Genomic DNA, 72,089 nt, shown 5'->3' with positions numbered 1-72,089 from the left:
ACCAAATTGACCTTGAACTCACAGAAATCTACATGCCTCTGCCTCTGAGTACTGCAATTAAAGGCATGCACCACTCTGGCAAACCACCATGTATTTTGAGACCCCAATTATCTTTCTATGTTCATATGCACAGATCAATTAATTGCAAATATATTTACTTACTTCACTAAAGTGGCTGTATTTAAATTTTGGTTTTGGCTTTTTGTGTGTGGTAGTTTGAATCAGAATGGCCCCCATAGGCTCACGTTTCAATTCTTGGATCCTAGTGAGTAGAACTGTGTGGGAAAGATTAAGAAGTGTGGCCTTGTTTGAGATACTGTGTCACTTGTGGTGGGTAGCCATTCCCAGCAAGCTCTCTTTGTAAATATAAACTCCCAGCTACTGTCCCCATGGTCATGCATGCCTGGCATCCTACTCCCCTCCATGATGGTCACGACTCTGAAACTGCATGCTCTAATTGGACTTTTTTTATATAAATTGCTTTGGGCCTGACATCTCTTCCAAACAGAAACTAAGAGTGTACAAGCAAATGTCCCACTTGGGTGTAGCCCTCCCTCACAATCAACCTTGTTTGAAACTGGTTCTTGTCTTGCTACTGACCACAGTCAGCTAGCCAGTGTTAACTTATTAGCCTTGAGCAGGCCAAGCAGACCTTGAACATTTGTCAAGACAGGTCTTAATAACCTGGACACAGACATCTGCCTTGCCTGTAGTTACAGGTTTCCATAGAGACTTGGCTGTTTTTGCTGCCATGCTGACCTAGCTCTACAACATACTCAAGCTGAATCAGAGGATGGATTTTGTAGTTTTTCCCTTTATAAACACAGTGCTTATTATTAATCTTTGAGCCTTGATCAGAACCTTCTTGTCTTGGCTTCATTCTTCTCTCGCCCCCTGCCCTTTTCATTTCCAGCCCTCCATTCAGGTGCACCCTATTTGTCCTTTAGCCACCGGATGATGGTACAAGCCAGTCTGCAAGCCTCCAGGGATTCTTTTCTCCCTAGTACACCTCTCATGGTAGGAGCACTGACAGTACCTATTCGTGATACTGGAAGCAAACTGGGTTCTGAGGATTCCAAGCTCGATCCTCACATAGTCAGGCTAAATGCGCTACCCACTGAGCTACCCTCAGTGCCCACTGTAGAGGTCCTGTTCTTCATGTGTGAAGAGAATGAGCTGTGCAGCTCATCTCCTCACAGGCACAAGTGATTATCTCAGTTCAGTTCCTACTTAGCCGCTAGAACAGGAATGTGACAGTGAGTATGTTTTTCAAGACAGGGTTTCTCTATGTAGCCCTGGAAATCCTTCTCTAGACCAGGCAGAGATACACCTGCCTCTGCCTCTCCAGTGCTGGGATTAAAGGTGCTGGCACCACGGTCTGACTATGATACTGTATTATGATTGGAAGACTTTGGTTTTTGGCGTTAGGGTGTAGCTGAGGCTGGGTCTCACTCTTTACCTAGACAGTCCTTGAATTTATGGTGATCTGTCTGCCTAACCCTCCCACATGCTGGGATTACAGACATGAGGCATCACACTAGGTTTAGGTCTTTCTGTTTTCCTTTTTACTTTGTCTGGACACAGGCATCTTTTGTGTAGCCCAGGGTGATCTACAACTCAAGGCCCTCATCCTCTAATATCCCAGTGATGTGATTGGAGACATGCAGTATTTCAAAAACCAGAGGCAGAATAAACATAAAGAGAACTATCAAGAAACCCAACTCAGGATTGTCACGCTCAACAGGAGAGCTCTGTATGGACCCATAAATACTCATTTGTGTGTATCTTTGTCATAATGTGAATATTGCTACTGTATTGTGCTTTAATCTCATAAATATGAATGTTATTATTGTATTGTGTTTTAATTATTAATTGATTTGTGTGTCACTCCAGCAAATACTGAATTACTTGATGGTTTAAAAAAAGAAAAAGATATAGGGATTGGGGAGGGAGTCAGTCAGTCAGTCACTGCATGTGATGTAGGCCAGGTACTAGGTACTCAGGAGAAAAAAAAGAAAAATCCAAAGTTCAAGAGCAAGAGAGCTGGAACATGTCCATAATCCTCGTACTCAGGACATTATAGCAAGAGGAATGCACTAAGTTTGAGGGCAACCTGGACTAAAAGTAAGAACAGACCACTCTGGGCTGCACAATGAAAAACTCTCAAGAGGGAAAGTACAGATAGTGACATACCTGAGCAATTAAGAGCACTGGCTGCTCTTTCAGAGGACCTAGGTTTGATTCCCAGTACCCGCACAACAGCCACAACCATCAGTAATTCCACTTTCAGGGTATCTTCTATTTCCTCTAGCACCAGGCATACAGACAAACACCCATACACTATGAAGCACAGCTTAGAAGAAACATTGGAGAAACCAGAATTGTCAATTACACATGCCTATTTTCTTCAAAGCAAGGGAATGAATGGTGACTCATCACCTGGATCACTGAAGTGACCAACAACCTTGTGACCCTCTGCTTGTCAGTTAGGAGGCAGCCTCCACCGGACTCCCAAATGTCCTGAGCTCTGCCTCTCAGTGAATAAAATACACCCCTATGAAAAAGACCCCATGTACTGTGCATTCTCCACCAACAGAATCTATCCTTATGCTTACCACATAACCTTCCTCATAGCCAGCAGTTCTCAAACTGTAGGTCATATAATCAGATATCCTTCATATCAGATATTTACATTTCAATTCATAATAGTAGCAAAAATACAGTTATGAAGTAGCAACAAAATTTCATGCCAGGGTTACCACATGAAAAACTGTAGTTAAAGGGTTGCAGCATCTGGAAGGTTGAGGACACTGGAGTAGCCCTAGTCTTGAGCACTGTTATCAGCCAAAAGAATCTCTCTTATTGTACAAGGTCACAGGTGCTTGGATACTTTGCAAAGAAATTTCAGTGTAGCCATCCCTGAAGCTTTGTTATAAGAACTGTCACATGGAGACTTTCCCCTCAAAGGTTTACTATGTCTAAATGTGTAAGGAAAGCAAACCAGTCCCTGAAGGGTATAATCCACTCCCACAAAGATGGTGCTGTCTCCAGTCTCATTCTTCACCAATTGAGGACTGTGTTAACACCTCCCAGGAGGCTTGTAAGAAGGATATTCCTGACATTAAAATAAGTATCTTTGAAAAAGGGATGTCTGGCCTGGCAGTGGTGATGCATGCCTTTAATCCCAGAACTTGAGAGGCAGAGGCAGGTGGATTTCTAGGCCAGCCTGGTCTAACGAGTGAGTTCCAGGACTGCCAGGGCTACACAGAAAAAATCCTGTCTCGAAAAACCAAAAAAGAAAAAAGAAAAAAAGAAAGAAAGGAAGGAAGAAAGAGGGATGTCTATAGTGATGGTTCAGCATTTAAAAGAGCTTGCTGTAAAACAAGAGGACCAAATGTAGCAGAATTTTAGCAGAGCATAAATGAATTATGGCATGATAGCACCCAGGCTTTGAAGTAGTCAGTGATTGTTATCTGAGGTTTTATGGATTGTTCCTAAGGAGTCTCAGAGCCTTTGCCTAGTTGAGTCCAGAGACATACCAGGCAAACTAGGAAGTCTCATCAGGCCGAGAACTCCTTAGATAATGATTCCTTAGATAAGAGGTTTTAGTATTTAGACCAACTTGCTAAAGCTCCTTTTGTGAAACAATAAAAAGGCATCTGCTAAGCTGCCAGTGTTCAGATGTCAGAGCTGCCCCCTGCTGCCAGCAAGGCCCTAATGCACCCTGCAGTATCCCTCTTTCCCGGAACACTGACAGCCAGAGGGTTTTGGTTTCTTTTTCTTCCACTGCTGTTCCTCAATCCTTCTGAAAGCAACGACCTCTTTTTCTTTGTATTATTGTTGCAAAGATCAGAGACTGCAGCACTCAGCATAAGGCAGGCACTATCCCACAAACACCTGTGACCCCTGCAGGAGTGCTGGCATTCTGCCTAGACAAAAGCGAGGCATACTCCAAATTCAGGGAGAGAGCCTGTCTCAAAGGAGGAAAACAGATAGAGAACACCTGCTGCCCCTGCCGGTTCCTGTGCACCCTCACACACTACACACAAATATACCTCCTCATACATTTGAAAAAGAAAACTGAAGGACTTGAATGTTGGTACAGAGGCTTGGGTCGGTACAGAGAAGAAGACATGGGAAAGAAGAAGGGGAAAATTAGGAAAATCACTAGGGGTGGGGGGGGACTCTGAAGAAATCTAAAGAAAAGCAAAATATTAGAGGTTGGAGAGATGATTTTCTGAAAGACCAGAATTTGTTACCCAGCACCCACATCAGGAGGTTCAAATCCACTTGTAATTCCAACTCCAGAGGGTCTGTCACCTCTGGCGTCTGATTTGCATGTATAATTTAAAATACAGGTACAAAATGAAAAACTTAGTATTACATGGAAGGGAACACTGATTCAACTGTTGGGAACTACAGATGCCAACAGTCAGGCATAGTGGCACACACAGCACCCAGTTTTGTTTTTTATTTTCTTTTTGGCTTGGTTTGGCTCTGGTTTTATTTTTATTACTTTGTTTTGTTTTGTTTCAAGACAGGATTTCTCTGCATGGCCCTGGCTGTCCTCAAAATTTGACATGTAGATCAGGTTGGCTTCAAACCTACAGAGATCTGCCTACCTGTGCTTCCCAAGTGCTGGAATTAAAGGTGTGAGCCAAGGAGCCCAGATACCCATGTCAGAGTCCTGGGAGTTACAATGAACTTACAATGCTACTTGGATTACTTGCAATACTGAGGATGAGTCCTAGACAAACAGTTGCTAGGCTGCACTGTTTACAGAATAAGGCCTAGAAAAAAAAAAGCTTGTCCATTTTTACTACAGGTGAAGCAGTGTGATGAATAGTATAACTATATTAACTGTTGACCTGACAGAAACTAGAATGACCTCAGAGATGCACACCTGTGGCAGATCATCTTGATTAGGTTAATTGAGATTGGAAGACCCATCCATGGTAGAGAGTGCTGTTTCCCTGGACTGGGATGCTGGGCTGAATAAAAAGGAGAAAGTGAGGCAAGCACAGGCATTTGCTGCTCTGTTTATTGACTGTAGCATCAAGAAATCCTCCTCCTCAAGCACCTCCCAGGGATTTCTCTGCACTGACAGGTCAGACCCCCAAACTAGAAGCCACAGTAAACCCTCGGTCTTTAAGTTACTTTTGACAAGGTATTTTAATCATAGCAACAGAAAAAACAAAACTAAAAAACCAAGACAGGTAAGTTGAGCCAGGATCCCACTCTCTAACTCAGGGTAGCCTAAAAGATGCTAGACAACTCAGACATGGCTTCAAACTTTGATCCTTCTGCCTCAGCCCTTTAAGTGCTTGGATAACAGGTGTGACTTACTTACATAGGTAATTTTTTTTGTTGCTGTTGTTTTGAGGGTTTTATTTAGAAAAGGTTCAATGTAGCTCAAGTTGGCCTACAACTCACTATGAAGCTGCAGATACTCTGAACTCCAGATCCTCTTGCTTTTACCTCCCAAAATCTTGGATTACCAGGCAAGCACAACCATGCCAGGCTTTTTTTTGTTGGGTTTTTTTTGTTTGTTTTTTAATAATTTATTTATTTTATGTAAGTACACTGTAGCTGTCTTCAGACACCCATATGAGTGCATCAGATCTCATTATGGATGGTTGTGAGCCACCATGTGGTTGCTGGGATTTGAACTCATGACCTCTGGAAGAGCAGTCAGTGCTCTTAACCACTGAGCCATCTCACCAGCCCCCATGCCAGGCTTATTGTTTATTTGACAAGGCAGGGAGGGGATCTCATACTGTAGCCCAGGCTGGCCACAAACACAAAGCAATCTGTCTGCTTTAGCCTCTTAATACTGGGATTTTGGGCATAAGCCATGTAGGAAATCAGATGCAATTAAAAACCATTTTTTTCCAGTTCTAGCAATTAAGAACATTTACTATTCTCACAGAGGACCCACATGGTAATGCACAAACCAGTCACAATTCCAGTTCCAGGAGGTTCACTGCCTCTCTCTGACCTTCTATGACAATAAACACACACACTACACAGACACATATGCAAGCAAAACAGCCATATACATAAAATAACAGTATTTTTAAAGACTCAGAAAATTCTAAAGTAAGTCTCCTGAGACTCAGAAAGTAAACAACTCAAAAATCTCAGGAAACTTGCCAGATGCATAAAGCCCCTCCTTCCTCAAGTTTATGTAAGCAGCAAGGCCTGCTAATACAGAAAGACTCTCACAACTGTCCAACTGCATTTAAGGTATATAGAGAACTCCAGGGTTCCAGCTTTTGGGAGGATCACATACAATGGGGTAGACTTTTGTTGATGAAGCCGGCTTTGAGTCTTCTATGCTCCTGTACATAACCCCTCACCCATAGTTCTATAAGTAACCCAATAAACTCATTGGTTCACCAAGTTAAACTTCGGTGATATCATTATACTAGTGTTTCATGAGTTCTCTAGATAGTGTGAGTAGACATTTTCTCATGTTTCCCAGAAACATTATCACACTACAGATGGAAATAGTGGTATGTGCCTATAATCCCAGCATTTAGGAAATGGAGGCAGAAGAATCAAAATTCAGCAAATTTGAGGCCAATCTGGGCTACAATAAGATTCTCTCTCTCTCTCTCTCTCTCTCTCTCTCTCTCTCTCTCTCTCTCTCTCTGTCTCTCTCTCTCTTTCTCTCTCTCTCTCTCCATCTATCTATAATGAGAAAAAATAATTAGAAGAATATAAGCTCTGACACATTAAGATACAAAAGGAACCATTCCATTGCTGGGTAAATAAATGACAGACTATGTTCCCAGTTTATTCTAAGATCTTGGCCTAACTTTGTTACCTTCCCATGGAACTGGTAAGAACAGGATAGGAAGCAGCCAGGTGGTTTTAGAGCAGAGGGCTACTAAAGTTTCCCTTGGCTAAAAGCACTGGCCTTGTGAGCAATTCTGTCCTTGCCTAATTCTAGAAATATTTAAGCCAAGATGTCTTTGGTTCTGCTCTGGCCAGAAGTAAAGATACCACAAGGGAAGTCTGTTCTCTATTCATCTCTCTCCTTCACATGAGCACCTTTCTTAGAATTGTATATGAAGACATGACAAAAACTGTGAGTGACACCTGGACATTTCATGGTTGAGCCATCTCCCTTTCCATTCCTCACCCCAGTTTCTGTTCTGGAGAAAACCGCTCCATTGGAAGGTCAGTGGTATTCCACTTCTGAGATCCATTCTGCTCCACAGCAGCTCTGCCCACTTCCTCTCAAGCTCCCACCTATCAGTCTATACCAAAACATTTTTTCTAAATCCATTCTTCTATTATCCATGAACTTCAACATAAGAGTCTGGGGGCTGTTGGGAGCTGACTCCTAGCAGAAAGCAGCTACTACCTTTGCAGCCATCTCAGGCCATATATTTCCAGGTTGATACTTTCTCCCCCTGATAAGAGACTTGTTTTTTCTAGCATGGTATTTCTACAAACAGCCCACAACAGCTAAGCACACTCTGATAAACATCTTGTTTTTCTCAGACATACCCGGGACTTGTTGTTTAGTGTCCCCAGCTGTACTCCCCTGCTTGTGCTTATATATCCATAATTGCCTTTCAATAAACAAGACGTGATCAGATACCCTGTCTTGTCTCCATTCTTTGCATCTCTTGTCCCTCCATCCCCACTCTCCTTTGCAGACCCTGTTGACTGACCTGCGGTCTAGGTCAGGGGACCACTGATTATGTTTTGTGTGACTATGAGCTTCTGGAACCCTAACTCCCCACCTGGGGAAGAGGAAAAGTCTCTATCAAACTAAAAGACAACATACTTTCTCCATGTTACAACCTAAGAGCAATGATTCAGCACAGATGAAAATGCTCAACTTCTCCATCCACTAAGGATGATAACAATAACCAGAGAGTTGTTGAGAGGTTTAAATGAGCTAATAGGTGCTAAATACCTAGAACTGTCCCTGGTACCCAGTAAGTTCTCTAAAGCTGTTAATGTGCCTGAAAGCATGTGGTGGTCTGAATACGAATGTCCCTATAAGGATCACTCATGTTTGCATGCACAGTCCCCAGTAGATAAAATGAAATCTCAGTTTTTGGAAACTAGATCTCCAATGTAGAGGTGTTGGGAGATAACTTTTAGAGGTTTTTGGGTCAAGGGGCACCACACCTATGAATAAATTATGAAAAAGGCCTTTTTTTCACAAAGAGGTTTTTTTTAGCAAGGGAGTGGGATGTACAGTTATAAACAATAGCACCCAATTTCTCTCTTTCTCCCTTCCTCCTCTTTTCTGTCTGCCTTCTTTCATGGAATAAGGCAAGAAAACCCTCAACTAGATGCAGCTGCTCTAGACTTTTAACTTCCTGACCCGTGAGAAATAAATCTCCTCCGGGTGTGGCGATTCACACCTGTAATAACTCCAGCACTTGGGAGGCAGAAGTATGAAGAGCACTGTGAATGTTGATGCCAGCCTGGGATACATACACAGTTCCAGACCAATCTGGGCTATATGAGAGCTTGTGCCAAAAACAAATGGTGGGGCATGGTGTTGCACTCCTGCATTTCATCACTTGGAAAGTAGGGGCAGGATCAAGAGCTCAAAGTCACAAGCCTGGAGGCAGGAGATTCATCTGCTACACAAGTCCAAGACCAGCCTAGGGTGTAAGAAACTCTACCCTCCTTTGACCCCCAAATAGCAGAGTGTTGCTGTTTATGTTGTAATTATAATACTCAAGAGACTGAGGCAGAAGAATCAGCAGGTATGTGAGGTTACATTGTCTTACTTGTTTTGTTTGTTTGTAGACAGGGTCTCATTATGTAGCTCTAGCTGTCATGGAACTTACCATGGCCTCGAACACAGACCTGCCTGTCTCTGCCTCACAAGTGCTGGGATTAAAGGTGTGCACCACTATGCACAGCTGTCTTATTTTTATATTGTTGTGACAAAACACAGTCACCAAGACAATTTATAAAAGAAAGCATTAACTGGGCTTCTGGTTTCAGAGGGTTAGAGTTTATGGTGGCAGCACAAAGGCATGGCAGCAGAACTACCTAACAACTCACATCTTGATTTCATGTAGGAGGCAGACAGAATACTGGGAATGGCACTAGTCTCTTGGAATATCAAAACTCACCTCAGTCACAAATGGTCCTCCAACCAGAACACCTTTTAGTCTTTTCCAAACAGTTCCACTAGTGGAGAACAAGCAGTCAAACATAATGAGTCTAAGGAGGCCATTCTCACTTAAATCACCACATACAAAGAATTTTCTATTTAATATGTTATATATTTATTATAAATTATTAAGCTATACAAAAAACCTAAGTTGCTCAATGTTGTCTTAACTGACAGAATGAGACTGTTAAAACTACACCATTCTCATTTACAATGCTCAGTTTAAGGAGGACAAATGGCAACCCGTCTTAAAAACAAAACAAAACCCATGAATCAATAAGCACAAACATCAAGGGCAAGACGACTATTGTAGGAAGCCACGGTTAGCGGTGATACATCCGCCATTCCAAGATGGCGCTGACATCGTGTCCTCCCCACTGGTAAACAACTAACTGCGCAGGTGCAAAGGCAAAAAAGCATGCCAAAGTCACTGGCCAATCCCGAGGCGTAATATTGGGTGATGAATGAACAGCCAATCAGAAGTGAACACACACCACTCTAGGGCATAAATAGCAGTGCCATTCCCGAGGTCCCTCCCTTCCGAGGTCTTCACTTCTGCTGATACAAGATTAAAGCCTTGCTGTGGTAACCACCCGAACACTGCCTCTCGTGTCTCTCTTCCACGGGCGAAGGGGACATGGGAGGTGCGCAGAACAGACTATGGACTACTATTTGATGAGGAATTATTAACAATTTAAATATAATAATCCTTCAGTCAGGAGGCTTGAGATTGTAGGTCACTTCTGAGAATTATCATACATCCTTTGACTAAATGTGAAAAGTGATTTTTAAAAAATTCTAGTGCATCAACGGTCTCTATATATGTAAGCTTTTTTTTAAACAAAATGTCACTCCCCTCTCTACTTTCTTATATTCCCAGATACTAGGAGGAAAAAAGGGTTATTTTCAGTATAATTTGAATGTGTAAATACAGATCTATGCTTCCAACCTTTTGGGTGTTAAAATATATTACCTCTGGTATTTCAAAATGTGCACGGTAGCCATATGTATTTAAAGAGATTAAAACCAGCAAGGTGGAAGAAAGGGAGAGAGGCTGCTAAAAAAAGATGCTCAGTCACCCAATAAGTAGGGCATCTACTAAGCAGTATGCCACAAACTAGGATACTTCAGCCAAACACAAACATAAGGCTGACTCACAAGATACTACAGGGAGACGAATACAAAGATGTAGGCATACAAAAAAAGTTCCAGAATGTCAAAGACCATAGAGAAACTTTTATGCATCTGTTCATCAAAAATAAGTAAACATTAAAAGAAGCTACTACAACGAACGGCACATAAACACTAATTCTTTTATTTAACCACAAGATCAGGGGAGCACATCCAGAGTGCAATGGACGAGCCTCGCCCTGGGAAAACAACCTTTGTGATCATGGTATCTCCCCTGCCAGGTAAGTATGAGTTGGGCAGGCCACAGTATTACCTCACCCTGATCATCGACACACTGTACATTTACAGTCAATTATACTACACAGTCTTTTGGCTTTGTTTTTGAGACTACACAGTTTTTATCTTACACAGATGAGAGTACAGACTTCTAAATACTTGATGAAAATACTCCATCCAAACACCCCCCCCCAAATTAAAAAGAAAAAAAAACAGGGACCTGATTTTTGTCTATTTGCATATCCCCGCCACTTTTAGTGATGTCTCAAAGGTTTTTTTCTCTTTTCCCTTTCTCTTCTGGATGTATTAACTCTTAAACCACTCCTTGCTGCTATTACAACGCTAAGGCGATTTTACGTTTTTCGTTGAATCTTTTGCTATTAACAGAAGTTTTAGCTTGGATCTGTCATGAGCCGTCCGGGGCCTACTCTGAATAAGGCAGCACAATAGGCTGTTTCAAGGCAATTGCTACTGCATTTAAGAGAATCAATTAAATTCCTCGCTTCTACTTCTCAAAATTGCAAAGAGAATTCGGTCAACAAAATTCTGGGAGGACTACGTATTTATTTGTAAAACGCTGTCTGGGTTTAAGTTAGCAGTCAGTGCCCTTAACCACTGAGCCATCTCTCCAGCCCAGAAAGAAATTCTTAATGACTTGGGATTGAAGGGGAATGAGAACTGACAAGAGAGTATAGCAGTGTTGCATTTGAAATAAATAATTGACTTTTAAAACAAATATACATAGAATGGATTTGTGTCCTGAGTCACAGAGGGTGTGTTTAAGTCTCAGGAGGTGTGTTCTGAGACAAAAGGGGATGTGCTTAAAACTCACTGGGCATGTCCTGAGACACAGGGTGCATGTTTAGCATTCATGGGGCATATCCAGAGTCACAGGCAGCATGCTTAAGACTGAGCAGGCGTGTCCTAAGACACAGAAAGCCTGTTTAGGACTCTGGGGGCAAATTTAAGACTCAGGGGGTGTGTCCTGAGTCACAGGAAGTGTGCTTAGACTGTAGCATTATTCTTTCATGATAATGAAGAGTAGACAATTCTTCAAAGGCTTGACTGTATTAAATACACTCACACAGGTTTTCTGTCTTCATGTTTCCATTGTTATGAAGAGAAATCATGAACAAGACAACTCATATAAAAGCAACAGTTTAATTGGGACTGGCTTACAGTTTCAGAGATTTAGTCCTTTTTCATCATAGCAGGAAGCATGGCAGGCATGCAAGAAAACATGATGCTGGCGAAGAAGCTTCTTGATCCAAAGGCAGCCAAGAACAGACTGTCTTCCAGGGAGCTAATAGGAGGGCCCATTCTGCACCATGTGGAACTTCAAAGGCCACCCCCACAGTGATTCACTTCCTCCAAAAAGGACACATCTCCTAATAACTCCCTCCCATTCCCTGAGCCAAGCATATTTATACTAACATATTCCACTGCCTGGCCCACATATGATTGTGCAAACACATGAGTGTATGGGGGACCATATTTAAAAATAGCATAATACAAAATATGTGAGGTTCAAATTAAAAAGTCCTCATCATCTACAGAAGTCTAATAAATGTTAAAAGTCCAAAGTTCAAAGTCTCTTCTGAGATCATTACAATCATGTAACTATGATCCCCTATACTTAAAAAAAAATAGCAGATCATATCCATCCAAATTCATAGAATATAATTCACCATTCCTAATCACCATTGTGAGAAAATACTGGGCAAAAAGAAGACCAAAGCCAGCAAGGAAATCTCCAAACTCTGCATCTCCATTTCTGATGTCAAAGTGTTCTTCAGATCTCCAACTCTTTCTACCCTGCTCACTGCAACACAATTCTTTCTCTTTGGCTGATTATATTTCCTGAAATTAGTTTTCCTGAGATGATATCCCACAGCTCAGGAATCTAAAACTCTTGAGGTCTCCAAAGTAATTTCAAAATTACAGCTTCTTGTTCCAGTATCTGGGATCCACAGATGATATTCTGCCCTCCTCAAAAGAAGCTGGGTCTCTCTCCAGCTCTTCCCTCTGTAGTACCCTAGGGTCTGCTTGATTCCACTCAACTGCTGCTGCTGTTCTTTCTGCTCATTCCATGGGACTGACACCTTCAACAAGCTGGGTTCTTCTGTGACAAACAGTCTTGACTGCGTTCCTCTCATGCTCCCTTCATGGTGCGAAGCCTCAGCTGCACTGCACGAAACATTCATGCCTTAAAACTAGTGCCACCTGGGTGAGTCTTACCCAGGACTGAGTCAAGCTGCACCACAAGGGACAACCTTGGCTGTACTCTCCCCCCCATGAGCAGGACTGAGAGACCTTGGTTGCCACAGCAAGGTCAAGTGACAGGATCTAGGTGGAGTTACCCACTTTGGCTGCCCGGAACACAGCAGAACTGCCCCTGGGCTTGCCTTGAGACATCTCCGGCCGTGACCTGGAATGGACTATGGATTATCCCACCCATCTGAAACCAGGAGGGTTTGTGGGTTGGGTCTTCCCCTTTAAATTGAGAGCTGAACATTAAAGCTTTGGGCCTTGATCAGAGAACTTTGTCTTGGCCTCATCTCTTCTCGCCCTCCTTCCCCTTTCATTCCCAGTCCCCCTTTCAGGTGAATCCAGTTGACTTGTGGCCTCGGGCAGCTACAGATTGGCGCGCCATCGTGGGACTTGAAAACGGGGGACCAGCTGAGGAAACACTGTATTAGGTGGGGCTCCATGGGAAAACGGAAAAAGAAGGTATCCCGCGCACTTAGGAAGTAGCAAACAGTATTGAAGCTAGCGCTAGGTAAGTTTGGGAGGCCATGTTTGCAGGAAGTGCATTGTAAGGGATAAGGTCTAGGTCAAATAGGTGTTGACCCGATGCCTACTTTGCCTAGGGGTGACAGTGAATTCGGGATAGGAGACGGGCATCTGCCCGCAGCCTTCAAGAGCTGCCTCAGACGAGAAAGAGCAGGGTTAGAAGAAATTGGAAAACAAAAAAAGCAGCCACAGCTACATCTCCTAAAGAAAGGGATAAAGTGCTAGATCTTAAACTTCAGAGAGAGAACGTGTTTTGAAAAGCAGTTGTTCTCTCTCTGGGTTATGCCAGCAAAAAGAATGGAAAGGCTGTTTCAGAGCTCTCCTAGGAACAAGAGAAAATTTAGGAGACGTTTTAGACTTAGAGAAACTAAGAGAAATCCTTAATTCTGCTTTCTTTGTTTATTGTCTTGTCCTTGGTGCACCAATGTCCACGTGTCTCATTGTGTTTTCTGTCCACGTGTCTCATTGTATGAATGATTGGTCGTCTATGTTTTATGTTCTATGTTTAATGTTTAAAAGATCGTTAAAATTGCTTGATTCAACACTTGGTCTAGTTTAACTTGGTTTTCAAAGGCAGTTTTAATATGTAGAGCTGATAAGTTTGCTTAACACCTGTAGCTAAAAGTTTGGGAGCTGAGCTGAGCTGGAAAGGCTGCTTTTAAAGGGACAGGCAGGTTTCTTGGATTAAATAAGGAAGTTAAGAGTTGTTTGTCGTGGAAAAAATCTCAGTGATAAGGTGCTTTTATTTTAGAATTGGGGCTAGAAAAAGCGAGAAATTTTGTTTGGTTTAAATATATAAGATGTGTTGTTACTTCATTTTTGTTTGTAATTGGTTTTAAGGTACAAATATGTTCATGGCTTGGTTATAAATCATTGGCCTATAAGTTATTGGGTTTGATTAAAAATTTACAACTTTGGTAACAAAAAGTTGGCTTAAAACTGGTAACACAGGGTTAGTCATTCAAAACCAGATGTATAAAAGATATCAAAGCAATGTCTATTTAGTGAGATATTAAAGACTGCACTATTGTGCATTCATATATAAGAACTGGCAGCCAAACTTTGTAATGTAAAAGTAATCCACTTGGTGTTGATTTTAGAGAAAATAGATTGCTTACATTGTTAAAAATTGGTTTTGTTTCCAAAAATTATGGTTATATGCTAATATTACAAAGGAAACTTTTTTTAAACAACTTATTTATTATATGTAAGTACACTGTCGCTGTCTTCAGACACCCTATAAGAGGGCATCAGATCTCATTACAGATGGTTGTGAGCCACCATATGGTTGCTGGGATTTGAACTCATGACTTCTGGAAGAGCAGTCAGTGCTCTTAACCGCTGAGCCAACTCACCAGCCCCCACAAAGGAAACTTAAAAATGTGGTTAACTGCCAACATTCCTTTGGCTGCAGCTGACAGGAATCATGAGCTTGAAATTTTTTGACTTGGTTATGTTTACAGAAGAAAGGCTATAGCAGGTAGAGTTAAATAAAAGAGTTAAAAAACAATTGTGGCACAATATGGGTCTACTGACCCCTTCACACAAGCTTTATTGGATACTGTGATAGAAGCAAATTTAATGCCCAAATATTGGAAAACTATATGTAAGGCTACTTTGTTAGGAGGAGATTATTTGCTTTAGAGCTCAAAATGGCGTGATACCAGTAAGAAAACCGCCATGATGATTGCCCAGGCAGGCAATGCAGATTGGGAGCTTAACATGCTTCTATGAGAAGGTTAAAATGAAGGTAATGCTAATCAGGTTGAACTGCCTGTAGGAGTGTATACATAGATTGCAATGGTTGCCTGCTGTGCTTGCAATCAATTACCTACTAAAGGGGACCTTAGTGGAAATTTATTCTGTATTAACCAGGGTTCTGAGGAAGCATTCCAGAAATTCGTGGACAGGCTGCTGAAAGCAGCTGGTAGAATTTTTGGAGATCCTCAAACAGGAATTCCTTTTGTTACTCATTTGGCTTATGAGAATGCTAATGCAGCCTGTTGCATAAGGCAAAGACAGACTTACATGGATACATTTGTCTTTGCGCTAAAATTGGGCCCTCTTACAATCAGGGTCTGTCCATGGTTGCTGCCTTACAAGGGATCACTGTACAAGCAATGCTTGCACAGAGCCGTAAAGAAAAAGATGTTTTTAAATGTGGAGATTCAAGTCATTTTTAAAATGACTGTCCCAAAAACAGGCACTAGCAAATAATCCGGTCACATGACACATTTGTCCTTGGTGCAGGAAAGATAATCTCTGGGCTAGGCCTCAGGATATAGGCCAAGATTAAGAACATTTACATTTGAATTAAGTTGATATACAATGGGTGCAGCAGAAGTTTGTGTGACATACTCTTTTTGCCTAGGTCATTCTGACCAGCCCCTTGAAGGGTGTTTTCTGGAATTTGTTTATTGCCTTGTTTGTTCCTTGGAAGGGTCAGCTTCAGGGCCAAGAGTTGTAATGATTATGCTGGAGAAATTTAAATAATGGCTGCTCCGCCCATGGCATTGTAACTACCTGCTGGAAAAAGAATTGTTCAACTTGTTTTTTTTTTTGTTCCTTTGCATCTAGTTCCTTCCAAATTGTTAAGAAAGAGAAAGGACAAGATGGCTTTGGTTCCTCTAATATATATTGGGTTCAGTCTATTACTAGCAAGAGACCTAATCTTAAGTTCTGTAACAATTAGAAGATTGCCTTCAGCTTGGCATTCATCTGATACTCTCACTCTGCTAAAATAGATTGGTTATTGAATTAATCCAAAACAAAGTTCAAACTTAAGATTTATAAAACTAATGGGGCATTACAGCCTGACTTGCCTACTCCAGCTGCCATTTCAGTAAATATGTATATAATTATTATAGATCTAGAAGATTGTTTTTATACCATTCCTTTACATTTCTGGTAAAGGTGTTAGGTTTGCATTCAGTAAGTTTGCTCTTAATTGAGAATCCATGGTCCTCATCATTGGAAAGGTTTGCTTTTAATTTCATTTGCATTTAATGATTTTCAAAAGTTGTTAAGAGATATTATTTGGCTACAACCTCATCTTAAGCTTACCATAAGAGGATTTGAACCTATGTTTGATATTCTCAAGGGACATACAAGTCCTAATTCCCCTTGACAATTAACTAAAGGAAAAATAGCTTTGCAGAAAGTAAAGTAAGCTGTTAGTTATCACCAGACAAATTATATAGACTATGAAAAAGTGTTGGCTGTTTGTGTTATTATTACTCATAAGCCCACAGCAGCCCTTTGGCAAAAGAAACCATTAATGTAGATTCATCCTTCTTCATCTACAAGTAAAGTTTGTGTTAATAAAAGATTGTAAGATAGAATCCTAAAAACATTTTCAATAAAATGTTTATTCCTTATTCCAAATAGCAATTAAATTGGTTATTGAAAAATGATATTTGGCCTATTATGGCAAACATTTTAAGCAAATTTGGTGATCCCTATCCAAAAGATAAGTTGTTACAGTTCTTCTCTGCACGCTTTTATATTTCCTGAAGTTTACTACACATGCAGCTCATAGAAAAGACGTTTGCTGTATTTACAGATGCCTCATCTATTGAAAAGGCAATATATGTAATTAGATCACATATTTAGATCACATGTTTATTTTCTTGAGTTTTCTCTACTTAAGCACAAATAATTAAATTATGTGTTGTAGCCACTGTTTAAAATACTAGAAAATCAAGCTTTCAATTTATATACTTATAGCCAGTAAATGGCTCATAATTTATAATTGCTTAAAATTGTTCCTTTTTTAGATATTGCATTTCTCAAATTTTATAGTTATTTATAAAAATACAGCTTAATTAAAAAAAATATGTACTGTCTCTGAACTTTTTAAAACATTTAAAAGCTCATTGGATTGCCTGAACCCCAGGGCAATGCCAGAGCAGATTTGTATACTAGACAGATCATAGGCCTTGCAAATAATTGGCCATACTATTTTATTCTTTACAGCATCAAAACAGTAATGGTTTGAAACAATAATTTGGCATTTCTAAAAAGTGTGCAAGTTAAAGTGCAAAAACTTGTTTTCAGTATTCTCAATTTTTTCATATTGGTGTTAAACTTTGAGGACTTATGTAATCAATTTTGGCAAATAGATGTTACTCATTTTGATTTTTAAAAATTAAAATATGTACATGTGACTTGACACTTTTTAGACTTTTTAGTTGCAACTACTTTAATAAGAGAAGCAACTAAAAATGTAATTAGTTATTGCCTATATTATTTTCCTGTGCTTGGTGTTCCATACCAGACTAAGACAGGTAATGGAACTGGCTATTACAGTTATTTGACTACAGTCAAACATTTGAGATGTTTTGTTGACAATTTAATATTGAAATTCCTTATTATCCTCAAAAAAATTGTGAAAGAGAGATTATAAAACCTTAATATCTTTATAACTCTCTGAGTGTGGGAAAAACAGCTATTGGTGCTTCTTCCCTGGTGCTTCTTCCCTGATTTTACAAAAACTCTAAAAGGTTGGCTTTTTAAACTATAGGCGGGGGGGGGGGGGGGGAATTATACCCTCCAAGGTCACCACAAGCACATCTTGCTTTTGTGTTATTTCTTTTAAGTTTTCTGCAAACTGATGTTAAAGGTCAGTCTGCAGTAGATTGCCACTGGCATCCAGTCACTTCCAGGGTCTAATGGAGAGACCCCCTAACTAATTGTTGGAATGGTCCTGACCCTGTTTTAATTTGGGGTCTTGGCTCAGTCTGTATTTTTTCAGAAAAAGAAAATGGAGCCCGATGGCTGTCTGAAAGATTGGTCTGTCAAGTGGACACAGATCTTGAGCCTAATAATTATGATTCTGATAATGAAGAATCAGATAACGAATCTAGTCAGAGTGTGTTAGCCATGGAAGACCATGAGACTCTAGGCTGTTACTCTATCCAGGGTGTTCCCAAGTCTCATCTCCACCCAACCTAAAAGAGGGGACTTCTGCCCCTGGACCAAGCGGAGAGGGGCCACCCAGAACCCCCTCTGTCTGGCGATCTGAATTCTTGCTACGGCTGTGAGGCTAAGCACTGCAAGGGAATATAAATAAAAGTTAAAAATATGTTTCTGGGTTCCCTGAGGGACAAGCCTGACTGCATAGGGGTTGATGTCGAAAGTATCCCCTCTCCAGGAAAAAGACAGCGGGACGGGTATAGCCCTCAGACCTTACTGGACAACGACAGGAGGACTGGAGCCATTACAAGGTTCCCTTTAATTATTGGAGGTCAGGCCTCTATCCCTGCCTGGGTAAGATTAGAATTGCCACGGTCCTTCTATACTTGGAGAAGAGAGGAGACTTCAGGGACAGCCCTGCTTAACACTGAAGGCCTAAAATCAGCTATAAGTCTAAAATTCAGCAATAGGCCTGGCTTACTTGCCTGCTCAAAGTCTTAGGTCTCCACTGAAACAGAGGGCTATAAATTATAGTAAACAGACAGCTTTTGTTGAAATCTACCAGCCTGAGTAGTCATAGACTTTGTATCTGATCCCTGTCAGTCAGCAGTTGGATGAGATACTAAAACAGTTCCACCTTCAACCTTATTTCCTACTCGGCTGCGATAATCATATTGCTGTTAACGTTTGAACCTTGTGTCTCAAGCAGATAAGTTGCCTTCACACAAAGATCTCTCCCAACAAGCCCGGCTACTCGGTACCTCAGATGGGATGAAGTCGTGTACCCCACACAGCTGCTTCTACTGGACCTGTTCCTCCTGACCTATCCTCAGATGGGCTCCATAAACCCTGGACAGCAGGACACAGCCAACTCTCCTACATCCCCCATACCCATTCTTCTAGGTTTCCCCTAGAGACACGTCGCCCCCAATGTCAGCAGGAAGTAGCCAGATATCACGACGACGACCCTATTCCTGTTTCACCTCTCTCTTTTCTTTTTAAGTTAACCAAATCGGGGGAAACTGTACTCTCTCCCCCATGAGCAGGACTGAGAGACCTTGGTTGCCACAGCAAGGTCAAGTGACAGGATCTAGGTGGAGTTACCCACCTTGGCTGCCCGGAACACAGCAGAACTGCCCCTGGGCTTGCCTTGAGACATCTCCAGCCGTGACCTGGAATGGACTATGGATTATCCCACCCATCTGAAACCAGGAAAGGTTGTGGGTTGGGTCTTCCCCTTTAAATTGAGAGCTGAACATTAAAGCTTTGGGCCTTGATCAGAGAATTTTGTCTTGGCCTCATCTCTTCTAGCCCTCCTTCCCCTTTCATTCCCAGCCCCCCTTTCAGGTGAATCCAGTTGACTTGTGGCCGCGGGCAGCTACATTTGGCTACCTCTGGAATACAACTTCTTTCTCCTCTCAGAAAACACCAGAAGATGTCACCTCAGTGATGCTGGTTTCTTCTTTGTCCCCACTAATTTTTTAACTACAGGCAACCAGCATCAATTGTCTCAGTCGTTCCTTCTATTCTTTCCTCGAAAAACAGAGCCACATGGACAAAGCTGCTGAGTTCCTCTGCTTTCTGGAGCTGGAACTTGGCCCCTTCTGCTACTTCATCACCAGTTTTCTAGTTTTCAACAACTTCACTGCCTAAGCTTGGCTGTCCTTGAACTTGCTCTGTAGATAAACCTTGAACTCAGATCTGCATGGCTCTGTATTCTGAATCTTGAGTAATATATGTGTAACACTTTGCCCACACCTAAACTTTTCCTTACTTTAAACATGTTCTGGACAAGGAAGACTTGATTCAGAGATGTGCTTGATGTTTATCTGGGATTTACGGAATATACCTCCATGTCTGTACTTAAGTATTTTATTTTAGATCTTAAAATGATAACCCAGGATAGTAATCACAATTCATTAATTGTCAACTTCACACATACTGGTAACTCCACCTGAAAACAACAACTAGGTAATAATAATGCCTAACACGATACAGTGTTCCTTCATACAACTTCAAATCCATAAGATTAGGTGGAAGGCATCTTGCTCTAATGTCACCATTCCTTTAATACCATTTAATATCATTGATCACAGAATTTAGCTTCATTCAACTTCCTGGTTAGATTTTCTCTTTTGACCTAACATTTTATATGTATTTTCTTTCTAAGATTACTATGCTTGCTCAAATCATCATGAGACTAAACACAGGTCAAAGGCTTTGCTGGCTTCATTGTGACTTCCTTTGTCAATGTAATGAACATCAAACTCTTTACCTTATCTTCAAGGACACTCTACAGACAAGGGCAAAAGGCAGCAACATTCTTCTGCAAAACATCACAAAAACTATATACAAAGTTCAAATCACACTCAGTACATATGTGTTTCATATTACTACTAGAATGGCCCAGTAAGTTCCACTTAATGCATATACAGATCCAAAGTCTAAACATCCACATTGCTCCATAAAACAAAACAAAAACCATGGTCAGGTCTATCATAGCAATGCTTAAGTCTGGGGTAGTAACTTCTGTCTTAGATAGAATTTCCATTGCTAAGAAGAGACATTGTAACCAAGGCAACTGTGTTAAAGGCAAATATTTAATTGGGCCTGGCTTACACTTTCAAATGTTTAGTCCATTGCCATCATAGCAGGAAGAATGTCAGCATGCAGGCAGCCATGATGCAGGACAAGGAGCTGAGAGTTCTGCATCCTCATGTGAAGGCATTCAGGAAGACACTGTCTTCCAGCCAAGTGGTAGGAAGGTCTGGTTTGTACTGGCCTGAGTTGGAAAGATCACCCCCCTAGGAACTCAATTCCTTCAAAAAGGTAACATCTCCCACAAGGCACATCTCTTAATATTGCCACTTTGTAGCGTCAAACATATTTAGATCACCACAGTTTATACCTACTATAAATTCTTTCATGCTTTTAAGAATGATTAGGACATGCAGAGTCTTTAATATTTTGATTACTTTCAGATGGTTTCTCTCTAATATGTGTTCATTTCTGTATTCAGAAACCACTGTGGCACGTAAATGATTTCCCAACTTTAGTATAATCAAAAGATTTCTGCTTAGTTTGTGTTCTTTTATGTCTTTGGAGAGTACAGAGATATGCACAGGCTTTACCACATTCATTACATCTGTAAGGTTTCTCTGAAGTGTGTATTCTTTTATGATATCGGAGACCACTGTTAGATGGAAAGGCTTTACCACATTGATTACATTCATAAGGTTTCTCTCCAGTATGTGTTCTTTTATGATATTGGAGACCACTGCGACATGAAAAGGCTTTACCACATTGATTACATTCATAAGGTTTCTCTCCAGTATTTGTTCTTTTATGTCTTCGGAGATGGCTGTGACATGAAAACGCTTTACAACATTGATTACATTCATAAGGTTTCTCTCCAGTATGTGTTCTTTTATGATATTGGAGACCACTGTGAGATGGAAAGGCTTTACCACATTGATTACATTCATAAGGTTTCTCTCCAGTATGTGTTCTTTTATGATATCGGAGACCACTGTTAGATGGAAAGGCTTTACCACATTGATTACATTCATAAGGTTTCTCTCCAGTATGTGTTCTTTTATGATATTGGAGACCACTGCGACATGAAAAGGCTTTACCACATTGATTACATTCATAAGGTTTCTCTCCAGTATTTGTTCTTTTATGTCTTCGGAGATGGCTGTGACATGAAAACGCTTTACAACATTGATTACATTCATAAGGTTTCTCTCCAGTATGTGTTCTTTTATGATATTGGAGACCACTGTGAGATGGAAAGGCTTTACCACATTGATTACATTCATAAGGTTTCTCTCCAGTATGTGTTCTTTTATGATATCGGAGACCACTGTTAGATGGAAAGGCTTTACCACATTGATTACATTCATAAGGTTTCTCTCCAGTATGTGTTCTTTTATGATATTGGAGACTACTGTGACATGAAAAGGCTTTACCACATTGATTACATTCATGTTTTTCTCCAGTATGTGTTCCTTTATGGATTTGGAGATGACTGGGCCTTGCAAAGGCTTTACCACATTGATTACATTCATAAGGTTTCTCTCCAGTATGTGTTCTTTTATGTCTTTGGAGATTACTATGACATGAAAAGGCTTTACCACATTGATTACATTCATAAGGTTTCTCTCCAGTATGTGTTCTTTTATGTCTTCGGAGACGACTGTGACACGAAAAGGCTTTACCACATTGATTACATTCATAAGGTTTCTCTCCAGTATGTGTTCCTTTATGATATCGGAGACCACAGTGACATGAAAAGGCTTTACCACATTGGTTACTTTCGTACAGTTTCTCTCCAGTATAACTTCTTTCATGCCTGCAACAGTAATGGGCACATGTGAAAGCTTTAACACATTCATTAGCCTGTTCAATCATTTTACCAATATGAATCAATTTTACAGTTGGTCTAATAGTAAAGAACACTCAGATCATAAGGTTTTATCCCTTTGATGTTCACGGTTGTACTTGCTCATGGTGGATTGCTTTACCTCATTGAAAATGCCTGTGATGGTAAGGGCATTTATTACATGGCTCACATTTATAGCTTTCTTTTCTACATGAGTTTTCTATATGATGTATTTCACATGTCTGAAGAAATACAAAAGAACTCAGAGCATTAAAATGCTGATACCATTTTTAGTTTTTCCTGTAGTGTGAATCAAACCACAGGAGCACTGTGAACCAGGGTGAACAGAAGAATTTCCAAACTTCTAGTACCTATAGAGATTTTCTGCAATGTGACATTGGGGGTGTTCCCAGTAAAGTCAGAAAATGAATGAACTGAAAACACTATCAAATTCACAAAGTCTACCAAAGGCAGAATACTACATATCTTCTCATTGTTCTGAAATAGATAAAGGTACATTCTTTTTTAATATCCCTATGCTCCCACGGTTGCATACATTCTGACAATTGAAACACCCATTAAAACAGCAGAACAAATGAAAGGTTTCTACATTGAATGCACACACATTGACTTTTTGTTCATTGTAGACATTATTAATGTTTCTCCATGACAACATTCTTGACTCTCCTAAAATGACCTCACAATAAACTTAAAAATTTCACCACAAGAATATGAATATCACCAACTTTATCATGGAGTAATTGCTTATTAGGTTATGGATACATGTTTATCAATATTCAATGTGCAACATCTAAATATTATGAGACTATACAAATTGGTAGTTACACAATATGGTTTTAATGGAGATACATATCAAATAAAGGAATCTTGTAAGGCATTGTTTCCTTCTCTTCTTTCTTACAGAAATGCCTTGCAAACACCAATCAGATAACCGACATTGAGGTACACAGTTTTGGAAGAATATTATAATTATAGCTACAATAAAATGACTGATATTTTACACACTTGCTTTCTTTTAGAGCTTCCAGATCATATTAAAAATTTCTCACAGGCATATTTGTATCAGCTTAAACATTAAAATTACCTTTCATGACTTCTAGAAGTGTGATGTTGTTCTTCAATATGATGGTCTTCCAAATAATAGCCTAAAGCATGGTACCAGAAAATAAATGATATGGTATTGGAATTAAGCAAAATTCAACTTACTCTGAATTTTCACAGCAATGAACCTGATTTATTCAACTCAATATTACTTGTTCTCTATTGAAATAAGAGATGATCATCAGTAACACAGAAACATTTTTTTCTTTTATATTGAAAAGCAAAAGGAAATTCACAGACTTACCTATAGCAGTGAGGTTCCAGTAGTTCTCAAGCATCACATCTTTGTAGAGTTTCTTTTGGGAAAGATCCAGCAAATTCCACTCTTCTTCAGTGAAGTTCACATGCACATCATCGAAACTCACTGCTTCCTAAAATATCCGATACATGTGTACAACACAAAGCCAGATACTGACATCACTATAAAGTAAATGTATGCTTCCTAGACAATATATTCTTATAATTCACATGATTCCTCCACTTATTTTCTGACACACGAATTATAATATAATCACCATGTCAGTTTAGAAGAAACTTGAAATATTGACACTTGGACCCTTGACACAGGGTTCACCTGTGTCACCCCTGAACCCTTAGAATAGGATATAGCCTTGCAACACAAATGGCAATTGAGAGAGATATGCAGGGGAAACAGATCTACTGTACTGAGCACCCATCTGAAAAACTGTATGAACAATTACTAACTACAAAGGTGACAGGCAAGCTGCCTGTATTTGCTCATGTCTTTAATGAGACAGGCAGGTGTATGTCATTGAGCTGGATGCCAGCAAAGTCTATGCAATGAGTTTCAGGACAGCAAAAGTTACATGTTAAGAATCTCACTCTGGTACAAAAATAAACCAGGAAACAAAAATGATAGAATGAACTAACAGTTCTTTACTGACGTTCCTGCAAAGAATTATACATTCATTGCAGTTTTGTATTCATCTTGAATAAATATAAAGTGAACCAGTTTAAACAGCAACATTAATTAAATTTTACTAAAAAGGAATGCATGTTTAAACAGTTAAAAATTGACAGATGAAAGTATTAGTAATATATATGTTTTTGCTTTTTTTTTTTTTTTTTTTTTTTTTTTTTTTTTTTTTTTTGAGGTAGGGTTTCTGTGTATAGCCCTGGCTGTCCTGGAACTCACTCTGTCAACCAGGCTGGCCTTGAACTCAGAAATCCTTTCTCTGCCTCCCAAGTGCTGGGATTAAAGGCATGTGCCACCACCACCCAGCAGTAATGTATATGTTGATCAGAAATAAAGAATGCAGTTCAGGAAATATAGCTCAGGAGCTGAAAGATCTTGCTGGTCTTCCACATAATGGTGGTCAATGTCTAGCATAGACATGTGGACCAACACCTGTCATTTCTTCAAGATCAGGAGGTCTGAGGCCATCTTCTGACAACAGTAAATGTGAGGCACACATTCATATTCATGCACACACGTATAATACACTTATTTATTCAAAATTTCAGAACAAACACAAGAGTGAGCCAGAACATCATACACCTACAATTCAATGACTCTGAAGCATCAGATAATATTGACGACATGAGCATAAGCCATCCAGAGAAATAGAATATAATCTATATATTTTGCCAAATTTCAAAATCAAAGATGTTGACAAAGAGCAGCACAAAACCATGTGCTTATTGAACAAAACCATGTCAGGTGGTTTATGTGGTTTCTGTATCTACAATCAGAACAGAAAGGGCTTAACAGAAAAATTTGGTCTAGAAAACCAAAAACAGAATGAATAAAGTTAAAAATATAAAACCAGCAGGTTTGCAAAATAGCATAGCATTGAACAGCAAATGTGTGCACAGTATCTTATGTGATTGAAGGACAGAGTCCAAATGGGGAATGTATGGGAGCATGAGAAGAAAGCTGAAGGATCAGATTCAACCACAACACTGGAGACACCCAGAACAAAATTTATCTTGCCTAAAAGAAATGCAGAGGTAAAGCTGGAACAGAGACTGAAGGAATGACCAATAAAAACTCATTCAATTGGAGACACACATTATGGACAAGCTTAAATCCATGACAATATTAAGGATAATCTGTGATGCTCCCACACAGGAGCCTTGCATAATTGTCCATTGAGAGGCTCCAGCCAGCAGCTGACTGAAGCAGAAGCAGAGATCCACAGTCAAACATTGCGTGCATTTTGGTAACACTGATGGAAGAGTTGTGGAAAGAATTGAAGGCCCTGAAGAGGATAGGAACTCCACAGGAAGACCAACAGACTCAACTAACCTTGATCCTTGGGGACATTCAGAGACTGAACCACAAACAATAACACACACAGGCTGGACAAAGGACCCTGGCCCATAAGTAGCAGATGTGCAGCTCAGTCTTCATGATGGTCTCACAACTACTGTAGCAGGAGCTGTCCCTAAAGCTGCTGTCTATCATTGGAATCTGTTCCTTTAACTTGGCTGCCATGTCTGGCCTCAGTGGAGAGGATGCACCTAATCCAATAGAGACTTGATGCACCATCATGAATATCCAGGGGCCCACACATACTCAAAGGACAAACAGAAGATACAGGAGGGATTCTGCAAAGCCAGGTGACCTATAGTAGGGACTCCACTAAGTTCCTACCCATTTTATTTATAACAACTTAAAACTGAAAAGAATCCAGATGCCGTTCAACCAAAATATAGATATGGAAAATGTGGTTCATTTACTAAATGAAACATTATTCAGCTATTAAATACAATGACATCATAAATTTTGCAGGCAAATGGATACAGCTAAATACTATCATCTCCGTGACGTAACCTCGATTTAAAAGCACGTGCATGTATGTACTCACAAGTGAATAATAATCATAAAAAACAGGAAACCCACACTACACTCCATAGACACAAAGAAACTAAACAAGAAGGAAGGCCCAAGTGAGCATGGTTGAATCCCACTCAGAAGGGGGAATAAGAAATCATAGGAGGCAGATGGAAGAGAGAGAACTGGATGGGAGAGCAGATAAGAAAGGGGAATCAAAGAGAACTAGGAACAGGTGTGGTGAGAGACAAGAAAGGGCCAGATGGGGAAAATGAATCAAAATCTGCAGCTGCCTGGGGAATGGAGGGGTTATATTTAAAATGTGCTAGAGAGCATGAATTGGAGGGTGACAAGGAGACTATGGAGTTCATCTTAGCTGAGATGCATAGCAGTTAGATATGGATGCTGAAGAGGCCACATCTGCAGTCAGGCAGGACCCTCAATGGAGAGTTAAAGACACCAACCAATCCAAAAACCTTTATACCCAAAATTTGCTCTTATCCACAAGAATACAATCTACAACATAGATTCTGTCCAACAGCAAAATAACCCTTTGATACCATGTTGTTGTTCTAACTTGCTATTCTGCTGCTGTGATTGAATCCTCTAAGCAAAAGCCTCTCTCTCAGGTAATAAATGGTTGTTCTGCATGGTTCGGTCAGATCACAGTCCATCATTTTGGGAGCTTAGATTAGAAACTGAAAGCAAAAAGCATGGACAAACACTGTCTCCTGGCTTGCTCTTTTGCTTGCTCACTGTCTCAAGCTCAGCCTGCTCTCTCATCCAGCCCAGGACCACTTGCTTAGGGATATTGCCAGCCTCAGTGGAAGAGCCTTTCTAATCAATCATAAACACTATCTCTCACAGACAGCAACCAGCCATTCTGATGAGGGCACGTCCTTGACTGAGGCTCCTTCAGGTGACTGTAGCTCTGAAATGCTGAGAACTTAAGACAATTATGACACAGACACAATAATAAATGAGGAAGTTGTAACAACCCAAAACCAATGATTTAACCATATCAATTACAGGAGCCCCTGCCACCACAAGAGGGAGTTGGAGTTGTGACTGAGCCAGGACAAAGTAGGGAGGGCACCTGACTCAGAGCAGGGAAGGATACACTAAAATGGGGAGTTCAGAGGCTGGGCTGACCTGGGGTGAGGCATCTTTAACCCTGGGTTCCCAGGCAAGTGCGACCAAAGAGGAGGCTAAAACAGCTGGAAGGTGAACAGAAAAGCAGTTTGTCCCATACAATTCAAATGATCACCAAAAATGGACAGGATTTCTGGTCCAAGGAAGATATGCTAAATTTGTTAGAATCGATGAAGTACAACATTCTATCTTATGACAGCTGCAAGTTCAAAACTACAGAGTCACATATGAACTGGGCAGAGGGTAGTTCAGGAGGTGGGAAATGAGGTCTTTGTCTTTCCACCATATAAAACAGGAAAGGCAGAGCCTGGTTTGCCCTGATTGCTGTCTCAAAGAGCTCTCTGTCATTGACCACTCAATGGGTCTAGGTCTTGTTGTTAAGAACGATTTAACCCAAGGTGTGGAGTTAGTAACTAAATTGATTAGGATGGTGTCTGTCTCATTTCCTCAGTTAGAGAATAACAAAGTGCCACACACAAAATAGACAGCCACAAGGGGGCGGTAAATGCTACCCAGCAGATTCCTCCCCTTGTACAGAGGAGAAAATGAAGATAGGTTGGCAGCTGTGAGCCCTGTAGCAGGGTTCTAAGTCGGCTCTAAACTTCCCAGAAATTAAGGCCATGGACACATCATCCCCCACACCAGGCTCTGAAACATCTTCCAAGCCCTTTGTGGCTTCAACTCTCCACTATACTGTGCTTCCACAGTCACTTTCGTCTTCTAGCTCTGCAAATACTCAAGAAAAATCTAAAATCCAAGGCACACAGACACAAATTTGACAGACAAGTCACTTAGACAAAGAACAATGACACAGGCAGCCTTTCAACTCTTCAGTTGGGATTCTTGAGGGTTTGGGGTTCCAGTCCATGCACCAAGAACTTGTGCCCAAGACACTGGGACCCCAGAGACCATCAGCACCTATTGCAATGCAAATACACAAAGGTCTGTACTATGAGCTCAGTAACAATAATTTTCACATCAGGTCCAAACTGAGAGACCAAGTCTAGGGGTGCTGAGTATTTATTGCAGCTACAAAAATTGGGACATTAACATACAGATCAGCAAATATTTTTTTTTAGAAATGGCATGTCTGGTATAATTTGCAAGAACCAAACAAGGAAACAAAACCTTCTGACAACTATGATGGGTAGGCTAACATGTTTTTCCTCTTTAAGGTTTGTTAGCTATCTATATGTAGCTAAACCCTGCTGCTGTACCTTGACTGGCTGTTGATAAGTGGGTTTAGTCATAAAATGTTTACCCAAGTGGACTTTGTGCAATCTCAAAAACAGAGTTATTTGGACGTCAAAAACTCATCTTTTTGACTAAGCCCCTTATTATCAAAAGATACTGTTTACCTGCAAGCCATGCCTGACAGTAGAATAGGTACTTTATCCAAAGGCCTACCTCACTGTCTGTTACTGCAAACCCTAATATCAGTTGCCCTTACAACTGGAACAGAATACCAGTGGCCCTCACCATTGGAAAAAAATATTAGTGAAAATTACCCCTCCTATTGTGCATGCCTCCTAAAGATAGTGCAGACAATCCCCACTTGCCCTTCTTTTCCTGCCTCATCCCTGTATCATAGCCCCAACTTGGTCAGACAGTTCCTGTTCACCCACATGCCATGCCTGAAAGGACACAAGGTAAACTTTTCATAGATCTACCACAATATTTGTCATCCCAAATGCTTTTTTCACAGTTGCCTCTAGTACTGTACTAAACAACAGAAGCAGGTTAACCTCACTAATGACAAAGTCTCCTTGTAGATTACTAAGATGATCTCTTCCTGCCCACCTCTTCTCCCAGCTTTCAACATTAGCAAGCATTCCCTCCTGAACATGACAAACAAACAGGTCAGTAAAAGAGGCAACACTCAGCCAAAAATCTCTGCAAATCCATAGATTAAATAGTAGCCCAGGAACAAAACTCCCACCCAAATAAGTCTGGAAAATTTATCAATGAAATCATAACTGAAAAATTTCTTAAAATAAAGAGGAAGATGACTATGAAGGTACAAGAAATATCCAAACTGCCAAATAAATTGGGAAAAAAAGTTTCTTTGCCACATAATAATCAAACCCTAAACATATAAAATCAAGAAATATAAAAAAAACTACAACAGAAAAAAATTAAGAAAAACTAAACAAAAACCCAAGTAACATATAAAGGTAGATCTATTAGATTTATGCCTGTTTTCTTAATGTATACAATAAAAGACAAAAGGATTTGGACACATGTGATGCAGAGTCAAAGAAACCACCCATATTTCTACAAGAAAACTGAAAGACCCCCAAAGGGGACCCTCACTCAAGTCCAGACCTGCACACACCCAAGGACACAGGAGACACCTTCTTGATATAATAACAAAAGGTAGTTTAATGGCAAGGGTCCTTGGGTCAGAGCATATCTCACACAGGAGATAGACGATCCGACCCCCATCCCAGGAAGCTTGGGATATTTATGGGTAGGGTTTGGGGAGAGCAGGAAAATTTGGCACGGTTACATATGATTGGATATTTCAAACATCAATCATTTGAGCTGGACGGATGACTAGTTACTTTTGACCATGAAGCTTTGGACCTCCCAGAAAGGGAGGGAGAGAGAAGTAAACACCAGATAGCCCACTACTCACTTGGGCTTGTTTGGACTTGTCTGGACACGCCCTTGCATGCCTTTTCATTTTTGGTCACCCCTCCCCTGCAGGGACTTAATATTTTTATTATGACTATATTTAATAAATTGCTGGTGGTCTTTGCTGACCATGAATTTTTGTTATTGTTTCAATGCTGCTTTCAAATTTTGTTTTCACATGCAGAGAACAGAGACAGGGAACAAACAGAGAGAGCTGTGTAGCTGGTGGTCTGTGTATATAAAGCACACCTGACAACAGCAGCAGGTGATGGAGGCAGGGAATGACTTAAGCAGTTGCTAAGTCCCTGAGAGCAGAGCATTGAAATTGCCTGTGCCCCGACAACTACAGAGGCAAGGTTCACCCAGGGAACAGGAAAGGAAGAGAGAATCTCAGGCATTAAAGATGAATAAAACAAAATGGATACATTGGTCAAAAAAAGTGGATTCTAAAAGTTTCCTGGACATAAACAACCAGGAATTCTGCATCATATGAGAAGGGAAAACTACAGATGACTGGAATAGAGAAAGAAGAATATCAGCCCAAAGGTCTAGAAAATATTTTCAGTGAAATAATAATGCAAATTTTCCTAAACCAAAGAACATGCTTGTTAATGTACAAGAAGCATCCAAAACACCCAACAGATTGGAGGAAAAAAAGTCCCTTTATCACATAATAATCAAACAATAAATGTAAAAAATAAAGCAACATAAAAAACTGCAACAGAAAAAAAATTAACAAAAATTAAACAAAACAAAAACAAGTAATGTATGAAAGCAGATCTGTTAGATTTATGCCTGTCTTCTTAAAAACAGGTTTTGTTTATTTGTTTGTTTGTTTTCGAGACAGGGTTTCTCTGTGTAGCCCTGGCTGTCCTGGAACTCACTCTGTAGACCAGGCTGGATTCAAACTCAAAAATCCGCCTGCCTTTGCCTCCCAAGTGCTGTGATTAAAGGCATGTGCCATCAATTATTGATCATTATTGCTTATCAATTAGTATTGATAATTATTGATTGCCATTTATTGATTGGCATTGATTATTGATCATTATTCCATCACCGTCATCCCCCTGCCTCTGCCTCCCATGTGCTGGGATTAAAGGCATGCGCCACCACTGCCCAGATATACCTGTCTTCCTAATGTATACTATAAAAGACAAAAGGGTTTGGACACATGTGCTGCAGAGTCAGAGAAACCACCCGTGTTTCTATAAGAAAGCAACTGGTGCAAATGTTTTGGGCAGATTCAGAATCAGCCATGACAGTGATGTTACTTAGAGGTCACCTCCTGATCTAACACATGAGGAGCATCACCAGGGACCTCACAGGTCATCACATCTGGCTGATGCTTCCCATGCAGCCCCAGAGAGGACTCAGCACCCCAGCTCCCACTGCTCAGCCGCCTGCCCCTACCCATTGTGGGCAGTGATCCTGTGCTCACCATGACTCGATTTCAGAGCTACCCTGAGGTTTCCACACAGCACCTGACAGCAGAGCTCAGAGCAGAGCACAGATGACCACTCAAGCCTGCACTGCCACAGTGAACTTGCAGAATGTCACCCGGAAGAACCCGCCTCCTTCTGTGATTGGCAGGTCTGCTTGGGTGCCTCGATTGGCCAGTGAGTCTTACCACTCCTCAAAGTTAAAGTGTGCTTTCACACCAGGGTCAGACCTTTTCCAGATCTCAGGAGGAGTTTGCACTCCATTAGCATTTGTTTCTGTCTTCAAAGAGGAATCTCACCCCACCCAGCCAGGGGGAGAACCCAGCACTGCAGCTCTGGCTGTTCAGCTGCCTGCTCCTCCCCTCTGAGAGCAATGATCTTGCACTTACCAGGACCTGACTCCAGACCTTACCTGAGCTTTCCTCACAGCACTTGCCTTCTTCTTCCTGTAATCAAGGTGAACAGCTTCCATAGCCCAGTACTCAGTGTGCAGTGGAGGTATCAATCTGACCCACAAGAGGAAGGATGACCTGGTTATTTCTTAGCATTCTGTCTAAACTCCACCCCAGTTATCTGGCAACAGCCAGTTTAGCTCCACCCTATGGTTTCCTCCCAACAGCCAGGTAGGCCTGACCCCCTGTAAAGGTGGCTGCTTGCCCCTTCCTCTCTTTTGATCTCTTGCCCTTTGGTTCTATCTTTATCTTGCCCTCTTAGGCTCTTCCCTTCCCCCCTCTCTCTCCACATGCTCATGCCTGGTCTCTACTTTTCTACTCTCTGCCTCTCTCTGCATTTCTCAGCCTCTTCTACCCACTCAACTCCCCTCCCCATGTCCTGAATAAACTATATTCTATACTATAATGTCTTGTGGATGGTTCCTCAGGAGGAAGAGCTGTCTCAGCATGAGGCATGGTCCCTCCAGGTGAAGAAATATCTCAGCAGGAGGCATGAGCCTGCTGAGACATCCCCTTCCCCCACACCTTCCACACACCCATAGAACACATTCTATCTCTCTTTAAAGAAAGGTAGCAAAGGGGAGGAGGATACCTGGCTGTCACCAGGTAACTGTGAGGTAGAGTTTTAGACTGAATGCTAACACCATTAACATTAAAGAGGGGTTTTAGGAAACAAGAGACTTATTTTGTGGCTTCATGCTGGGCTCAGCTTAGTTTTACCAGATGACAGGTATTACTCAACCCTGGAGAAAATCTAGGATCATAAGTGAAACACAGTTGAGCACTACTGTTAGCCAGTACTTCAGTGGCAAAGTGAAGAAAAACCAGAGTTGTATTAGTACATGTTCTCTAGATAAACATATCTCAAATCTTAGAGAGAATGAATCTTTCTACGTATGTAAAAACGGGATTTAATAGAATGCCACAATTAAGGCTGTTAGACAAGGTAAATTAGAAAAACAAGGACTGGTTATTTTTGTGTTGCAGGATATTACAGCTGATATTCAGTGAATACCAGAATTCTGAAGAGATAAGTACTTTGTAATGCCAGTCTTAAAAAACAAATAAACAAACAAATCACCTTTGTTTTGTAAAAATGTAGGGCAAGTACAAAAAACAAAAACACCACCCTATTCAATGTCCTTTATATATGTAGGTTGTCAAAAGAATCTGTAGCCAGATTAAAGGTGGATCTGAACATCTCAAAAGAGCAAGATTAATAAAGGGTTTCTCACTTCAAAAGTAAATTAAACTTGTTAACTTGACCCTAGTTCATTTTGCTCCTAATGAAAATAAACTTAAAAATTGATATAAAATATATTTAATCAATATATCCACAAAGATACAAAAAATATAAAATGATAATATGTGTCTGAGTCTTTCCTTGGAATAGGTAACATGTTTTAAAGACTTTACTACTCCTAGACCAGAAGATGTTATTAATACTGGACATTGTCCTCATTCATATAAGACTAACACATCTATGTTTTTAATTATGATATATACATATTTTAAATTTTATGCAGGCATAAACATGTTAATAATTTAAAAGATATTTATAACTAGTAAATCTTCTTTAAAAACAGATAAATATACAAAGATAGGCAGATCCAACACAGGGCTTATCTTATCTTCTAAATTAAACCACAGCCATTTTCATACCTTCAGCTTTGTTGAATTAAAATAATCACAGCAGGGCTTTTTAATTGTTACTAAACCTCTATCAAAAAAAATGACATCGCTGGCCAGTATTTGTACAACTTGGAAGGGGAGTCTCCAGATATACTGAGTAAAGTATTTTTAATGTGACAGATTGCAGGTTGTCTACAGTCTCAGAAGAAACACTTTGTCAATTTTTTGTATGTAAAACCAATTATTTCACTGTTATCATAGGATAAACTATGATAATTTTGAAATGTGGTGCCACTGAGAACTTAGAAAGAGGGGATATAAATTGCTTCTTTCCCACCCCTGAATAAATATTCTCATAATAGATTGTAAATTTTTTGTTAAGCCTATTGCATGCTATGGTATTAACATTTATAAAATGTTAGAATGATCTAAAGATGTAAATGGTTTCAATAAAGGAGTTATATATAGATTACGATGGAAATTTCCCAAATGAGAAGAAAAGAAAGCATACAAAGCTGTGGGAAGTTCTGAAGGAATAAATGAGGTATTTAAGTCACTTAGGACATAAAAGTTTTGGGAAATACCTATGGGATTAAAGTATCTGTCTTCAGATCAACATTTATGACAAACTGGCGGTAATCTAAGTTTTATTCTATCCTGTGTCCAGTCTACATTGAGGAGAGTCAGAATACAGAGATGATTCCCTCAGAGCTTCCAAGGGAAGTCACACTCAGCCCAAGCAAGGATATTGAGTAATGTTCACTAAGAGGGAAAATAGTACAAAGAAAAGCTTGAAGATACAGGATTTTTCAGCCATTATCATTATTATTATTATTATTATTATTATTATTATTATTATTATTATTATTCCTCATCTGAGAATTCTTTGTTTAGCTCTGTACCCCATTTTTAATTTGGCTCTTTGGAGTCCAACTACTTGAGTTCTTTGTGTATATTAGATACCAGCCTTCTATTAGATATAAGACTGATAAAGATCATTTCCCAATCGGAAATGCGGCTTCTACGCTTTCAGGGTTTTTTTTTGATATTTGCTGTGTGTTTCTCTGATCGCTCAGAATTCTTACAGAAGCCAAAGGGTGGGGCTGAGAGGAGCTGCTTTGCATAAGTTAGCATAAACTATAATGCAGCACAGAGCAAAAGATGGGGCTGAGAGGAGCTGCTTTGCATAAATTATAACTTATTAAATTATATTACATATTTAAACTCAATTAAATAAAATTAAATTTTAAATTAAATTAAATTGAATTTTAAATTAGATTAAATTGAATTTTAAATTAAATTAAATCGAATTGGATTTTAAATTAAATTGAATTTTAAATTATATTTCAAATTAAATTAAATAAGTCCGACATTGATCTATATACAGAATCCAGATTTTATTTGACAATATCTTCCTTTCCCATTTACCGGATACCGGATGTGGGAGATTTAATATCGGCGCTCATTGAACGTGTACGCACTTCTGCATAAACATAAAATAATCTGAAACGTGCCGGGGGGGGGGGGGGGGGGGGGCCGAAACTGTGTCTCACACACACGGTTCACTTCCTCCGCCTCCTCCTCATCACATGGTTTCGGTGCTGCTCCTCACGGTTCCCGCTCGCGTCCTGGAAGGAAGAAATACTGCAAGTATGTGTTATAATATAATGATATAATAAATAATAATAACATATAATGTATAATAATATATCATTGCCAATATTATTAATAGTAATTAATATTAATCAATATTAGTATCAATATATCATTAATCGATATTATATTATTTATATTAATATATAATATCATATAACATGATATATAATACATAATATGTAGTACATAATACATAATATATACTATTTGATATTTAATATATAACATGATAATATATATAATATAATACATAAATATATTATCACTATTATGAATTAAATAGTATTAATTAAGCAATATTATTAATATATTGATATATTATCAATATATTATGTTATATATTATATATTAATATATAATGTTATATGATATGCATAATGTTTAATAACATATAATATATAATGTATAATATATAATGTATGATATATAACATATGTACTAATAATATATGATATATAATAATGTAATGTATATAATTTATATACTATATAACATTTAAAATATATGATGGTAGATAATATATAATAAATAATATATGATATACATAATATACATAATATATGATATCTAATATCTAATATTATCTAATATATAATATATTATAATATATACTATATATTATAATATTATATATAATGTATAATTATATATAATGTATAATATATATAAAATGTATAATATATTATATATAATGTTTGATATATAACATAATATCAATGTAATATAAAGTATATAATATATAAAAATATAATAATATATAATATACAATATATAATATATATAAGATAATAATAAGGATAAAGCTACAGTTTTTAGTGAACGCACCTCAGTTTCACACAGAAACAGGAACCCGGAAAGCTTGGCCGCCATCACTCACCGAAGAGCAGTGAGCATCGACACCACAAGTGGACAGGACGGGGTTTCCGTGAGCGGCCAGGGCTGGGCTCGCAGGACGACGGCCTTTACATACACACAAACACACACACACACATATATGTTGCTTAAAATTAAAAACTATAAAATATAAAATGTAAAATATAAAACAAATATAAAATATGATATAAATGTGAAATGAAAAAATAAAATAACGAATATAAAACAGGTCGAATGTAAAAGGTAAAAAATATAAAATTAAATATATTCTGACTTCTTTCGGAGGAAACTAAAAAAAGTGCAGAAGAGTTATCATTTAATTAATTAATTTTAATTTTTAAATTGATTTTCTTGAATTAATTTTTTTTAATTAATTTTAATTTTTTTTTTCCCTTTTCAGCGCAGTGGCGACTGGAACTCTGCAGTGATGGCCTGAGCGAGGAGTCGTCCGAAGCCTCACATGGTCTGGACCCTTAATAGATTATGGCACGTGATGTAATCGATATATTATTAATTAATAAGTTAAATAATTTACTTATTAAAATTAAAATTAATTAATTAATAAGCAAATTAATGAATAAATAATTGAATATCGATCATGTGTATTGATAACCAATGAATCATAGACGATTATTGATCAGGTGACCCGAGACCCTTCTGCCCTCTACGTCCAACGGGAAAGAGCGTGGTCAGGTTTTTATAGATTTTTAATCGAATGCGCCCGCTTAAAGGGACAACTTAATTGACATTTAATCGCTGTATAAAAGATAAATCTGGCCACCATGTAATAAACAGTGATCAATTAGTATCATTTAAATACAAAAAATATTAAATTAATTAAATTAATTAAGCTGATTAAACTAATTAAATTAATTAAAATATTAATTCATATTTTAAGTCTAACTACTGTGATTTGCTATAGCAAGTAACTTAATTAGGTTAATTAAAGTAATTAAATTAATTAAAATATTGATTTACATTTTATGTGTAACTACCGTGATTTGCTATCTTATTAAATGATAATTAAATCACTGTAATTAAATCACTGAATATTCTCACAAATCTAATGCGTTGATAACAAGGACGTAAGGACGTATCTACTACGTCGGCGCTTCTGAGTTCATGAGGTGGCAATGAGATTTATCTCTGTCAAAGTAATTAAATATGAAATATAAAATAAATAAAAATATGATGAAGTAAAATATAAAGTATAAAATGTGAAATGTAAATTAAATAAAAAATAGAAAATATTTAAAATATAAAATGAATAAAAATATGATAAAATAAAATGTAAAATGTAATATAAAATAAAATATAAAATATAAAATAAAATATAAAATATAAAATCAAATAAATAAAAATATCATAAAATAAAATGTAAACTGTAAAGTGAAAAATATAAAATAAAATAAAAATACAAAATAAAATATAAAATGAAAAATGTAAAATAAAATATAAATACAAAATTATAAAATCTAAAAATATGGAACATAAAATAAAATTGAAATAAAATATACCAAGCAACCCTCAGTAACTTTTCCTGACACCGACCATCGCTGTTTTATTAATTGTATTAATTTCTAATTAAATGCACATTTTAGGTTTTTTAATTTACAGCTGCCCCAAACGATTTCCTAAGGGCAGAGCACAGGTTATCATGTGTTTAATTAAAGTTTATTTTTTATAAAATTAGTTTTAATTAATTTTCTAAATCTGACTCACGCGTTCTCAGAATATCCGCTATCAACCTGTCGATGACGATATTAATGTTTACAATATTAATAATTAATATTAACATTTTTTCCTTAACTGCTGTGTTCTTCCACGTTGTTTTCATTCTCCGTTCACTGACTCTGTTCCTCCTGGTCGCTTTCTGTTTACGCCAAGACAGTAGAGTTATTTCTTTTATACTGCGTTGCTAATCAGCCGTCGGTGCTGATCGATAATCTATACCGATCGATAACCGGTGATCAATACATCAATACTAACCAATAACTGATAATGATCAATAATTGACAAGTAAATAATGAGCGTGTAGAAATTAAATTAAATTAATTAGTTTCTTTCCTTCTTCATCATTAAATTAAATTAATTTTAGATTAAAAATTAAATTGAATTAAATTAGTTTCTTTCCTTAATCGTTAAATTAATTTAAATTAATTTAATTATTTTTTAAATTTAAAAATTAAATTAAATAGTTTCTTTCCTTCATCAGTAAATTAAATTAAAGTTAAAAAATTAAATTAAATTAGTTTCTCTCTTTCATCATTAAATTACATTTAATTAATTAATTTTAAATTAAAAATTAAATTAAATAGTTTCTTTCCTTCTTCATTAAATTAAATTAATTAAATTAATTTAAAAATAAAAAATTAAATTAAATCAAATAGTTCTTCATCATTAAAAGATAGAGTTATTTCTTCACACATCTTTTATTTCCAGTAATGCCGACCTATGGTTAGAAAAGCATTTATATATATTTATATATTTATAGATATTATACACATTATATATATTTACATATTTATACATATCATGCACATATCTGAATATTTGTATCTCATAGACATATTTATATATTACAGCACACGCACATGAAAATTTGTATCTTATACACATATTTGAATATCTATTTATTTTACACATTATATGTCTATAATATATATAAATATGTCTGTAATATGTACAAATATGTCTGTAATATATATAAATACATCTGTAACATATAAATATGCATGCCTATGATATAAATAAATATGTCTGTAATATATATAAACTTGTGTATAATATATATAAATATATGTATGATATATAAATATGTCCATTATATAAACAAATATGTCTGTAATATAAATATGTGTATAATATATAAATATGTCTGTAATATATATAAATATGTATGCCTATGATATATATAAGTATCTGTAATATATATAAACATGTGTATAATATATATAAATATGTGTATAATATATAAATATGTCTATCATATATACAAATATGTCTGTAATATATATAAATATGTGTATAATATATATAAATATCTGTAACATATATAAATATGTCTGTAATCTATATAAATATGTATGTAATCTATATAAATATGTCTGTAAATTATATAAATATGTGTGTAATATATATAAATATTTCTGTAACATATAAATATGTCTGTATTATATATAAATGTCTGTAATATATATATAAATACGTGTGTAATATATATAAATATGTGTAATATATATAAATATGTCTGTAACATATATAAATATGTCTGTAATATATATAAATATGTCTGTAACATATATAAACGTCTGTAACATATATATGTCTATAATATATTCTATAATATATATACATCTATAATATATAAATATGTCTATAACATATATAAATATATATGCCTATGATATATATGTAAATATGTCTGCAATATATAAATATATGTATAATAAACATATATTCAAATATGTCTATAATATATAAATATGTGTATTATATACAAATATGTCTGTAACATATATAAATATGTCTATCATATATACAAATACGTCTGTAATATATATAAATATGTGTAATATATATAAATATGTCTGTAACATATATAAATATGTCTGTAACATATATAAATATGTGTGTAATATATATAAATATGTGTGTAATATATATGTCTGTAATATATATAAATATGTTTGTAATGTATATAAATATGTGTGTAATATATATGTCTATAATATATACAAATATGTCTGTAACATATATAAATATGTCTGTAATATATATTAATATGTCTAATATATATAAATATGTCTGTAATATAAATATGTGTGTAATATATATGAATATGTCTATAATATATATATATATAAATATGTCTGTAACATATGTAAATATGCCTGTAACATATGTAAATATCTCTATAATATATATTAATATGTCTGTAATATATAAAAATATGTATACTAAACATATATTCAAATATGTCTGTATATAAATGTCTATCATGTATACAAATATGTCTGTAATATATATAAATATGTTTGTAATATATATAAATATGTGCATAGTATATATAAATATATATATGTCTGTAACATACATAAATATGTCTGTAATATATATAAATATGTGTATAATGCATAAATATATCTGTAACATATATATATATATATAATATAATAATAAACAAAAATTCAGATATGTGCATAAATTCGTAGGACCCCCTCCCTTGAAATAATAATTATTATCAATCAATAATTCCCAGTGCTTCCTTTGACCTCTGGGCCTCGGAGGGCAGCGTCCGCCAGGGTCTCAGGGCCTCACCCCCGTTCCTTGTGGATTTATGTCCACGTTGTGTCTGCTGGGAAACAAATAATCGGAAAACAGTAGAGATGATGAAGCTGCGTCTTCTAATTTATCAATCGGATGCAGCAACTATAAAACATAAAATATAAAATATAGAAATAAAATATAAAATACATCTGATATAACTTCTAAAATATAATATTAAAAATTAAATCAAAATAGAATGGAAAAAACATTAAATATAAAACATCAATATAAATTATAATATAAATGTAAATATAAAATATAAAATAAAATGACACATAAAATATGGTAATATAAAATTTTAAAAAATTAAAATGGAAAATAATATAAAATATAAAATAAAACGTACAATATAAGTATTTTACTATGAAATAAAGAATGTAAAATATAAAATTTAAAATTAAAATATATAATAAATATAAAATGTAACTTACAAAACATAAATATAAAATATAATGTACATATAATAAAGTAAAAAGTAAATAAAATATAAAATACATCAAATATAAAATATAAAATTAAAAAGCGAAAGTAAAATAAAATAGAAAATAATATAAAATATTAAATTTAACATAAAAATAAAATATAAAATACAATATATAAAATATCAAATAAAATTTAAATATATAATGAAATATAAAATGTAAAATATAAAATATACATATGTAAACGTAAATAAAAAATAAACTAAAATATAAAACATAAAAAATAGAAAATAGAAAATAGAAAATAAAAAACAGTAAAGTAAAATATAAAATAATATTAAAATATAACATTAAATATTAAAAACAATAATATATATGATATAAATATAAATAAAATAATATATAAAATATAAGTATAAATACAAAATAAATAATAAAATTGAATAAAATATAAATTATAATAAAATTTAAAATATACAATAAAATATAAAACGTAAAATATAAAACATTCATATAAAACTAAAATATAAAATACATCAAATATAAAATTTAAAACATAAAATTAAAAAAATAAACGTAAAGTAAAATATAAAATTAAATCTTTGAAAAAAACTATGTGCATAAAATATAATGAAAACATAAAACATAAAATAAAAATATAAAATAAAATATAAATATAAAATAAAATGAAATAAATTTAAACTTCAAAATATATAATGAAATATAAAATGTAAAATATAAAACATACTATGAATATAGATTATAAAATTAAAATAAAACATAAAATACATTAAATATAAATTATAAAACAGAAAAATAAAAGTAAATCAAATTATAAAATAACGTAAAATATGAAATCAAATGTAAAATAAAAAATAAAATAAATTATAAATAATAAAACATGATATAAATATGAATAAAAATATGTAAAATTTAAAAAAATTTTTTTACGAAATAAATTTTAAAGATTTAAAATAAAAATCTGATCAGACTTTTAATTCTACACCTGGCTATGTAAGGGAAATAAAATTGTTAAATAGTATACTGCACGCATCACTTCCTGTCAGACACTGTTTGACCAATTGTGCTTCAACATACGTCATCATATGGAAAATAATAATAATATTGATTTGTCTCTCTATAGCATATTTTATATTTTATTTATTTTATGTGACATTTATATTTTATTTCATATTTTTATTTATTTAATTTTACATTTATACTTTATATTATTCTATTTTTATTTACTTTACTATATTTTATTATATTTTATGTTTTTATCTGATTTAGGTTTTTTCATATTTTATATTTTATTTTATATTTTTATTCACTTTATTTTATATTTTGGGTTTCATTTCATTATAATTTTATTTTCATATTTCACTGCACATTTTACATTTATATCTATCTTTATTAGGATCCTCCCAAGATGATTATTGACTTGCATTGACTGCTGTCATCAATGGCTTGGCATTGATTATTAATGATCGATTATTGATTATTGATTATCGATTATTGATCGGCATTGATCACTGATCGGAAATGACTGCCGATTATCAACCGTTGATTACCATCGTTATTGATCATTTTTAGTTTCTGACCGGCATTGATTATTCGTCATTGATTAGCATTGATTACCGGTTATCGTGAGCGTTGATCGGCATCCACATCCCATCACCTTCATGCCCCTTCCTCTACCTCCCGAGTGCTGGGAACAAAGGCCTGCGCCAAGATTTACTTATTACCTCGATTATTGATAATTGATTAGTATCGATTGGTATCGACGGGGTCGGGGCCCCCGCGGGGAATCACGGGATCGATCACCGCCACCACCGCTGAGGAAAAATGGGATGGCCGCCGTGCGCCTGCGCGGGTGGCCGTCTGGCTGTGACGTCACCGGGAGCGCGACGGGGTGGGCGGCGGCCGTGGCGATGCCGGTGCGGCAGCTGAAGGGACGCGGTCGGGTTCGCGTGGCTCAGTCGCGCTCCCTGTGACGTCAGAAGCCCGCGACGGGGTCGGCGGGCGCCGCGGGGCATCACGGGAATCGCGCGCCGCCGACACTGACCTGGAAAATCGCGCGGCCGCCGCTGTGCCCCTGGGCGGGTCGCCGTCGCCGGCAGTGGCGTCATAGAGAGTGCGACGGGGTCGGCGGGAGCCGCGGCGGCGGCCGCCGAGCGGGCGCGGTGACGTCACACGCCATCGCCGGGGTCGCGGGATGACGGCCGCGGTTCGCGGACGCCCCCGGTCATCAGAAGCCGCTTCCGGCGGGAACCGCGTCTGCTTCCGCCCCACAAGGTCAGAGGTGAGCGCGACCGGAAGTGCCCTAGCGAGGGCCCGGGAACCAAAAGCGGCGCCGCGTCTTCTGGCGGAAACGCCTCCCCGCCCTTCCCGAGGAGCGGAGCTGCCCTCGTCGGAAGCGGAAGTACGTCACAGAGGCCCGCGGCGGCAGCGCTGGCGGTGACACAGCGCGGCGGGCAGCGGCCGGACGACCGCGGTTGCGGCGGCGCGGACGGCGGCGATGGGGGGGGGGCCTAGCGACGGTGAGCCGAGGCCCTGCCCACCACGGGGCCGCGCCGATCCGGTTCTATCCGGCTTCTGGTCTCCCGCGGCTTCGAGAGAGGACGAGGCCGCGGCGGGAAGGCTGCGCCCGCGGGTGCCATGGTGGACGTGGGCGTGGCCAGCGGGGAGGGCGGAGCCGTGGCGGGGCCAGGCGGGGGGCGGGGCCGGTGGGAATCCCGGTCTGTATTTACCATTACTTTTTCTGTGGGCAGGGCTTCTTCCTGTGGGCGTGGCTTAGGCAACGTCCTGTGATGTCAGTGTGGGAGGAGCCAGGCCGACTGAGTGACGTGGGCGGGGCCGGGCCGTGTGGGCGTAGTCAGTGTAAATCCCAGTGTATTTACAGTTCCTGAGTGGGTGGGGTTTACGTATGGGGCGTGGCCGTGACGTGAGGGTTCCTCTTTATATTGTTTTTGAGTGAAAGTTCGTTGCCTACCAAAGTTTATTTGACTTTCTAAATAGTTTCTCTGTTTGTCTAGAATAAAATAAAAAGTGCTGAGTGTGAGAAACAGGTTTGTAGAGATAATAGAACTTGGTTGGGTCATATGGTACAAAGGAACCAGGATATTTACTTACTTCTCTTTGACTCATGACCCAGGTCCTAACTCTTTTGTGAGCTACATTTTAAAAGGACAAAGTTTTGCATATATTTGTAAGTGTATGTTCCTCCAAATTACAAGCAGTTTTTCATTATTTCTGCCTAAGAAGATGTTGTCTGATTCATGGAAGCTGTAGTCACAGGTGTTTGAAGGATGCTGGGATTTGGACTCCAGGCTGCATGAGCAGCAAGTTTTTTTTTAACCTGGAACCAATCTGTCTAGTCCCCAGAACTGTAGTTTATAAAGCATTTAATATAGATTTAAAAGTGGACATTAAGGGAGGAGAAACACATGTGAGCATGATAGGCATGTGGATAGGAAAGTTAGATGTGGGGAACGAGCTATGTCAACCAAAGAAAGAATAGAGTCTGGGTCAAGAAGGGATGGTGGGAAAAACCTTTAATTAATACATAAAGTAAGTAATTTATAATGACCTTATTTTATTCTGTGTATGTATATCTATATGTGTTTGTGTTCATATATGGAAGTCAGAGGACAATGAGTAGGGAGGTTGTCAGACGACAGGGGTTCTGGTGATAGAACTTGGTCCTCATGCTTAATGACAAGTGCTTTAACCCTCTTTAAAAATTACATTTATTGGAATGGAGAGATGGCTTAGCAGTTAAGAGCACTGACTGCACTTCCAGAGGTCCTGAGTTCAATTCCCAGCAACCACATGTTGGGGCACAACCATCTGTAATAGAATCTGATGTCCTTTTCTGGTAGATCTAAAAATAGCTATAGTATACTCATACAAATATAATAAATAAATCTTAAAAATTACATTTATTATTTTTATGTGTGTGAGTGTGCAGGAGTTGTGTATGTTGATGTTGTAGAAATTATTTAATCCCAACTCAAGGGTTCTACCCTGCCTTTGGCCATGTAGTTCTCAGATAAAAGACACAATGTTTATATATTACAATAAGCCTTAATTAGCACAAGAGCAGCTATTGATCCTCTAGCTGTTATGTCTCTATCCCAGCCAATAATCCCACTATATAATTTGCCATGTTTTGTCTAAGCTGCTTTTAACTCCAATTAGCCAACCCACATGGTCATTATTTTATGACTCACCTAACCCATGGCAGCTTCCTCCCTTTATCTATTTTCCCCCTCCAGGTTCTTCTCTGATGCAGGGGAAGTCCTGGAATGCTAAAACCTGCTTCTGTATCTTCTGTCCGGGTATCAGGTATTGACTGTTGGCATCTCTATTCAGCAGTCAGAAATAATTTGAGGGCAACATCACAGAGCATCACTTGGGTCTATGTGTGGACTCTCTTGTCTCTGGGACAGTCAGGCCTTGGGGGCCAGCAGTTAGCATTATAATACCTAGTGACAGACTAATCCTCAACAAGTGGAGGTCAGGGGCATCTGGTAGGAGTCTGGTTTCTGTGTAGGTTCCAGGTATTGAACTGATTACAGATGTCTCTGGATTCCACTGTACTTAATGTCCTCAGTTGTAAGTAACTAAGTAGAAAACTGGTGGTTAAGGTAATGGAAAAGGTCCTGAGAAGAGAGATAGGAGTGGGCCCAAACTAAGCTTATTTCACCTTATCCTCAAGTTGCCACAGGTTGCTTTCTCTGCATTTGTGTCACATCATGAGTTATGTCATATGACTAAATGTACACACCAATTAACTCATTGTATATTTGTTTTAGCTAACAAATATTTCTTGTAACTCTATGTGAAGGTAAGGTAGCACTTTACATCTGGATATGATTTCAGTAATTGGATTGATTACACATCACTCAGGGGCAGTTGCACTTACTTATTTTGGTGATTGGTGTGTTTGAGATAGGCTCTGGCTGCATAGCTAGCTAGCCTCTGTTGGCGTGAACTTAAAACAAATTTATAATTTAAATTTATAATTTGTTTTAAGGTTAAAGATTTTTATAAGTTAACTTTTATCCTTTGCTTTATCTCCTTGAAAATAGTATGGTTATTGAAAAGGCTAAAGTTCTCTACCCACTAATTTCATTCTTAAATTGCACTCATTTGTACAGTTTATTTCTTTGTGTGCCAGTTGTATTTGTAAATTGACTGTAGAGTGAACAAAAGTGCTGTCATAGTGGAATACAGTTGTTCTAGCAAGTTGCTTCTTGCCAGAGTTACTTCAGTCCACTTCACAGATAAATTAATGTGAGATAAATTGTTGGTATCAGGCTCAGCACCCGGTGACATCACATCTAGGTGACTTCCACATTGTTGCCAAGGCAACAGCCATACAGTCCCAGAATCCACCTGGTTACCTCACCTTTGCCTGGGAGAGGCTCTGTCACCGCCCATATAAAACAGGTGGAACCTCCTGATTTCGCTCTCTTCTTCCATCTTCTTCTATTTCTCTCCCCCCCATCTTTGCCCTGAATAACCCCCCCTCCCCTTGGAATTGTTTGGTTTGGTGTTGTGTGTTCTAAGCTGCTTGCGGACTTCTAACAGGTGGGGTTTAATTTCTGGGAAACTTAATTGTTTACTTCTAGTTTGTTCTTATTTCTAAGATATTAACAACCTAATACAGAGATCAGTATATTTGGAAGATTCTTAGACTCCAGTTCTCATTAATTTAGTATGGTGTTTGTTAAAAACATGGCCCACTTTTCAGCCCCTCCTCTGGAGTTGACAGACTACCTATTCTCAGAGGGGAAAGAATCCCATTTGGGGAGAAGTAGCAGATCTTTGTAAATTTTGTTCTCTGATTCTTAACTAATTTCCACTACTTGGTAGGCGTCTTTGCCTTGGGACAATTTTGTATAGACAACACAGTTTTAGTTTCCTATGGGGTTTGCTTGGTTTTGTGGGTTTTTTTTTTCAGTATTGACACCAAGCCCACCACCTCTTGAATGGTAGGCAAATGCTGCACCCCTGATCCATATCCATAGTCTTAGAATCTATCTCAGTGTCAGACCTGTCTACACTCCTCACTACACCATCAGTAAGAATTTTCTCACTGCTTTTCCTCAGCAGAAACCCTGGTGAGCATAAGGTGCTCTTAAATGAGTTATCAAATGAATTCCTTTTTTTTTTTTTTTTTTTTTTTTTTTTTTTGGTTTTTCGAGACAGGGTTTCTCTGTGTAGCCCTGGTTATCCTGAAACTCACTCTATAGTCCAGGCTGGCCTCAAACTCAGAAATCCACCTAACTCTACCTCCCGAGTACTGGGATTAAAGATGTGTGCCATCAATTATTGATCATTATTGGTTATCAATCAGTATTGACAATTATTGTTTACTGTTTATTGATTATTGATCGGCATTGATTATTGATCGTTATTCCAGCACCGTCATCCCCCTGCCTCTACCTCCCAAGTGCTGGGATTAAAGGCGTGCACAAACCACTGCCTGGCATATGATGTGTTCTTTTAATGAACCTCTTCGGGGATGCATTTGTATGGCGAATGTGTTATACTGTGTGTGTTTTCTTGAGTGGCTAGTATGACATGGTTTAAGGCCCATTTTAGGTCAGATGATAAAGGCAATATTTTAGTAGATTGTTTAACTAGTTAGTGGTAAACAGTAAGTGACTGTTAGTTGGACTTATCCATGTTTTATGCAAAGTGAATGTTAAGTGTTGTTATTCAGGAGGGCATAGATTCTTTCTCCATTGACCCCTCTGACCCAGTTGAAAAATTGAGAAGTGTTTACATATGAGGCTTAAATGGTAGGGAGGATGTTCTCTGGACAGATAGAACAGATAAAGCAACCTCAGAATAATGCATTTTGATAATGTTTACTTGGCAGTAATCTTTTGTCTTGCGTTAATCGGACATTTAAATTTTCAAATTTCCCATTTTCCTTGATAGAAGATCAATGAAGAGTACATTATGGTATAAAATTGACTTGTTTTTTCTCTCCATACAGAAGTTCCATCCACCATGAGGCAGTGTTGCAGGAAGCAAGCAGAAAATGATGGCTGGGAAATAGGTGTGTTTTAATGATTAAAGATATTTACATGTCTAGATATTTTTTGTTATTTTATTTTATAATATGTCTTCAGGTATAACATGTGACTTTATACACCAACTCTGTATTTTCAGTGTTCATAAACTCTAACCCTTAAAGTTTATTTTACTGTCAAGGATTTTGTCCTGGGGAAGTAGATATTCTTGCACAGAACAATTTAATAAATTTTAGTTTATCTCAGCATTGCTAGTAATAACGAGAATTGGGAAAAATATATAAGTATCTAGTACATAGTATTGTAAGTTAATCATCTATATATAGTAAAACATTTTGTTTTTCATGTGTCTAATTGAGAAAATACAGGGAATATATAAAATTTTTTAATAATCAGTAAAAACAAATCGTTTGCAGTTTGGACAACAGATACCACTGTTGTCACCTGTAGCTTTACTTTAAAGACATGATAATCAAAACAGTGAAGCCTAATTATTTTAGGGTTAAAAAAGTGAGACTGTATTTGTAAGTCTGTCTGTGATCTTTTAAGTTAATTGTGTGGCAGGGAGCTGTAACTGTTGTTTATTGTTTTGCCTTTTTTGGTTGTAGGATGAGTACATGGCTGCCAAGATCCAGATGCTGGAGGAGCACTTCTGCTATGCAGGAGGATGGGACGCTGTCTGAAATATTTAGTGGAATACAGAGGTTGAGTATGTTTTACTTTTTTGGTGCTCAATTTTATTGTGAACTTTTTAGGATTAAGAAAAAATTGTTTTAATTCTCAATTATTTATAGACTGTATTATTTACTTTTTTAAAAGATTTATTTATTTTATGTATATGAGTACACCATTGCTTTCTTCAGACACATCAGCAGAGGGTATCAGATCCCATTACAGATCACTGTGAGTCACCATGTGGTTGCTGGAAATTGAACTCAGGACCCCTAGAAGAGCAGTCGGTGCTCTTAACCACTGAGCCATCTCTCCAGCCCCTTACTTTTCTGTTGCTGTAAAATAAACATACTATGAACAAGGCAATTTATGGAAGAGATTATTTTGTCTTGTGATTCCGGAAGGATGAGACCATCATGGCAGGGAGCTGAGAGATCACATGTTAAACCCCAAACATGAGCAGACAGAGTGAACTGGAATTGAGGCTAGTCTACATACTATCCTTAGAGCCTGCCCTTAGTGAGGTGTAGCCTGTTAAGTCACCACCAGGGTTCAGATATTTGAGCCTATGGTAGACATTCTCATTTAAACCACTACATTCCACTCCCAGGCCCCAAAGGCTCAGAGGCCATTGTGATAATGCAAAGTGTATTGAATCCTACTTCAGAAGCCCCCATAGTCTTCCACAGTCTCAATAAAACCCTGTGAGTTCAAATAGTGAATTAACTTCAGCATACAATGGCACAGATATACATTACTATTCCTAAAAGGAGGAATGGGAGCATAGTCAGAAAATGCTGGACCCAACAAGACTGATAACACAGCATGTAATCACCAAATCCCCAGCTCAGCAATTCCCAGCTGTGGGCCTTGACCCATCTGAAACCAGATATTTACATGATAATTCGTGACAGTAGCAAAATGACAGTCATGAAGTGGCAACAAAAATAATTTTATAGTTGGGGGTCGCCACAACACAAGGAACTGTATTAAAGGGATGCAGCATTAGGAAGGTTGAAAAACAGTTCTGTAGCTTAATATCTGATATCAGAGGGCTTAGATGGCTCCATCCCTCCATCTTTTCTGCCTGCAGAATACGTCTCTAACGGGCTGGTTTCACTCCGTGTAAGCCAATCTCCCTGACAGATGTCTCACAGTTTGGTGCCTCCAACATCTTGGAGTCTGTAGAGTGACCTAGGCTTCACTTCATCTCTCAGGATCTTCATGCAGGGTCTCAGGATTAGGGTTGAGGTCCTTTGTGGTGCATTCTTGTGATTTCCCTGAGAAAAGATCTGATGGTCTTTCTTTATTGAGGAAGGGTACATACACAGCAGTAACCATTTGGTTTTGCCAAAGAAGTCAGGAGAGGGCCATATTCTCAGTCTGGAAAGGGTATCACCTAATTACCCCTTTGTTTTTTCTGTCTCTTCTACCAGCTCTGTCTACTCTTCCTGGGTCTAATCTCTGCAGTAGTTGAGTAGTTTGTCTTGTGGGTTGGTGAAGATATCTGGATATTTTAATTTATATGTAGTTTTAGCTATGCACTTCCTGTCTGAAGACTTATCTACTGTGATGGTTTGAATACGAATGGCCCCCATAGGTTCATGTGTTTGAATGCTTGTCCCATAGGGAGCTGCACTATTAGGATGTGTGGCCTTGTTGGAGTATGTGTGGCCATGTTGGAAGAAGTGTGTCATTGTGAAGGTGGGCTTTGAGGTTTTAATAGATGTTCAAGCTATGCCCAGTGTGGACACAGTCTCCTGCTGCTGCTTCCAGATCAAGATGTAGAACTCTCACCTCCTTCTCCAGCACCATGTCTGCCTGTATGCTGCCATGCTTCCCACCATGATAATAATGGACTGAGACTCTGAAACTGTAAGTCAGCCCAATGAATGTTTTCCCTGTAAAAGTTTCCTTGGTCATGGTGTCTCTTCACAATAATAAACTCTAAGGTACCTACTCACCCACTTTCTTTTGCATGGTGAGACTGTTCCATCAGTTTCTGTCCCCACCCCCAAATTGTTTATTTATTTAATTTTATTTTCCTTTTTTTTATTCCAAATAACCTCTGAGTTTTAATTCACCCAATCTAGATTCTTTCCTTTCTGTTCATTTTAGCACTTGTCTTTGTTTAGTGGGTATTACTCCCCAATTTTTTCTTAATTTTGAGTCTTCTTATGGTCACATTTGTGTATGTTTATCCCCACAGCAAATTGTTCTCAATACATATGTCAGTATTACATTTTTTTAACCTGTGCAGCTGGCTGATACATGTTTAGTATTTAAGATCTCTGTTCATACACCACTGCTCGATTGCCTGGTTTAGATGACTTTACATTGTTTCTTTGGGGCCAAGACTCTTAATGTGAAAGATAGAAAAATCATAAGTTGATCCCCTGAACCCTACTCTTAAAAGCAAAGACATAAAAACCTGTAAGTCAAACACTGTGTTGCCTCAGTCCCAGGAAATTAGCTGACCATTTGAACAGATGGCCCTAACTAAACAAACCTTAAGATTCATGGTGTCAGGATGCTATGGGCCCGAGATTAGCCTGGCCGCGCTTTGAACTAACAGCCCTGAGACAGTTGGTGCCAGGATGCTAAAAGTTTGAGATAAGCCTGACCCCCTTGAACTGGAGCTCATGATATATAGTGTGAAACTACTTCGAAATAGCCAATTATAAAGTGACACACCATGCATCTTAGGAATTTGAGATCAAATGTATCGATGACCTAGTGACCTGTTTCCCCTCCTTCCCCCTTCCCTAACTCCACTCTCAGCCTTCCCCCTTCCCTAACTCCACCCCCACCTGGTTTGTAGATTCACCCTTAAAAGCTGTAAACTTCTTTTGTTCGCTGCTGCAGAATCCCTCAGCCCCTGCGCAGGCTGGAAGGGAGGACAGCCCTGGCTAGCCAGTAAACCTCTTGCGTTTGCATCAAGATGTGTTTCTCGTGAGTGATTTGGGGGTGCGTCTGCAGTTCTCCACGGATCGTGAGTTCTTTTTCTAGTGGGCCTTACAAATGTATGTGCATATTAGCACTCTTCAGTGCTTAGTGTTGTTCCTTGTTATGTAGACAAAAGCTGGAGCTACATTTTCATTACTGTGGTATTGTATTGTTGTCTCTGTGATGCCTGAATCATTCAGGACAGGTTTGTTAAGTTAAAATTAAGTACTAATCAAAATAGTTGCTTTCCTTAATGAGGGCAGATCATACTGTTTGTTTATTGATTGATTGATTGATTTTTTTTGAGACAGGGTTTCTCTGTGTAGTTCTGGCTATCCTGCAACTCACTCTGTAGGCCAGGCTGGCCTCGAACTCAGAAATCCACCTGCCTCTGGCTCCCAAGTGCTGGGATTAAAGACTGCCTGGCTAGCCGGCGGTGGTAGCGCATGCCTTTAATCCCAGCACTTGGGAGGCAGAGGCAGGAGGATTTCTGAGTTCCAGGCCAGCCTGGTATACAGAGTGAGTTCCAGGACAGCCAGGGCTACACAGAGAAACCCTGTCTCAAAAAAAAACAAAACAAAACAAACAACAAAAAAAGACTGCCTTGCTAGATCATACTGTTTATAATTACAAGTTTTGCTGGTAAATGTTAATTTAGAGTGGATCCTGGTACAGTTTTTAGAGTTAGTGTCTAGAATATGCAACATTTTCTTCAATGTATCTTGGCAAATTTAATTTCTTTGACTTTGGTCACATATACTCTGAGAAACTAAGAATGTTAAAAACAAAAACAAATCACTGTTTTTTAAATCACTAATTAAGAAACTCCTTTCTATAGCACCTTACATTGGAGGAAATGAAGGAGGAAATGATTGCAGTAATTACTATTTTAATTCTTAGTATTTGGTGTCTTTGTTTTCCTCTGTTGTTTGCTTTAGGACTTAGTGGTCCTTTCTGATTCTTTTATTAGTAGGGAGGTGCTAATTGCACAAAGACCCTTGGCTTTTGTGGTTGTGAGCCCTCTGGGTCTTTTGTCTGGGCTATAGCCTGCAGCAGGTGTATTGATCTTAGGCAGCCTGCAGTGTAACCATTTGCAAGAGCTGGTTTGGCTGTCCTGTGCCCTCTTTAGAAGTGTGTGGGGGTTGGAAGGGATGTGGGAAATCAAAAAGGGTACACGGGAAGGTTGACTTAGGGCAGAGATGCCTAGATCAGCTCTTTGTGTCTGTGAGAAAACTTTGGAAAGATAGCTGTTGTTTTTTCAGATGCTGATCTCCAGTTGTGAAGGCTGCTTCTCTGGCATCCTTGACTTTGGGTCCCTGTTTTTCCTTTCAGGGAACCCAAACTATGTTGTGACATTGGCGCTACCTTGTGTCCCAGCTCAGTGTTGGGACACTATCACTGGATGCCTAGGTTTACTTGGAGCTTGGGGAGGGAGCCTCTCAGTCAGCTCTCTGTAGACTTCTTAGACTCATTGCATGCTTAATTTCCACCCTGATGCAGCTTTAGAGTGAAGCCCTTGTTGTTTATTTTGTGGGGAATGGGGGGCGGATTTTCATCTCAGCATAGTTCAGTCCTAAGCTGGACATAAGGTGCACCAATTTGTTGCTAAAATTTTCAACCCTAATAGCCCATATATATATAAATGACACACAATCCAAATATTTTAATTATAAGTCATATGTCAAGATTGGGCAAATCTAATACAATACTAACTTATTTCCAAGTGCTAAGACACCTTTTTAATTGTGGTTTCTCCCAGCCACATGATTCCGGTTCATAGTGGCTTCCCCCTCCCTTCTTCTCTCTTTTTCTCTCTTTACCTGCCACCCCCTTTTGAGCCTCCAGTCCCACCTTTCCCCCCAACTATCCAATCACAGGCTCTAACTTTTATTGACCAATTAAATAGAACATTCACATGGCATCACCTAAGTACATGATGGTCTGCTTGTGGCGTCTGACTTTTTAATACAAATCCAAATAACGTTAGTTATTTAAATGTGTGTTTACTATATTTCTTACATAGATGTTTTCCACATGTGCATTTGTCTAGTCTGCTGTAGCAGCATAGAATGTGTATTGTTAATGGTGTATATTCTTGCCAGTAATACATGCATTTTTTGTTGGATATGCTACTATTGTTTATCTAAAGAGTCATAATGGTTTTACACAGGAAAGCTAATTGTCAGAATTTTGTTTTGTTTTTGAGTCAGGGTTTTCTGTATACCACTCACTGTCCTGGAACTCACTTTGTAGACAAGATTGCCCTCAAACTCACAGAGATCTGCCTGCCCTGTCTCTGAGGGCTGTGGTTTAAGTCCTGCCCCTGGCTTGATATTTAGTTTTTTAATACTTACATCATTTTGTTAACTTCTGAGTGTTTGGTGAGGGATAGAATAATTTGCACTTTAAATATATTTAAGTGGATCTTCACTTAGTGCTCTATCCTTTATCTTATCAGGCAGGCTTCCTTTGATTTGGTACTAAATAGGCTTTCTTTAATTATTTCCAGTTTGTGTTCTTTCACTGGCCTTTTATGAGAGTTGGATGTACTCAGAATTGGCTGTCATAGTGCATGAAAGATTGAGCCAGAGCCTGACACAAGTAGAAAGAGTGGGGATTTTGTTTAATTGTTTTTGCATCTATCCTCTATGATTTTTCTATGTAGTCAGACCATCATTACCAAGAAGTCAAGTTGGCACTAGGGTGAGGACCTTAAGACAACATCTGTTAAGGCTGTAGTCTGACCCTCAGTCTGCAGTGGGAAATATAATTAGAGTAACTCTGTAGATAGACATTTGAAAGAATGAATAACTGGTGTAGTCCAGTTTTGGGTATTGTTACTCATATATCTTTATGAAGAAATGGAATTTTTTATTAATGTTACTTAAGCAGATTTTGTACTTATTAATGCTACTAAAAAGGAAAAAAAAATCAGGTAGCATAGCCAGGATGTGAATTTAGTATAGCGTTGTCATAAATCCTGCATTTATAAGCCTGTGACCATATATTTGTAGCATCTAAATACACATTTTTGTGTTACTTGTTCAAGTGTTGTCATTTTTCCCATAAAGATTTTTAATGAGTTAATCCTGCATACTTGATTCTTACATCATACCATCTGGAATAGTAGTAAGCCAGTGTTGCGCCCCGAGCTGCCCCACGATTGAGGGCCAAAATTTCTCGGACCGCTCTGTCAATGTTTGAACCCACTCTGCCAAAAGTCTTGGGGGCTAAACTGCTAGAGCCTTCACTGCCCCGAGCTGCTCCGGTCTGCGGGTCAGGGTTCAGCAAGAGAGAGAGTGAGGACCGACTGGAAGAATGGTGACCAGACAGAGTGTGACTCAATCCTGTTTATTCTTCAGTCTCTCTTCATAGCCAAAGTCCCAAGGCTTGAGTTCCTAGTCCCTAGTTCCTAGTGCCTCCAAGTTCCAAGCTTCTTTCAAGTGCTAAGTGCCTAATGTCTAATGCCTAATTCTCTGTTCTTCCTCCAAGTGCCAAGTACCTAATAACTAGTAATTCTTCGTCCCAGTTCTCTAGTCCAAGTGTCTCCTTGCTCAATGCCTAATTCCTGCTCTGCCTAATTCCTACTCATAATCGTACTCATAATTGTACTCCAAGTTGTACTCTCCGAATTCCTACTCTTAATAATAATTTCTTCTGTCTGCCTCTTGCCTTTTATATGTCTCACTTCTAAGCCACCCCTCTAAGTCCCACGTTTAAGCCATGCCCTTAGATCTTGTCTCTAAATCTGATTTCTAAGTCACACCCTTAAGTCACACACTTTTAATCTCACACACCCAAGAATAGATCCTGGGTATCTAAACCAAGATGTTATCAGAGTGTGCTCAGCTGTTGTAGGCTCATATAATCAAGTCTCTTTTCAGGGTATATGGCTCAAAATGGCTGCAAGGATGATAGCTGCCTTCTGTTTGCTCCGCACAAGCCAGCTGGTTTGTGGTTGAATACAGGACTTCAACCTATATGTGGTGGTATAGGGTTTGATGTGTTAAAAGACAGCTTCTATAAAAAGCAAATGTAAAACCAGGAGCAGATGCTCAGGAAAAACGTATTGTTCATTTGATGAAAAACATGTTATTCACATAGTAAATAAATGACAACTCCTATGTTAGAGATGATAGGTTCTAGTTAATCTTGTAGAGAAAGTTACAGAACACCAGTGGATATGCCTTTGTGTGCTTGTAATTTCAGTACTTGATAAATGTCAGTAGAAGGCCATGGAAGTAGTAGAAAAATTAAATCCTATTTTGAAAATAGATGAAAAACAAGAAAACAAAGTAATGTTCATGTCTTTAGTTTGGACAAGAATTATCCATTGCTCAAACAAATATAATGTTTATGGTTTAGCTTTCTAGTACTTAGATGGGAAACGGTAAGTAACAGAGAATTTGTATTTTAAGCTTTCAAGTCAGATACATTAACTTAATTTTTTTTATTCTTTAGGAATCACATAATTAAGAAGATTGAGACAGAAAATAAAGGGAAACCAAATGGGCTGAGCATCTGGACTGTTTTACCTCATATGTATAAAAGGAAACCCTTGAGGTTTGTTATAGTATATGAGATATTTACATACTCTGCATATCTATGTGTGCGCATGTATGGATGTGGTGTATAGGTGAGATTATCTAGTTACACTGGCGTAGTTTCTGGATATGAGGAATAGAAAACCAAATTTTCTAAAAATGATAAGTTATTGTTTAATCAAATGGCTGGCAGAAACTAGAAATTTCTGTAACATATGAGTTTTAAGTTCGATAGAACCTTCTTGTCTGTTCACTGTTTTCCTATTACAGTGAGCTGCACAGCTCTCCTAAGGCAAGGGGGACGGAGTGCATCTCCCTCACCACTTTCACCCTTGCTGACCCCAGGGACTGTGTGTTACAAGATGATAGGATGGTTTACATTTACTAAAACAATTTGAGTTTATTGTGACATGTTTTTATCTTAACTATTGCTGAAGAGTTAAAAAAAAGAATTTTACTAGTTTTTGTACTAAATATAGAAAAAATTTGCAGTTCATGTAGGTGTTTGAAACTTAAAAATTTGTACCTGAAAATAATAGAAGCCATATTTCTTTAATAAAGTTTAAGGAAAATAAACTTTAACATAATGATTAAATCTTATTTTAATTCAGATACACCAGATTCATCAGTAGAGGAGACTTCAGGTTCTAAACAAAGATATTGAATTGAGTCTTTTTTTCAAAAGCTGAAATTGCTTCTTGTAGTTATGAAGGCAGGTATAGAGAAGCTAAGTGAGTTCTAGTTCTTAATGGATAGTTAATTGTTATATATTTATACAAAGATTAACTGTTGCAAGTTAATTCTATGACTTCCACATATTAAATACATATTATGAAAGGAAATAATTTTAGCCTGAGTTCTTCATTTTTACTACTATGTAAATAATTTTAAATAACATAATCGTCCCTAATGATAGAGCCTCCAGTAAAAACAAAAACAAAACAAAAAAACAAATAAAAAAGGCATTGTCATATTTATTTTGTTTCAGGTATAAAAAAATAAGAGATTAAAAGCTACATTTTCTTTTTTTTTGTATTTTAATGGCATTGGTGGAAGCCTTATTTGTTCAGTCTTTCCTTTACAAAAAAAAAAAAAAAACAAAAAAAAACAAAAAAAAACAAAAAACTTTCCTCTAAACTGTCCTTGACTGCAATTCTGGGCTGTCCATACACGCAAGACCCCAAGGGCTGCCGTGCCCTGGCTGAGGTTTTCCATGTGCTGCTGCCTGCTAAGTAACATTCTGCCGTTTTTCTAAGAACAAAATATCCTTCCCAGCACTTGAGAGGCAGAGGCAGGGGGATGACCGTGATGGAATAACGATCAATAATCAATGCCAATCAATAAATGGTAATCAATAATTATCAATACTAATTGATAACCAATAATGATCAATAATTGATGGCACACACCTTTAATCCCAGCACTCGGGAGGCAGAGGCAGGCGGATTTCTGAGTTCGAGGCCAGCCTGGTCTACAGAGTGAGTTCCGGGACAGCCAATGCTACACCTAAAAACCCCATCTCAAAAAACTAAAAAACAAAACAAAAAACAAAAACAAAACAAAAGAACAAAACATCCTGTTGCAGGATGATGCCCCAAGAAGGGAATTTATACTTGACATCCTGTTGCCCCCCAGTTGAGTTTCTGTTTTTTCCTGAGTTTGTGGTTTTCCTTTCCTAGCTTGGTGTATATACTGAACCTGCTCAGTAAAGGCATCGATATTCTCTCACAGTGAATGACCGAGTCTGAGTCTTTCTTTAATCCCCCAGGCCGGCTCCTGAGCTCGGTACTGCGGGCAGCTCCGGAGCTGTCAATCTCCTACACAGTTCTGTCTGATAGATGACAATTTCAGACTTTCTCAAGAAAGTAGGCAATCTGCATAATGTCTGCCTGTTGCTTAAATGCACACTTTAAATATAGTGAAACACTTTTCACTTCCAATCTTAAAACTATGGGAATACTCTGAACATCAAAAGTAAAGCTTTCATTATACTTTCAGACCTAGTAATCTTACTCCCCAGAACAGTACAGTTGCCAAAAGTTCAGAGATCTATAAATCTATGAGCTGGTGCTGTCCTCCCTTCCTCAGATCCCCAGGCCTTTCCCACACTCACCTTCTATCTCTGTGTAGTTACTATACTGTAGTAAATATGGCATATACCAAAATATCCACATTTGATAATGAGGCAACTGTTGTAAGTCTAACTTCATGGACTGTGAAGAAGCCATAGAGGCTGTGGGCTTAGATGATGACAGGGTTCCAGCTGGGTATAGACTCACAGGATCACATAGAAACTACCAGAACTACCTGTAGAACATTTCCTACAAAACAAATTTGAACTGTGAAAAACCTAATATTAATATTTTAATGGGTATTAAGGGAGAGAGTGAACATAAAGTTTTTAAAAAAGGACAGTTTGGCCTCACATAGACTTGGTGCAGGCTTAGAGAAACTGCCAAGTAAAGTTACATAGGAAATCATTTTAATGATACTGTAATACTTTGCCTGTTGTACCAAAGAACTACAACAGTGTGTTTATAACAGAGATCTCTCTTTTCTTGTCTTCTTGTTTGTAGTTTATTGAATGCTTTGCTTCCAGCCCTTAAAAAAAACAACAAAAACCAGTATTGGAGATTGAAAAAACTGGCCTGTCAAATGCTGCTTTTGATTCTGACTTCAAAGATATTGAGAGAAAAAAGGTGGTGGCTTGGGCTGATCAAACTACCAAACATTCAAACCAAAGTGATCTTCCAGGGATTTCTCTTCTTGTGACCTTCCCAGAGCTTAGACCAATTCAGTCTATTCCTTGTTGTAAGTAGTTTTATTTTATTCCATAAATGGAAGCTTATTTCTAACATTTCTTTATATTTATTTTTTTTAATATTCATATTTATTTTGGTATATATATATATTTTTTTATATTATAACAGTTTGTTTCTTTTAAATAGATTTTGTTATTTGATTACCACTGGCAAAGAATATAACTTCTAAGTAATTTTAATTAACAAGAATCTCCCAGGACCTACCAGCATCTATATATTGATGTTCTGAATAACTAGCAGTTTCATTTCCTTCCCATTCTTATTTAAATTTTAACTTCAATTAAGGGCTAAAGTATATAAAAATATTCTTGCAATTTATAATAACTTAATCTTAAGATCAACTAACACTATAGAATTCACTGTTTCTATTGACATTTGTTATCTCTCATCTTTCTACAGATTGTGAATAAGATATTTTCATTGCAAAGCTGACATATAATCTTGGTTTAACATGATACTTTTTGCAGTGTAGAATGTAGCAATGCGGATTGCCCTGTCTTTGAGATAGCCTGTAGCAATGTGGATTGCCCTGTCTTTGAGCCAGCCTGTAGCAATGTGGACTGCCCTGTCTTTGAGCCAGCCTGTTGCAATGTGGATTGCCCTGTCTTTGTGATAGCCAATGTTAGTAATTTGTTATGCTTATGTGCCCTCTGACTTGCACAGTCTGTCTTCCCTTGAGCTCTCTGGGTTTGTTTCACAAATAAATTTTATTGGTTAAGCCTAGGTTTTGTGAGGTTTCACTTGAAGATTGGCACATTTTGTTCTGCAATTGTTATCAGTTACTTAGTGTACTGTAAACAGTTTAAATCTACCTATATCAGGAATGCGCTTCATTTAAAAGTTTAAGAACTTGGGAAATAAATTTGCAGTGATTTAATCAGGATTTTGGTGAGTAGTGCATCAGATTATTTTTGTGGGTATTACTCAGAGTTTGCATTGCTGTTGCCAGATACCTAAGAATGGATTTGCTTTGGCTAAAGATTTTGCAAAAGATCAGTCCATAGTCACAGGGGCAGATCATACTGTGAGCTGAGGCCACATTCTGGAGGAGTTGACAGAGAGAGAACCAGGGAGGCCAGAAGACCTTGAAATTCATGTTCCTGCCTCTTCCACTGACACCTCACATCCTTCCACAACAGCACATTCAGCTGGTTTAACACGTGAACCTTCGTGAGACATTTTATATTTATTATTTATTTTATTATTATTTTATATTCACACCATAGCCATGTATATTTGCTTCTGTGCATTTATAGAACATGATTTGAAAAACCATGATTAGAAAACCAAAACTTTTCTTTCAATTTAAGTACTTTATTGATATTTTGGCTCCCCCCAAAATTAATTTTCTGGTTGTAGATACCTACAATATCAGATGCCTCAAAACTAAAACTGGGGAGCCCATGTAACAGTCAGAAGTGTTGACTGTTGGATCATTTTGTGTCTTCGAGATACACCTCTATCAAAACTTTCTTTTTTTTCATTAGATATTTTATTTACACTTCAGATGCCATCCCCTTTCCCTATCCCCCCCCTTAGAACATCCCTATCCCATGCCCCCTTATCTTTTTTGCATTTATACTTTTTTTTAAAAATATTAATCATAGGCTTTATAAGTTTGGTATTGTTCAATCAGAGGTGTAACCCACTACCCAACCTAGATATATCAACTATCATTGACTGGTGGAGATACATGAACATCTGCCTCCCTGTCTCCCCCCTCTTTCTCTCTTTCATCACCTAGCTTCTCCTCTCCTTCTTCTCCTCTTCTTCTTACTCCTTCTCTTCCTCTCAGTACTCCTTCCCACCTTAGCTTCCTACATATCACTCTTCCTGTTAAAATGAAACTTTTCTTGCAAAATACAATTAGAGCATAATTGTGCCGATTTGTACCAGTGAGGTACAAAATAGTCCTAATACCCAGTCCATCCTTTTGTTGACTAACCAGCACCTCTGTCATCTATCCTAACTAAAACATTTAGTTCTATACCTGGCTTTAGGATAAATGTCAGCTGACGACCATCCACTCAAATCTTTTCTCTCAAGGTAAATAGCCAGGATTGTCTATGAGGCTATAAGTTTTCAACCCCGTCAGAAATCCAGAATGACTGAGTTAACTATAATTGTGGGAAGCACAAAGCATAGCTTCTAAAACTTAGCCAGTTTATAGAGACCTCTGAACACCTGGACACTCGCTCTACTTCAAGACATTGGAGCATCTGTTCTTCTGGCTTCTGGCCCAAGGTCATCTGACAGACCTCAGTGCTTCAGAATTATTAAGGGTTGATTACTCTGTCTAGGCAGATATAATCAGTCGACTATTCTGCAAGTGTGTCCTTTTCTGGCCAGTAATTTGTCTGTAGAAGGAAAGAGGCAATTCTTGCCTCATGGCTGTCTCACCACAACTGGAGTAACTCCAAGGATGCTCAATTTCTTCTTAGAATTCAATATAGGAAGCTGTCTGGAGCAGACAGGTCTGTAATCAAAATGAACATTAATACAGAAATGTTTGTCATGTCAATTCTATGGATTTCTGATGTTTTGAAAACCAACTATCCAAGTAAGGTAATCTGAACTGTTGCCTGTTAACTCCACTCAGCTATTTCTAAATAAAACATAGAAAACACCCTAACAATAAGCTCCAAGCCATGAATTTGCTATAGTCCCTTAACTCACAGGCTGACAATCTCAAATCAGTTAAAAAAGTTAAAGAAGGACTGGGTCTAAGCCTTGTATTCCTAAATGTGTTATACTGGTACAAAACTTTCCAAAATAAAAAAAATAATGGCTGAACAATCATGGCCTCTAGTGTTTAAGATAAAGCGTGCTGTACCTAGTGCTTAGGAGGGCATATGTTTAATTTTTTAGTAAACTAAAATAGTAACACATTCTTTTTTTCTTGGATTTATTATTATTGTTGTTGTTGTTGTTGTTGTTGTTGTTATTATTATTTGGATTTTTTTTTTTCGAGACAGGGTTTCTCTGTGTAGCCCTGGCTGTTCTGGAACTCACTCTGTAAACCAGGCTGTCCTGGAACTCAGAAATCTGCCTGCCTCTTTCTCCCAAGTGCTGGGATTAAAGGCATTTGCTATCAATTATTGGTCATTATTGGTTATCAATGAGTATTGATAATTATTGATTATGTTTCTTGATTATTTATTATAGATCGGCATTGATTATTGATCATTATTCCATCACTGTGATCCCCCTGACTCTGCCTCCCGAATGCTGGGATTAAAGGCCATGCCATCAATTATCGATTGTTATTGGCTATTGATTAGAATCGATTATTGATTATCATTGACTGTTGATTATCGATTATTGATTATCATGATAATCAATCACTTTTGGTTATTTATTATTCATTGGCATGATTATTGATCATTATTCCATCACCATCATCCCCCTGCCTCTGCCTCCCAAGTGCTGGGATTAAAGGCATGCACCACCGCCCGACCATAGTAACACATTCTAAAGTAACACATTTCTTTAGAATGTTACTACTTGGATTGCCAGTAGCACTGATACATCATCTGTTACATATCTTTGTATTTGAGTTAGTTACTGGGGGGTTTTGTTCTTATTTTGGGTTTTCGGGGAAGTTTTGGTTTTTAGACAGGAATTTAACTATGTAATTCAGACTTGACTGAAACTTGAAGCCAAGGCTGTCCTCAAACCCGAAATCCTCCTATTTCTGTATTCTGATTGTTGGATTATGGGTATATACCATCATGCCCAATGAGTTATCAGTATTTAATTTTGCTGGGTCTTTACCTGGATGTATCCAGTATGGAGAATTGTCTAGTGTCTGGCAGCCTGAGGCTCTTTATTACTCCTGTCCTCGGTGTCCCCAGTGTTGCTGAGCTTTCTTGACAACGTCCTCTGGCCTTGGTGTGATGGCTTTTCTTGGTTGTCAACTCGATGCACCTTAGAAGAAGGACTCACGACCGAAAAAACAGCCTCTCTCGGATTGGCCAATGGATGACCCGACCCGCGGGTCTCAGTTATTCGTGGGGATCTCGCCTGAAAACGAACATGGGCGAGAAAAAGAAGTGAGACCAAGCAAACGGAAACTTGGCAGGGTCTGATTTTAATGAGAAAGCAACTCTCAACTCATACAGTTCATAACAAGGAAATGGGGAGGAAGGACAATACGAGGAAAAAGGAGCATATAGAAGTCAGCCATACATTCCCAGAATCCACCTGGCTACGTCACATTTACCTGGGAGAGGCTATGTCACTGCCCATATTAAACAGGCAGAACCCCCTTATCTTATTATCTTTGTCCATCTGGGGGGACATCCTGTTGTCTAGTCTCCTATTGATGTCAAACACCCAGACTATAAATAATCAATAATCAATGCCGGTCTATAATCAGTAATCAATAAATGGTAATCAGTACTAATTGATAACCAAAAATGATCAATAATTGATGGCACACGCCTTTAATTCCAGCACTCGTAAGGCAGAGGCAGGTGGATTTCTGAGTTCCAGGCCAGCCTGGTCTGCAGAGTAAGTTCCGGGACAGCCAGGCCTACACAGAGAAACTCTGTCTCGAAAAACCAAAAAAAAAAAAAAAAGAAACCGATGTTTATACTTTTTGCTGTCTTCATAAGAAAGATTGGCCTAGGTTAGGTCCATCTGTTTTACTAGCAGAAATTCTCTACTTTCTTTTTTTTTCAACCAGAAAAATGTTCACAGGCACAATATTGATCATACTCTTTCCCTACCACCAACTTCTCTTCAATCCTGTCCACCTCACTCAGAACACATCTCCATTTTCTTTCGGTCTGAATGCACTCAGTCGTGCATGATCTCAGGACCTAAATATGATCAAGCCTTGTTAGTATTGGTTGGGAGCTCACTATATTTTGACATTTATATATATATATATATATATATATATATATATATATGTATGTAATATATGTGTGTAATATATGTAATATATATAATGTGTATGTATGTAATATATGTAATATATATGTGTATGTAATATATATGTATATGTATGTAATATATGCAATATATGTATGTAACATATGTAATATATAATATATATGTATGTAATATTTGTATGTAATATATATTATATATGTAATATATAGTATATATGTATGTTATATATGTAATATATAATATATGTATATATGTAATATATGTATGTAATATGTGTAATGTATATGTAATATATGTAATATATATGTATGTAATATATGTAATATATTTCTGTAATATATGTAATATATATAATATATGTATGTAATGTATAGTATATGTATGTAATATATGTAATATATGTAATATATATGGTATATATAATATATATACATGTATATAGCCAGAGTATCTAGAGTTGTTTTCAAGTAGGGAACATGAGCCACACTAAGTCACAACATGTGGATTCACCTCACTTGTTCCAAGAAAAGGTACAGTATTTTTAAATCTCTCAGTTTCATTCTCCCCTCTCTTTACTCTCAAATAGGCGTGTATACAAATAATAGTCTGTTTTCTTTGCTGAAGCATTATCACCATTAGAATTTACCTAGGTGAGATCTGGAAAGCAATACTTAAAATATTATTTCATCTTTTGCAGTTGCTTCTTTATAGTTAATTGAAGATATTGGGAGGGAAGTGGTGTTTTAACACCAAGACTGAAGACTATAAACCAATGTATACATTTATATATGTGTATGCACATTCATAAAATAAAATAATGAACAATAACCATCCAACAGCAGGTTGGATTAATAATATTAATATCAATAATAGTAATAATATTAATATTATATGATAATGTTATATGTTATATATTATATATTATAAAATGTAATAATATTAATATATTAATATATTGATATATTAATCATATATTATATAATATTATTATATATTACATTATATAATATATACCCTAACCCTCATTATATATAATATATAATAATATATAATAAATAGATTATATATAATAATATTAATGTTATTAATATTATTAATCCATATCTCACATATGACATACTTGTAGAAATTATGTCAGCAATAAAGTAAAACGTTTATTTGGCTACCTTTCATGTTTTAAAAGCAAAGATGAAGTGTTGTATTTTACAAACATGAATTTTCTTTTAGAAAAATATCCATTAGGTTTAGCGTTCAGTGTTTTTCTATTGGTTGTTTTGAGTATTTACTTCAACTGATTTCATAGATAAAGTAATTGCATGTATTTTTATCCCATGAGATGTATATGTTGCATCCATATATACAGTCTTAGAAGGATAAAAGAAAACATGCCTGAGGCTATTTATAAACACACTTATTAATCTTAGATATATTGAATTATGTTCATGAAGATGGACAGTCAGTTCAGTTTAAGTCCTGTGTATAATCATAAACTTTATCAACTGGTTTTGTTCTTAAGTTTACAACATACTGAATAGTATTAAGCTTAACTCTTTTCAACTTGTTTAAGAGCCTTTAAATCAGAGGCAGTATTTTTATTTAAAGCATGTACACGACATGCTTTCAAAACCTGATTAGATTAACCATAATAAATTTAACTTGTACTCTTATTGAACATTTAAAATAATAAATGATAGAAAATAATATTACAAAAAGCAAGTATTTTGATTTCTCCTGGTGTTTATGTCTAAAGAAAGAAAGCAGAGTCCCATGTGCTTTCTTCTACCTCAGCTTCTCCAGGTTATTCTGAAGTCAATCTTACATCTATATTTTTTTCATTTATATCATTTGTCTCTAAGTGGAAATGTCTAGTGTCTATACACCTAGTGTTATTTACTATATCATTAGTGTTTACATTTCCCTGTCACAGAAGTGACTTGTTTCTGTACTTGAGGTACAAAGTCAAAAACTGAGGTAGACAGTCAGGCAAATGCTTTATTTCATCACTGATTAATCAACCTCTTGTAACTCTTTTTGGCCCAGGGTCTTATTATGTAACCCCAGCTAACCTAGAACTGGCTATGTAGACCAAGCTGACTAAACTCACAGATATGGACTCTGGGTCCCCCTTCCAAGGGCTGAGATTAGATGTATACAGTACCAGTCCCAGCCATACTACCTTTTAAATCTCAGGTTCTGTTGCATTTTTTTTATTTGGTAATTGCGTGTTGCTCATTGTCTACTTAGTGGGCATTAATATAATTTACATTTTTAATTTAATTTTTAATTTTAATTTTTAATTTTATATATGCTTCTTATATAATTTACATTTTTTGCTTCTTAGCATATGTGATTTCTTTTTCCATTCCTTTAAGAGTCTCTTTTCTGTGAATTGCCTACTAATTATTTCTGCACTTTTCTTGTACAATTGCCCTTTGCAAAATATTGTTTACAGACACCTAGCTGTGAAGACATTTATTTGTTCATTTTGTAATACTGAATTACTAAATGTAAAGTACTTAGAAAATATTTATGTGCTTAGGAATATGCACACAGGCACACACAGAGGCACACAGGCACACAGCAACAACTAGATTCATTGAGGAAATGAATAAAAAGAAAAGAAGGGCAGTATATAGGAGGAAAGAAGAGGGGGAAATGTAATTTTCTGAAAGAAGTTTAAAAAGGACAAAAAGAAAGTCCAGCCCTGTGCAGTACAAGCTCCTGCAGAACTGCACTGATCCTCTAATAAGGACATAGGTCACTTCAACAGAGATTAGGAGCAAGTTGCAGGTAATATGCTGGTTTTAAAAACATAGTCTGTTATTTTTCACTAATAAATTTGAAGCATCTTACATATATACGTAATATATAGGTATGTAATATATATGTAATATATAATATATATGTAATATATAAATTATATATGTGTATGTATTATATGTAATATATAGATGCAATATATGTAATATATATAATATATATGTGTAATATATAATATATATGTATGTAATATATGTATGTAATATATGTATATAATATATATATTATATATAATATATGTGTGTGATATATGTATATATATATATATATAGAGAGAGAGTATCTAGACTTGTTTTCACCATAACTGCTGCTCTTTCTATATCACCCCTTTGGTGAGTTTAACAATCTAGAAGGATCCATTGCATAAACACCGAAAAGGAAAGATATCCTCTCAAAGGTGACTGCAGTGCCAGCCCACTCATATTCATCTTGTCACAGCCTCACCAGTGATGGATTCATGGAAAGACAGGAAAATTTGTGAGAAACCTGAAGAATGAGAAAGGCTAAACACAATAATGTAAGACACATTGACATTTTTTCTACTGGGCCACTAAGGGTGGTAGCCTTGGTGTGGGTCTTCTTTATTCTTGGGTGGTTGTTAGCCACCAAACAGTGAGGACAAAGGGAACAGCCATGGCAATCTGGCTTGAGATGGCTGTGAGTATTATAAAATTAACTCCTGAGACCAGCACAGTGAGTCAAATCTACTTTATTGTTCCAGAAATAAGGTATATGAGGGCTTTTATGGGTACAGGTGGAAAGTATTAATTGGTCATAATAGTATACATAATTATCATGTGGGCAGGGAAGCCAGAATGGAACTTGTGTGCTGAGTTTAAGTAGCTCCACACAGGGACAGTCTTTTGATAAGGACAGCCATCTGTGTTCAGGGTCATTGTCTACATAAATTGAGGCAGAGAAATGGAAGCCTTGCTGATAAAGGGAGTCCTCCATTTTGAGCTGAGTACCACTCACATTTGGGGGACTGCGGCCTTCACACAGGTTTTCAACAACCTTGATTCCTGAAACCATGAATCTTGGCTGTGAGAGAAACTGTACCAAATACTGGAAGCTGATTCAAAATACAGAAAGCCTAGGACTCTGCCCAGCTCTCTAGGTGGCTGTCCCATAATTGGCTGTGTAAAAGTGTCTTCTAAACGTCATTGTATTTTACTATCAGTTCAGCAACTTTATGGTAACAAGGACTATGGTATTAATGGTAATTAATACCATTATAATTTATGATCATTGGTCCACTGTCTCACTTCTCTGCTGTGAAATGAGTTCCTTGGTCAGAAGCAATACTGTGTGGAATGCCATTGTGGTGAATGAAACACTCAGAGTGTCCATGGATCGTGGATTTGGCAGAAGCAATATGTGCATGAAAGGCAAAATCAGAAGCAGAATACCTGTCTATTCCAGGAAGTAGAAAGCTTTGTACTTTGCCCAAGAGGAATGATCCAATGTGAGAGGACGACTCTACTGTTGTATTGGTCCTATATTGCAAATTACATTTGAATGTTAACTAGTCCTATATTGAAATTTACCACTTGATTTTAACTAATCCTAGATTGCAATTTCCCATTCTAAGTTAAATACTCCTAGATTGCAATTTCCAATTTCATGTTAATTAGTCCTGTATTGAAATTTAAATTCCATGTTAACTAGTCCTAGATTGCAATTTTCAATTTTATGTGAACTAGTCCTATATTGAAAATTTCATTTATTATTAAGCAGTCCTATATTGAAATTTACATTTTAATATTAACTAGTCCTATCTTGAAATTTCCAATTTAATGTTAACTAGTCTTATATTGAAAATTTCAAGTTAACTTTAAGTAGTCCTATATCCAAATTTCCAATTATTTTTAACTAGCTCTATATTGAAATTTCCAATTTTGGTGACAGCCACTAGGCAAGAATTGCCTCTTTCCATCTACAGACAAATTACTGTCCAGAAAAGGACACACTTGCAGAATAGTCGACTGATTATATCTGCCTAGACAGAGTAATCAGCCCTTAATAATTCTGCAGCACTAAGGTCTGTCAGAGGATCCTGGGCCAGAAGGCTGAAGATATTGATGCTCCAACGTTCTGTAGTATAGGGACTGTCAGGTGTTCAGTGGTCTTTATAAATTGGCTAAGTTTTTAGAAGTTATGCTTAGTGCTTCCCATAATTTCAGTTAACTCAGTCATTTTGGATTTCTGATGGGGTTGAAGACCTATAGTCTCATAGCCAATCCTGGCTATTTACCTTGAGAGAAAAGATTTGAGTGGATGGTTTTCAGCTGACATTCATTCTAAAGCCAAGAAAAAAAGCCAGGTTCAAAACTAGGTGTTTAGTTAGGAGACATGACAGAGGTTCTGGTTAGTCAACAAAATGATGGACTGGGTATTAGGACTATCTTGTACCTCACTGGTACAATTAGCAATTGCTGGGAGCCAAGACCCCTTCTGCCTGAGAACAAATGTCAGTTAAGTAAACAGCCTGAGTTAAGGAATACTATATTTATTGCCCTTCTGCCAGAGAGAAAATATTAATCAGATAAGCAACTCGAGCTGAGAAAGTTTTAATTGCCTTCTTGTTTGTGAGAAAATATTTGGATAAGTAATTTGTGCTAGGAATTCTTATGGGCTTAGAGAACTCTGCAATTATGGGATGACCCTGGACTCTGACTGTCAGATGACCCTCCTGCCTGCTTGCCTTTCTAACAGCAGCCTGAACAATAAAATTTAAGCACTTGATCAGACATTCAGGCAGGTGCTTCTTCCTTGTGTCTCTTGTCTCTTCATTTTTCACTCCCTTCCCTAGAGTCTCGTCGAATCCCCGCAGAAGGGGCAAGGAATAATTATGCTCTAATTGTATTTTGAGAGAGAAGTTTTATTTTAACAGGAAGGGTGATATGTAGGAGGAGCTAAGGGGGAAGGAGTATGGAGAGGAAGAGATGGAGTAAAGGAGAAGATGAAGGAGAGGAGAAGCTAGGTGATAAGAGAGAGAAGTGGGGGGCCATGCAGGCAGATGTTCACGTGTCTCCACCAGTCAAAGATAGTTTATATATCTAGGTTTGGTATTGGGTTACACTTCTGATTGTGCATTACCAAACTTATAAAGCCTTTGATTAACATTTAATAAAAAAGAAATTTCCAATTTTATGTTGACTAATCCAGTATCAAAATTTCTAATTGAATATTAATATTAACTAGTCCAATACTGAAGATTCCAATTTAATATTAACTAGTCCTGTAATAAAATTTACAATGTGATTTTTTTTTTTTTTTATTTTTTTTTTTTTTTTTTTTTTTTTTTTTTTTGGTTTTTCAAGACAGGGTTTCTCTGTATAGTCCTCGCTGTCCTGGAACTCACTTTGTAGACCAGTCTGGCCTCGAACTCAGAAATCTGAGTTTCTTGGGAGCTTCTGCCTCCCAAGTGCTGGGATTAAAGGCATGCGCCACCACCGCCCAGAAACAATGTACTTTTAAATAGTCCTATATTGATATATCCAATTTAATATGTTGTAGTCCTATATTGAAATATCCAAATTAGCGTTAACTAGTACTATATTGAAATATAATATTCTTTGATATTTCCAACTTACAATATTAACTATTAGTTAATATTAACTATTAGTTAATAGTTAGTTACTATTAACTAATCTTATATTGAAATTTACAATTTAATAATAGGTAAGACTGTATTTAAATTTACAACTTATGTTAACTAGTCCTACACTAAAATTTCTAATTGTTTTAAGCTCATTTTATGTTTAAATTTCCAATTATTTTTAACTAGTCCTATATTGAAATTTACAATTTAATATTAACTAGTCCTATACTGAAACTCCAAATATTTTTAACTAGCTATATATGGAAATTTCTAATTAACATTAACTAGTTATATATTGAAACTTCCAATTTAATATGAACTAGTCCTATATTTAAATTTCCAATTATTTTTAACTAGTCATATATTGAAATTTCCAATTTAATATGAACTAGTCCTATATTGAAATTTCCTATTCAATATTAACTAGTCCTTTTTTGAAATTTACATTTTAGGGGGCTGGAGAGGTGTCTCAGTGGTTAAGAGCACTGACTGCTCTTTCAAAGGTACTGAGTTTAGTTTTATCCCAAAAGCTCAGAATAGCTGATACAGTTCACAGACAACATGAAACTCTTAAGAATAAAGACAAGGTGAGCAGTGGTGGTGCACACCTTCAATTTCAGCACTTGGGAGGCAGAGGCAGGCAGATTTCTGAGTTCAAGGATAGCCTGGTCTACAGAGTGAGTTCCAGGACAGCCAGGGCTACACAGAGAAAGCCAGTCTCGAAAACCAAAGAGAGAGAGACACAGAATAAGGAAGACCAAAGTGTAGGTTCATTGGTCCTTCTTAGAAGGGGGGAACAAAATACTCATGGGAGCAAATACAGAGACAAAATGTGGAACAGAGACTGAAGAAAAGGCCACCCAGGGACTGCCGCACCTGGGGATCCATCCTATATGCAGTCAACAAATGCAGACCATATTGTGGATACCAAGAAGTGCATGCTGACAGGAGCATGATACAGCTGTCTCCTAAGAGGCTCTGCCAGAGCCTGAAAAATACAGAGGCAGATACCTACAGCTAACCATTGAATTGAGCACAGAGTCCCCAATGGAGGAGTTAGAGAAAGGACTGAAGGAGCTGAAGGGGTTTGCAGCCCCATAGGAAGAGCAATAATACCAACCAACCAGAGCTCCCAGGAACTAAATCACCAACTGAAGAGTACACATGGAGAGAACCATGGCTCCATTTGCATATGAAGCAGAAGATAGCCCTGTTGGGCATCAATGGGAGGAGAGGCCCTTGGTCTTGTGAAGACTCAGTATCTTGTGAAGTCAGTGTCTTGCTTAGAAGCAGGCTTTTGTGCTGCTTAATGAGAAAACAAAATCTCATCCTGGGAATTATGTGATTTTTCTTTAGCACTGGAGATTTTCTTGGCCTTCTTCTACCAGAGACTTTCCAGATCCATATGTGACCTCTGGATCTGGTCTACAAATGTGTATTTAATTTTTTAAAAATCCCTTGGAATTAGAATGAAATAACACATTACAGACCATAGCTATTGTGTAGACAGTTCGTCATAGCTTGTGCTTTGATTAAACTGCACAAGGAATCCATGTTTGATACAGAA

At 37.4% G+C, this 72,089-nt stretch overlaps 1 protein-coding gene, 1 long non-coding RNA gene and 1 other non-coding gene across 20 annotated transcripts; 1 reads left to right on the top strand and 2 right to left on the bottom strand.

Moving 5' to 3' along the window:
- Positions 1-10,417: 10,417 nt before the first annotated feature.
- Positions 10,418-10,577, bottom strand: LOC143437408 (U1 spliceosomal RNA). The gene has a single exon (XR_013106899.1). It is a non-coding gene; the product is annotated as a U1 spliceosomal RNA (small nuclear RNA).
- A 5,293-nt stretch (positions 10,578-15,870) lies between these two features.
- Positions 15,871-43,371, bottom strand: LOC143437388 (uncharacterized). Of its 11 annotated transcripts, none has more exons than XM_076922209.1 (9): positions 43,232-43,371; positions 40,690-40,846; positions 38,138-38,288; positions 36,368-36,502; positions 35,446-35,530; positions 32,215-32,308; positions 24,022-24,148; positions 23,761-23,821; positions 15,871-22,625 (listed from the first exon to the last, which is right to left on the bottom strand). In XM_076922209.1, exons 6-9 carry the CDS (start codon positions 32,272-32,274, stop codon positions 21,287-21,289), a joined length of 1,587 nt encoding a protein of 528 aa, XP_076778324.1. In that variant the 5' UTR covers positions 32,275-32,308; positions 35,446-35,530; positions 36,368-36,502; positions 38,138-38,288; positions 40,690-40,846; positions 43,232-43,371; the 3' UTR covers positions 15,871-21,286. The 11 variants fall into 11 exon arrangements, with proteins under 11 accessions (XP_076778324.1, XP_076778322.1, XP_076778323.1 ...); XM_076922207.1 differs by lacking the exon at positions 43,232-43,371 and adding an exon at positions 42,912-43,157 and having other exon boundaries at positions 35,446-35,514; XM_076922208.1 differs by lacking the exon at positions 43,232-43,371 and adding an exon at positions 42,912-43,157 and having other exon boundaries at positions 35,446-35,514; positions 38,212-38,288.
- On the top strand, positions 43,327-59,922 carry LOC143437389 (uncharacterized). 8 transcript variants are annotated; one of them, XR_013106886.1, is made up of 8 exons: positions 43,573-43,706; positions 48,179-48,241; positions 48,824-48,919; positions 50,664-50,762; positions 51,753-51,879; positions 56,295-56,396; positions 58,954-59,188; positions 59,599-59,922. It is a non-coding gene; the product is annotated as an uncharacterized LOC143437389 (long non-coding RNA). The 8 variants fall into 8 exon arrangements; XR_013106885.1 differs by lacking the exon at positions 43,573-43,706 and adding an exon at positions 43,327-43,468 and having other exon boundaries at positions 58,954-59,922; XR_013106879.1 differs by having other exon boundaries at positions 58,954-59,922.
- The last annotated feature ends 12,167 nt before the right edge of the window (positions 59,923-72,089 follow it).

This window comes from Arvicanthis niloticus, chromosome Y, assembly GCF_011762505.2.
Source record: "Arvicanthis niloticus isolate mArvNil1 chromosome Y, mArvNil1.pat.X, whole genome shotgun sequence".
Taxonomy (NCBI): domain Eukaryota; kingdom Metazoa; phylum Chordata; class Mammalia; order Rodentia; family Muridae; genus Arvicanthis; species Arvicanthis niloticus.
The sequence above is the reverse complement of the archived record's forward strand: the minus strand, read 5'-3'. Positions and strand labels throughout refer to the sequence as shown.

What these genes read in the sequence shown, in the direction of transcription:
- LOC143437388 (XM_076922209.1), bottom strand. Translation starts at nt 32,274, where the DNA reads ATGGAAGCTGTTCACCTTGATTACAGGAAGAAGAAGGCAAGTGCTGTG. An exon ending in CTGGAACCTCACTGCTATAG is followed by an intron (nt 23,822 to 24,021) that starts GTAAGTCTGTGA and finishes ACCATGCTTTAG; the next exon opens with GCTATTATTTGGAAGACCAT. An exon ending in ACTTCTAGAAGTCATGAAAG is followed by an intron (nt 22,626 to 23,760) that starts GTAATTTTAATG and finishes TTACTGTTGCAG; the next exon opens with GCATGAAAGAAGTTATACTG.